This window comes from Mya arenaria, chromosome 5, assembly GCF_026914265.1.
Source record: "Mya arenaria isolate MELC-2E11 chromosome 5, ASM2691426v1".
NCBI classification, from domain to species: Eukaryota; Metazoa; Mollusca; class Bivalvia; order Myida; family Myidae; genus Mya; species Mya arenaria.
Window position 1 is genome coordinate 42,504,398 of NC_069126.1, and position 72,089 is coordinate 42,576,486.

Genomic DNA, 72,089 nt, shown 5'->3' on the forward strand with positions numbered 1-72,089 from the left:
TTTGTACTCATGAATGGTATTGTAATATTTCGCCAGATCCTGGTTTTTACTCACGGGCGGAGACGATAATCATTATTGCGGGAACGAATTTCTATAGTAAAATGTTACTATTTATAGTAACATGTGTATTATTGTAAAATATCGCCTTATCCTGATTGGTCCTCGTGTATAATATTGTAATATCTCGCCAGAACCTGGTTTGTTCTCATGTGTAATATTTAATAAATCGCCTAATACTTGTTTGTACTCATATATAATTTTTAATATCTCGCCTAATCCTAGTTTTGTACACATATACTTTATTGTAATATCTCGCCCGATCCTGGTTTGTACTCATATATAATATTGTAATATCTCCCTAGATCCTGGTTTGTACTCTTGTATGATACTGTACTTTTTCGCCAGATCCTGGTTTGTACTCATGTATAATATTGTCATATCTCGTCAGATCCTGGTTTGTACTCATGTATGATACTGTTATATATCGCTAGATCCTGGTTTGTTCTCATGTAAATATGATACTGTAATTTATCGCCAGATCCTGGTTTGTATTCATTTATTATATTGTAATATCTCGCCAGATCCTGGTTTGTACTCATGAATGATACTGTAAAATCTCGCCAGATCCTGGTTTGTACTTATGTATAAAACTGCACTCTCTCGCTAGATCCTGGTATGTACACATTTTACACTTTGATATAGCGATTATGCCGCAGTTACTTCCCTTCGCAAAGAGGCCACAAAAATTTATCCTAGCGGGGAAATGTATTAAAAAACATATATGCATGAAATAAAAAGAAAATTTGTTGAATTCAGTGTAAGATCTTATTTTATTTCAACAAATATCCTCTATACCGTCGCCCGTGTATCGTGTAGAAATACATTAAATAAAACTTGAGCACGTGACATTTTTTTGTACATTTAAGAACAATTTCAACAGATTTTAATTCACAATGAGGGACTTATACAAGTGTGTTTTCGAAAAAGCAACGGAAATCTGTGTTTAGTGTTCACCACTATGCCACTCGTGAAAATATATTGTCTGTGACCACTCGTGAAATAAAGTAAGATCTTACACTGAATTCAACAAATATCCTCTATATTATTCACCAATATTTTTTATTCTTTTACCGATATGCATGAAATAAAATTTTATCAGTCCTTATCAATGAGAATACATTATCAACGTAATTGTAAAAAAAAGAATGTACTTTTATTGTCATTGAAGTTCATACTTGCTTTCCTTTATAATTTATGTTGTACTGAGTTGGTTATCATTAAATAATTAGAGCAAAAACACTAGCAAAAGTGATATCCAGCTACTTAAGTAGAGACCAAACACCTTTGGTATAAAGTATATGTATTGAAACATATTTGGTGGTTTCGTTTGCTTGTGTCCCCTGCATCGGAATGAAGCCAACACATGTCTTCGAAGTGTGTCTACGACCGTGTTGAATAGCATATATTTCTGGGTATTATCTTCTTTGTACAGTATTAAATAAATGTATTTCAATAATATTGTTTATATGAGAACATGCAATATGTGTTCCTTCAATACAATACAAATTCAAAACAGAATGCTAAAACACTAAACCAATAATGTTGTACAATAAATATTTTCATAAACATGCTCTTTTTATTTCATATTTTAATATGTGCCCTTTATATATGCCAGAAAAAATGTATACTACTAATTTAAAGGTGTGTTAAAATTCACCTACCCAAGTTCTGATAAAATGCACACTGGGCCTGTCTTGCGAACACGTCCAATTCGCTTCAGTCTTTGGACTCAATGTTGTCTACATTCTCGTCGTCAACATCATCAAGAAGCGGGTAAATTGCCTCTCCTAATGAATATTATATGATATTTGATGTGTGTGTGTGTGTCGTGACGGTTTTTGTTTTGATGGTTGTATAATAATACATTCAATGAATAGATATGAAGGTATACGTGGAAGGGACAGGAATACGCTAGGAAATTATTGCAAATATTAAACGAACTTTTTTGTTGAAAATTATTGTAAGTTGATATTGCTTCCCAGACATAGGTCAGCGTCAAAGGTCGATGTCACTTAGACATTTTCATGTTATGTGTCCGTCATCATTTGAGCGTTAAGATCTTGTGATCTTATGTGTCCCTCTTCAGTTGTGTAATATTAGTTTCCGTCTTATATCGAGTGCCTTTAGGCCATATATTTTAGGATCATGATGTTTTGATTGCCTCTTTCTAAGATTTTTTTTTTCTGCTTTTTGATGTTATGTTTTTTTTTTCTTCTTTTAGTGAGTGTACGGCATTGTGAATCTACGTGTCATCCTTCCGCTGAGTGTCCGTCTTCAGTGAAGTGTCTAGTAGGGTTTTCGAAAATATATATCCGTTTTCCGTGGAGTGTCTGTTCGGGTTTTCAGCGATATGTATCAATATTCCGTGTCTGGTAGGGTAAACGGTGATATGTTTCTGTTTTACGTGGAGTGTCTGGAGGGTTTCCGGTGATATGTGTCCGTGTTTGGTGAAGTGTCTGTCAGCGTTTCCATTGATATGTGTCCATCTTCCGTGGAGTTTCTGTTCGGGTTTCCGGTTATATGTGTTCGTCTTCTGTGGAGTGTCTGTTCGGGTTGCCAGCGAAATGTGCCAATATTCCGTGGAATGTCTGTAAGGGTTTCCGGTGATATGTGTCTATCTTCTGTGGAGTGTCTGTTAGGGTTTCCGGTCGTATGTGTCTGTCTTCCTTGGAGTGTCTGTTAAGTCTTGTGATGTTATGAATCCGTCTTCAGGTGAGTTTATGTTACCCCATATTATGCAATGTTTCCAATTTACATTTAGTGTTTTTCGGACATTGTGACATAATGTGTCCGTTTTCCATGGTGAGTAAGACCGTGCGGTGTTATGTGGCCGTCTGCCGATAAGTGTCAGGCCTCTTGGTGGTATGTGTCCGTCTTCCGTTGAATGATTGTTAGGCCATGTAATGGCGCGTGTCCGTCATCCGTTTTTGTTGGCAACGTGCTACAGTCTATTACAGATGCATCAATGTAATTAATTTCAAACAGACTATTATCATGAAGCTGTCATCATACATTACATAACATATTAGTATTGCAGTTGATTCAATTGAATTAAGTATGAAATGACACATGAGCCTTACCAACGAGTAATTTGATTTACAATGAACCTTATCTAGGTAAAATCTTAAATACCAGTCATTAAACCTGACTTTTTACAACTGACACTCAAATGCACAAATTGCAGATGAAGTGAGCGTTCGTAGTGTACATATTGTTGTTCTGTGATGCTGTAATCACATTTTAACAGTATGTTCGACTTTCTCCTCTCAGTGCCTCTTAACGCTATAGGGCTCTAATTAAACTGTTTGCTACCAAGCATGTCGTTTTAGTTTGAGAATTCTTCAGACTAAAACAATGCCACATAAGCCGGATAGACACTCAGCTGTATGTTGTTAGGTAGAAACAATTCAATAAATGTCCTATATATTGAACAGTAAATTGAAAAACTTTCACACGAAAAAACAATATCCCTCATAGTGTATATCGAAAAGAAAATGTACTATTGTACTAAACAAAGTATCAAACAAAGTATCGCATTTATTTGGAAAGCAAATACGTCGATGCTTTTGCAGAAAATCATAGTTTTGTTAACGGACTACGCGGTATAAATTTCGATATATCAACGGGACTTAACTGTAGCTTATATACATTTTGCTAATTTTATGAACGGTAAGTGATATCATCAAAATTGAATACGTTCGTTCTACTCATTACAATTTTATCGTTAAAGCATTGGGGCACATGATTTTGGTAATCCCTTTTAGCCATACGCTTGTGAATCGTATTGCAAGATCAAAACCTCGAGGCGCTTGAATGGTTGGCTTCGGAATAAATCCAATAGCTAGAGAAGCTCCGATATAATTCGAAGAGCTAGCATTCATGGTCAAATATCGTGGGCCAAACAATTCCTTTTTCTAGTTTATGGATAAGTATCACCGATTTTGTTAATTTTGAATATCTTTGATTTCCTGTAAATTGTAACTTTAGAAATGCAAGCAAATTCAAAAAAAAATATCTTATTTCATATTTTTGATCATGGTAACTGTCATATTGACAAAACTGTTTTTTTTTTTTTATATTGTTGTGCCCAGATCATTAAACACAAGATACATTGATTTAAGTTAAAATTGTTATTGTTGTTTACATTAATACATACCTAAACATTATAAGTGTAACATATTATATAATAATTGATCTTATTTAACACTTACTCGATTCCATTCAGAACATGTTGACATTCGAAGGGGTAAATATATCATGAATTGACTCTATATTTACATTTGTCAATAGTGCACTTCAGATAAACTTTACACCACCCTGTAATTGTAAGCATTTAGTGAAATTTGTCAACATATGCATGTTTTTATTTTATTCAACAATAGCTTTCTTCGATATGTTGGTGTTAAAATGCATTTGTTTTCCTCACCGCTGTTCCGACGTTATATTCATATTTATTGAATTATTTATCGTAAGTTTCTGTACTCGCACAATGGCAGCCATTTTGTTATTCTGCGCAACTTCCGCTTTTTTAAGGTCAAGTGCAGTTATGTATAAGGTGACTAATCGTTTTGATTTGTTTATGTTTACAAAACTTCGGGCAATTTTCAGATCCTTTTTTGTATCAGTTGCATGTATTTCGAAAATTGCGGCCATTAATTTATATAAACGTTCTATCAATTTGTTGTCTCTGCCATACTTTTTCTTGGCACTGCCAATGTTTTGGATGCCATTGCCATCATTTTTCTTGGCAGTAGCATTTTGCCAACCTACAATTTCTGTGCGAGTATAAAAGTGCCACGATTTCCGTTGGCAGTGAGTCTGAGTCAAGTCTTTAATCAGAGAAGAGCCACGTTATGTTTGATAAAGTCATAAAGCTGAGTTTTAACTGAAATGATAACGAAAGTCCCATAATATAACTGCGTAATATAATAATCACTCAGCAAACATATAACTTATGTGTATTTTACTAACGTTTAATTTTGATAAAATTGATAAAGACCTACAGTATTGACAGGACATACATACGTATTGAAGTTGTAATGCATTTACAACTGTATTGAGCAAGTAGGGTGACTTTTGTGTGTTATCTCGCCTAGATTGCCATTACCAGAACGAAATTAAAATCGCGTTATACTACAGAAATAACACCGCTAGATCCATGGTTAATATATAAATCAATTATATTATGTATAATATAATACGGTTTTTACGGAACTCGCAGACCAGCGAAACACAGTGACCTTTAATAAATATTAAAATATAAATACATACTATTACCGTATAAACAATTGTTCTCAGGTTGAGTGATGTTTTGCCTTTATTAATGCAATAAAACTGTTAACACTTACAAACTTTTTTCAATATGTGGTTGAAATTGGTACGGACTATAGAATATCTGCTTAATTTCAGAGTTTAGTCTGTCACCTGAGAGCCAATCTGAGATTGTTAGCACTGAGAAGTCCCCTACAATATTTTTATAATGATGCACGTTTCTTTTTTCCGACATAATTGTAGTTCTTTAATAACCATACTTAGAGACACTTTTCATTCATCATCTTTCTATGCTGTATTAGTTTTTTTTAAGTGTAAATGTTGCAATTATCTTGAAAATGCTTACCATTAGAACCAGAAGTTGGCTCAGTCTATTGCAAACCATATCATAAGTTTATGTCGCTCCCGTGGCATATTGCTCGTAAATAATTATTTAATTGTGTCATTGCACATATTGTTATCTGTCAATCCATTGTATATGGCGTGTGCTCTTTAAAAGTCTTTAACATAATCTCCTTCTTTTTCTAGGTAAAATACATATTTCATACATATACTATACGGCTTTATAAATACACAACTTTTGTGATATTTATGCGAAAAGCTAGAGTAGCTCAGTAGCAAACAGTTTAAACAATAATCCGGTTTACTGGGTTTAATACCCGATACTCCAGACAAAGTAGTCCAACATCGTATTAGTATTATAAATCTCTTACTTACGCCGTTGTTCTGAAGTGTGCATGTTACTATGACTTGAGAGATATAAAAATGTTTGAATTGTATTGTTTTGACATATTAATGAATATTATAACTTTATTTCCTTTACAAGTAATTGCGTCAGCCTTTATTTGGTCAGTTTATCTTCAATTACAATTCAATTTTAATGAGTGGAATCTGGCAAAATGTTGATATTATTTCAGCTTATATATATTTAAGTCGGGTCTGTATATATTATTTGTTGTTTCCTTTTCATGATTGCTAATTACTTTATGAAGACTTGTTACCCAAATTGATCCAAAACGGTGTTGAAATACAAACGAGGGATTTTGAAAGAGCCCTAACGTTTCTTGTAAGACAATTACAATTTGTAAAACGTGACCATTAAGCAGTCGCTTAAATTAACCAATTAGGCGTTGGAAAACAAATATAAACAGAAAAGCCCAACATTTTCTGCACTGTTTTGAAATAAGAAACTTTATGCAAATGTTCAGAATCAGTCCAAATACTGCACCGTCATACATAAGTGTCATTATATGTTGGGGGGTTATTAACAAAAGCCCCATCGGTAGTTATTATTTTATTTATAGTGAATAGCGTTTTGATATAAACCTTTTGAAAGGACACGTCTTTTTAGGCCGATGGATATTATTAAAACAACATAAATGTCATACCTAAGATTAGTTGAATCCTTAGTGAAATTCTGACTAGCTGACCGTTTCACGGCAATAGCCCCAACATATATATTATATGAATAAATCTTTGCTGCCATGTAAGGTATATTGCTTTTGTTCACAATAGAACGTTGGTTAACATGGTCGTATTTTACGGCTGTGTTACTTTTTAAGTTTTGATTAACTGTTGAAGGAAATAAACAATACAAAATGCCTTTGTTTTTTTTTTAAAGTAATGCGGCAGAACAATTTATGTAATCAACCGACATTAAAACGAAAATGGCGACCGAGGTAATATAAAATAAAGTTCGGGTTAATTTGAATGCAGAACATAGGGTAAAATGTATGTTTTTTCGGTTCGTACATTATCGATGATGCAATGATTTTCCAGAAAAAAAGAGAAGAAAACATTGGGTTTGAGAAATCATATTGAATCAAGAACATTACAATATCGTCAAATTGCAAATTGAATGTGATTTTTACTGAAGTTTTAAATAGTTAAAACAGGTGCTGTAGTATGTCATGCATCCTGAAATAAGAAAGAACGCGAATTAGTATTATCGGTAATGCACTCTTACATCAAATATATCAGTTAACACGTTTAATTTACATCAAAAGAGTAAATATCATCATGCCCTTTTATATATTTTCATCTTGTATTTTCTTTCTTTACTCAATTCCTTGTAATGTATCGTACTTGTACGGTGATTAATGCACTATATGTTCCATATAATGACTATCAACATATCTTCATACATGCTACACAAATTGATTAGCGCCACGTTCAAGTTTCTTCAAACTTTTAGGCAAAACAAAACTGATGTCGAAAGATAAAACAAGCAAATCATACGTACATTAAACTTTAAAGTTAATATAGCAGGCGATAGGAACAACAGTACGGCACTATATAACATTTAACACTTAAAAACATGCCAAATTCTCAAAAAAGCCTCGCACATACCGATTTTATGTTGCAGGGAATACTATTAAACTTTTATATTTTTAAAATAACATCAATATTGAGTTTTCTTTGCAATATGTTTTTATAATTTAAACAAGATTTGTTTGTTTTTGAAGACAGACATCCTACCGCCCAAATGACGCTTTACACATATCGATTTGATGCTGTGTTACATTGATTTTATATTGTATGCATTTACTCACATGGCCTACAAACAACTCCAACATCTTCGCTATGGCCACAATTGTGACTTGCCACTCGAGTGTGATTGCATGCAAGGATGTTCGTTTCAAGTCCAGAACATATCACGTCGTCTAACAAAATCGGCTGAGAAGCTACACCATCAGGAAACGCACTATTAAATGTCGCGCCAGATCTATGTAATGTTAACAGCAAAATTGTAACTTTAAGAGTGTTATAGATTGTATGAACGAACGATAAAGGTTTGTTTACGGGAAAACGTGTATTGCTGCATTAAATCCGGTTTGCCACTACTAATGGGCTCCAGTGCATGGCATATAATGATCTCAAACGAAAATAATACGTGTTAAATAAGGTAATATTTGTGTCGTTCAGATTTCTTTCAACTATTACATAAGTTTGCCCACTCGAGTCCAGCGCATTGCAGTTTTTATCATACATACGGACCTAACGATTTTAACTGATGACTTTGTTTCAATAGTTATTTAAGACAGGTTAAGAGCTGATTACAGTCTATGTTGGCATTTATTTGCACATCATGGTATTTCATCCGATTCAAAATACAATTAAACAAGCAAACAGTATACCGTTTTCAAGTATTGTTTCGTAGAGAAAATCATATGCTGTCCATACCTGTTAAATCCAAGCATGAAGCATACAACTGCTGCAGAGTTGGTACTAAATCCATCATCACACACTGTTCCCCAAACCGAGCCTAGCAAGGAAATCTCGATACGACCTTGATACTTATCGCTTCCGTTAACAAGCCGAACTGCAATTGTAATGGTTTTTCGATAGAGCGATACCATTTTTTTTAATAATCTAATGCTGTTCAATGTCTTGTGTCTCTACGTAAGCCTAATTGTTTGCTACGCCTTCGAGGTGATAAAAGGTCATTCAAACTCATAACGAACGATGTATATTGAAATAAGCGTTGACGTAGCGAAATGTAAACGAAAAAGTATTCATAGACTAGAACGTTTACAAAATGAAATATATGCACCTAGTTTCACTGGTTGAAGACCAACCACATGGATAAAACAATTTATCTTTTAACGCAGAGAAATTGCCCTCAAGTATATTTTAGTGCATTTTGTGTCAAAAGCATACACGAGCAAGAACATAAATTTAATTCCACATATAATATAAAAATACGTACACCTAAACGACGTTCAAACACTGCATCCCGCTCATATATGTGTTTTACTCTCGAATACAAATGATTAAACATGTACATATACTTTATTAATGAAAAAAGTTTGTCTCTTAGTACTTATGCATACACTTTTTAAAAACACCAAATAACTGCTTGTTTTCATCAAGAACATGGTTAATTAAATTGTGAACTACAAAAAGTATTATCCACTATTCTCAGTTGAAAGCTGACTGCAGTTTATACCAAACAGGTGTTTGGTGTGTTTTTCTCAAAAATCATATAAGTCTCAATTGACTTTGTTTACCGCTGATGTCCCCACAAGCCGCTCCACTGAAGCAAATGTCTACTTCCACAGATTGTCCTACGCAAGGTTTTGCAAGGGGACTTGCAATTGTGCACTGCCTTTCCCTGCGTTTAACGCTTTCACCACAGGTCACGTGACATTCGCTCCATTTACCCCAGGTCGTCCAATGACTATCTGTTAATTAATATATATATATATATATATATGTACGTTTGAATATAAACTTATAAATGTAATGGCAATATTTTGGAAAAAAACACTCATAACACTTAAGAAAAACACTTATTGTTGTATGTATGCAAAAGGTCCTTTTATTTCATAAACTAAACAGTCATAATTCTGCTTTTGAAACGCGCTCACTGAACTAAATAATAATGAAATACTTTGTAATTGCGATTCGGAATCACATTTTGTCACTAAAGTTTAAATCCAATATCGGAGCGGTAATAAAAAGTGCTGATATTTTACATCGCTATTCAACTAACATACGAACGCTAATTAATGAACATTGTCCTTAACAACAATGTACCAACCAGTTAATAGACCCGAAATCCTCGTTATATATAATTTTAATATGTTGTGATATATAAATAAATTTAATACACTAAACGAATTGTATTAATGGGTGAGTTAATTTCTTGCCATAGACAATTGAGCAATATCCTTTAAACATTATCATTGATATGCGTATATTACAACAAAGATTAAACAAAAAAACGATTAAAATTATACACGTATCTGTAGAACTTACTTCGAAAAGTGAGCTGAGTAATGTACTGAATAACTACGTTTTATGAAAATGGTGCTTGGTCATTGTACCATAAGCATATTTTTCACGAACTTAAGTGTCAAACATATGTTTGTTGGCTTTCTTAATCAATCAATATAGCATCAACTTTAAGGTTCCTGCAGGTTTCGAAAGTTTACTTCGTTTACGGAACGAGTTAGATTATATTACCTTCGCATTGCTGTACAATGCATATCTTATAACCGTTAGAATCGCCAAAACAGTGATCTCCAAACAGAGAAGGCGCTGGGTTGGAACAAGTTCTATGCCTGTGTTGCATACCAACGCCACAGGAAACTGAACAAACACTCCAAGATTCCCATCCACTCCATCCACCGTGAACTATAACAAGTAACGTCAAACATTAAAATGTGTACGTATATAAGGTGTATAGGCGCAATATAAGGCTACGATAATTAATTGTATATATCCTATATTGTTCACAATTGTAATTAGGTATTATGATGTCACTTAGAGTGCATATAATCAATGATATTCGGAGTTACTTATAGGGAACGAATTTATCTCAAAGATAACATGTATGCTTACAATTATTTAATACCAACTACTGGAACAACATCGTTGGCTAAGCTCGTTTTTGCACCGATATGCATACGGTTGGTAACATTAAGTGTATTCTTACCTTAATTAACTGTTGCTGGGGTCTTAAAACGATGTATCTTAAGTGACCTTTTTACGCTAGAGATGTATGCAGGTTTGGAGGTAAGACATATGATAATATATGCCTACGTATCTAAAAATTTGGCAAAAAAAAATAATACTGATGCTTTTGCGTAAACCCAATATTTAAAATCCGTAGATTTCGATTTTTCATTCCAGTTTAATAGATCCTTTTATAGGTATATGCAAGTCAAATGAACCAAAAGGTATGCCAAGTATTAAATGCAAGGATCTAATTCTAGGAAATCGGGTAAAATACCATTACAACTGCTACGTACCAAATGCTAATAACAAGGCGGGAGTTGGACAGGAGATTACATAATGTCCTCGTTTAATCATATGCATAACAAATAAATCCCAGACGGGGCCGATATTGACCCAACGAACAATTTGAAGGAATTCGATAGGAAACAACTTAACCATGATACAACTTTGAGCATTTCGATTTTTAACAAAACTAGTTATAAGTTGAATGAGTATTTTGGTGGTTATAACAAGGAAAGTGTAACATATTGATTGGATATGTGTAATTCATTCAACTTCTGTCGAACAAGGAACGAAGATCAGCATGCAGTAGATACCGAATGTGCGCATAATTTCGGCACGTTTGACGCCTTAAAATATGCTTTACTTTTTTGAATGAATGCTCGATAGTTCCAGACTAGTTGTATGTGGGCCATCCGGGCAACACGACTTAAAATGAAAGGTTCCATTCGATAATTTGTTACTTTTATTGATGCGTAGTGGAACTGTTGGTGTAAAAAAGTAAAGCTGAGTACCTGGACACGTTTGTAAAACACAAGTTTGAATGTCCGTCTCAGGTCCAGTGCAGTTCTTCCCGTAATGATTTGGAGCAGGATTTGTACATGTTCTTCTCCGCGTCTGGGTCATGTTTCCACAAGTTATATCACACGAAGACCATTTAGTCCATTCCGCCCAGTTGCCATTGGCTTAGAGAAACAAAGAGGTATAATAATGTTTATGCATTACAGGAAATACTTTATTGTATTTATAACATGAATATGGCTATACATTATAAAACAAAATACTTATATGTAAGCTCGGGATTTTTTCCAGATCATTGACCTTTCTATATTTATAGCATACAGTCATCAGCGAAAACAATACTTCATCATTAAGATATTCGTTGTTCTCTGACATTTTCGTTCATTTGTTTTACAGGCAACATAACTGAAAAACTATTTTCAACGTATATACTGGTTTTGACGTTGCGGACCTGCAACGTGAGATTAGTGAACCCTCCCCGCAAAACCGAAAATAATTGCTTTTAGTGCATCTGCAGTAATCGCTATTTGTTTATTTGTCATGTTTTATACCGCAACAACATTTAACAGCATGTTCTTGCATTCACAAGATAAACTAATATATATCAGGAAGCCACCGTATTTTAAATGTATTACTACCGTTTCAATTGATGTAATTGTCTGGTCAGCTTGTCTGGAAATTATTGATTATTTGTTCCTTTTTGCTGTTTGGGTAATATTTTATTCTGTCAATTCAGTGTTTAACAATGTTCCAAGGAAGGTAACTCTTCCATATAATTTTGAAAATTCGAAGATTAGTGTCCTTTGTTTTGCCGAGTCGCAGACATGAGTGTAAACATGAATGTTTTTGATAAATGATGGTATTACCTTTGAATAATACCAAGTAAGTACTGTCATAACTACTTTTTATTATTGCAGATATTCCTCTTTCCATAGTTGATAGGGTTTTAAAAAAAAGAAAGGAGTATTGATCATAAGGGATCCGATTGACACAGTAAACTGACAGTTGGCGACATTATGAGGCTCTGGTCAATAGCATTTTAATACAAAAGATGGCGTATGTGCAAGATAAGGAGAGGGATGCCAAAAAGAAAAACTGAGAATATTTTGCTTGAATCTCTTTTGCAGAAACACACCATATTGAATGGCAGAAAAGGCGGCTTAGTCCCTCTCCTCTCGTGGAATCGATGTAGTGCAAGAGGTGTAAAGAGTGTTTGAAACACAGAAAAAAACACTGGGAGAATGTTGCTTCACAGACAAAAATACAGTTTGGGTGTAGCCATAAAGTATGGTAACGTGAACCGAAGATAGTCAGAGGGCACTTCTTATCAGCAGCCGAAGTACAGTCCACATATGAATGTGTGGGATGAGATGTCAGTAAGGGGAACTAAACGACTTTGAAACTCGAACGGCAAACGTGTAGTGTTTATTGTAGAGACGCTCTACAAATGGCCAGTTAGTATTTGATGATGGCTATACGTTGCATGAAGACAACGATACAAAACTCTGTCGTTTAAAACTTTCAAAGAAGTTGGAAAATGCACTAGCGAAAGAGCACCGTTCATCACCGTTTGCCAGTGGCCAAGCTAAAGTCCATAAATAAAAGCAATTGAAAACAGTGCTCAAAGCCTTTAAATCCCTTTAAAGCGACGAGTAAAATTGCTCGCATGCGTTTAAAAGCGGTAGTTGGCTCGACCACCACCAGATGTACTCTGCTTGTAAATGTGTTTGCAATTTTTCAATTGCACAAAAACTGTATCGTTATTGAGCAAATGTGTCGACGAGTGTCCACTGGTTAAATACCTTTAATGATTCAACCCAACAAAATATGTGATTTCCGTTACATAAACGTTTGTCTAAATTGGCGTTTTCCTGGTTGGTATGACTATTAAGGGCTCATATATAGTGATATGTTTGAATAAGAATAAGCTAAGTGTTGAATGAAACATGAAAGTTTACGTACCATAATCACACAGTCCGCAGAACCTTGGACACACTTGAGACGCATGCTCGTAGTTCGAAGCGCATATATTGAACAGCGAGTTTATCTTAGCACAATCAACGCTGATGTCATCGACACAGGATGATGCTTAAAGACAAATACCATCGTATTGGAAACATGGAGCTTATTGCACTTTACTTTCGGGAAGGCTTTGTGGCAATAAATATCATTCAAACATTAACTTAAATAACTCCACAAAAACTGTTCCTTGAATCAATACAATATTCCCTTATCTTAATTTAAAAAAAAACAAAAAACATATATAATATTGACCTAAAATCAGATTTAACATTTCCAAACCACTTATTTACGTTGTAATATTGATTAAAATAATAAGTAACACTATGTGTTAATTGGTAGAGTGGTAGTATTTACGTGGAGAAATATGCATCACCTTGTTTATGCGCACAGAGCTGATCGTTGCAGTAAGAAACTGAGCAACACTCCTTGCAGTTAGTTTCGGATTGTCTTCTTTCAGATGATCTTCCGATAATACCCGGGTTTCCATGGATACCGTTTGCATCAAAACAAGACTGAACATAAATTATAAAGAAACACTGAATACTCTACAAGATGAATATTTCCCAATTCTGTCTTGATTTGTATTTTATCGGAGTCCATATTTTTCCATGTTTCATTGTTCTTCAACAACTTTTCAGCGCAACAGTTGTGTTACATCCTGAAATTTCATTTTAACGTAGAGTACAAACAAACCCTTTATTACTGAAATCATAACGCAAATATTACACCACTTATAATGGCATTTCATTTCTGCAGCCAATTTAATGCAAACATGTGTAGGTTTAACATGGGCAGATATACTCCAATCAGCGTCTTAGATTATATAATATTATAGTCATGACCATCAAGACGGGATTCCACGCTGCCTCATAGACGGATCGAATAGGTTACCGTAAATAATTCGTTCATTCTCATATGAGGTAGCTTTTATTAGTTTGAGAATTAAAAAGAGTTTGAGTTTTAATTAAGTTTTTCGTTGTATTTTAGATATAAATATTATTTACTTATTTATTGGTAACTCTGTCTGCTTTAAATGATTTCCTATGTTTAGACTAATTTAACATTACACCTTACGACTTCCTTTCCATTCATACCAATATAATACAGTGTCCACATATATCAACATGTGGCAGAGGAGCGATTCGGGTTGTGCTATTATAGGTCAAATACTTTTTTTGGTATCGAGGCGAAATTAAATGTAACAACATTATTGTATTAAGAAGTGTTTACTTACATGTATGTCGATACATCCTAAGTTGTAGGAAACGGATCCTGATCCAGCACCAACTGTCTGTTGGTAGCATGTCTACAGCATAAACAAGAACATAAGGTTTCGTTTAAAATTAATAGGGATCCTGGTATTGATTATTGTACGAATTTAAGAACACAGACATATTCTATATTTATTAGTCCGATTGCCGTTGGCATTTCTCAATCTTAATGTTGATATGGATTCAATAGAGAGAGCGATTCATATAGAGAGCGATTCATATAGAGAGCGAGAGAGAGAGAGAGAGAGAGAGGGAGAGAGAGAGAGCGAGCGAGAGCAAGTCGGTCAGTGAGGGTCTGTCCGACCCTCACTGACCGACTTGCTCTCTATGCGAGTGAGAGAGAGAGTCAATGAGAGAGAGTCGACAAGAGAGAGAGAGAGAGAGAGAGAGAGAGAGAGAGAGAGAGAGAGAGAGAGAGAGAGAGAGAGAGAGAGAGAGAGAGAGAGAGAGAGAGAGAGAGAGTTGATGAAAGAGATAGATAATCGGTAAAAGAGAAAGAGATAGAGAGGGGGGGGGGGCTGGTGAAAGAAGTCGGTGAGAGATAGAGAGTGAGTCGGCGAGAGAAAGAAAGAGTCGGTGAGAAGGAGAAAGAGTTGGTAAGAGAGAAAGAAAGAGAGTTGATGATAGAGTCGGTGAGAGGGAGAGAGAGTCGGTGAAAGCGAGAGCGAGAGAGTCTGTGAGAGAGATGGTAAGAGAGACAGTCGGTGAGAGAGAGAATGACAATGAGGGAACGAGAGAGAGAGAGTGAATCGGTGAGATAGAGGAAGTAAGTCGGTGTGAGAAAAAAAGAGTCGAAGAGGGAAGGAGGCAGAGAGTCGATGAGAGAGGGAGTCGGTAAAAGATAGAATCTCACCGGCTCTCTTTTTCTCCCTCACCGACCCTCTCACCAACCACAGAGAGAGAGAGAGAGAGAGAGAGAGATAGAGAGAGAGAGAGAGAGAGAGAGAGAGAGAATGCCACTTATCTTAAATAAAATCTATGTACCTGGTTGGATAAACATGTTTGCGCGCTATGACATGCGTCAACGTCTGCCACATTCTGACAGGAGTAACACTCAATAGCAGCTGCAAATTGAACAAAATGAATATGCTACATAAGTTTTTTTTTACAAATGCAAAATTTGCTTAAGAATATAAACATGGAAAATGATGGCACATTCTGTATTTTAAGGCTTAAGGGAGGGGTGGGAAATGTGGCATAAATTTGCATTTGGCTCAAGAACATTGTTTTGTTGTTTTTAAATAAAAACAAAAGGTATCGCTAGGGCTATGACTGGAAAAATAATTCAAGTTCAAGACGAAAATATACCGAAATAATTCTACATGGCAATGCGTACAAGTGTACAGACTATGACTATTTTTTAAAAATACTCATTTAGTTAGTTTTATAGATAAGACAATAATCATAGAAAAAATAAACATTACAAGTTTCCGTCCCGAAAAGCAAGACTAAAAGGAGCACGGCTAAGGTCCATTCACCTGAAAGCGAAAAAGGCAGACAGATAAAAATGTATTGGCTATGAATATTAAATAAATCTTCATTACAAAATAAACCACACACCACCGCAACGACGGATACCTTAAAAATAGTCTTTTCACAGATTTAACATGTAACTACGTTTGATATGGCGTGTCTGCGGTGCACTATAGTGAGTTGTTGATGATATGACGGCCTCAATTTACATTTTTGTTGGGTGTCAGATGTGAGCGGCATCAATACATTTGCAACTTCCTTTAAGAAACTGATTAGATAAATCAAAACGCCAGATATACAATACGAGAGATATCACTTTTATAACAGATGGCTTGTGTAATCCTGAGATTTTTTAAAAGTTCTTCCCAATGTTGAAATTTGCAATATTTTAACAAGATCTGTTTTAACTGGTTTAAGTTTAGACTCGCAAATGTGACATAAAGCTGAAATAAAAGACAAAGTAAGAAATGTTTACCATAACATGTCTATATACGTACGAAACTAGAATGAAGATTCGAATGATATGATTTAAACATAGTTTATTATAAAACATCTTAAGATAATCAACAAACGAGTCCTTCTTTTCAATGACAGAACAACATTAATATCTTATTACAGTATGCAAATAAACTTGAAATTTCAAAAAGTAACAAATCAGGCTCGTTTTATTAATCATTTATCAGTCAATTTTGTTTAAAAATTAAAAATTGTCAGCAATAATGTTGCAGTTTATCGAGACTGCATTTATTTAATTTTGTTTATTCTTCTTTGTATCTTTGTAATTAAAAAAAAACTTACACCAATTGTGTCCATTCTTCATCGTTCAGTTTCTTTCACCGAATATGAAATTAGAACTACAATCTTTGTGGCGTTCTTTATTTAAGTGTTTATCAGTTCCTATCATACATTCTCTGTGTGGTTATTATCTAAAACGTGATTTGCGTATCTCCAGGAGACAAAACAAGACTATACAAAGAAATGGATTGTCTGAAGTGCTTACTGTCGCCTTTTCAAAACAAGACAAAAAGTTTCAAGAAATGAGTAAATCATATTCTTAAACATGTGGGCTACTGTTAAGGTAATGCCACAAATAGGTGGTTGTCAGCGAACACATAATTCATGAATACAATAAACACAAATAGTCAACTTTAGATTTCCATAAGGTCTACAAAAATACATATAATACTTATGTCGGAACAAATATTTGTTTATATAATGCATAAATCTTATAATTTTATTTTGTGAAAGAAACTGTTTATAAGCATAGAAAAATTCGTCAAACATATTTCAAAATTGCAAATATACTGCTGTGCAGTAAGAACAACAAGTTGTCAAGAGCATATTGAGTTTAAATCATAGCATCCCGTGTCAAATGAATAATAACAGAAAAAACAGTGATGTCCTTTCAATGCACATAAATTTAGTTAGCCAGTAGCCAGTACGGTTATACATGTACTTGAATGTACTTCAGATATATTTAATTTCAGATAAGACTTATAATGATTTGGGCTATGCAAATTTAATATTAAGTCTTAAGGCCCATCTTTTAGTAAAGAGAGGGAGTGCAGGATGTTTGTTATTCCGATTGTTTTAATTAAAACTCAATTCAATGACGACGTGTAAAAATAAAAGAAATTTAAAATAATTAATCCGAAGTACGGTCCGTTTAAAAAAGAAAAATAAGAAATGGAATGTCCTGAATAAATAAATAAATGTCTCAGAAACTAAAAATACCGTTTGGACTTGCAAATACACTCTTTATACAGTGTTCATGCATGCATAGTGTTCATAATTTAAATTATAACTATACATTCAATTTTGTTTATATCTATAAGGTTCTTTTCACAGTTAAAGTTTAAACTCTTATCTTAGTACAACATGTATAATATGTTATACTTATCTTTAAATTAATACTAGTTTAGCGTATAGGTCAGGTTTTGCGGCACTGAATGACATTAAGTTGTACACGGGAAAAATGTGGACACGTATATGTACTGTTATTAGACGATCCTTAATTTTTCGAGCTATAAGCATGACGCAACGCGACTCGACGTAAACTAGGTTATCGGGAAGGGCAATTAGTTCACCGCTGAATAGAAATGATGTTACAGATTTGTGAAACTTAAGGTTGCTTGATAATATGTTAAAATACTCTGTTATGAAGATATAACTAATTATGTTTAAAAGTCTCAGGCAACATGCCAGCTAAAGTATAACACTTGTGTAGAAATATTTTGAAATTCTCCAATTAAATGCCAAGAGCACAGTCAGTAAATTCCAAAATATAAAGACGGGCATTGTATGGCCCTTAAGTGCTATTTTGACATTTGACCTACTGAAATATGTCTTGCAGGCTTCAAGGCAGCTTCTCATCCAAGTTATAGAGCCAGAACATTTCAAAATACAAAGAAAGGCAACGTATGACCCTTGAGTTTTACTTTGACATTTGATCTACTTAGATTTGTCTGCAGGCATCAAGGCAGCTTCCCATGTTAAACATGAGAATCAAATTTATTTTAACGTCCCCAAATGCATTGCCATAAAACAGCCAGGATTAGTAAAAAAAAAATTTTGACCTTCAAGTGTGACCTTGAACTCTGATATACAGACATTGGTCTGTCAGGCGACACAAAATCTTCTCATAGTGGACATGGGGGCAATTTTTTTTTTTTAAAATGTTAGAGACCGGACATGGATTGTTGACAACCTAGGTGTTCATTCATTGTGCTGACTTTGTTCAGTCAGTTATAGCCCGATGACTACTACTATTTAAAGGCACCTGTAGATCATAAATCGCTCGTATTTTCGTTTCGAAATCGGAAAGGTATGGCACCGCTTTATCTAAACAACAGATAATGCACACAAAGTAAAGTTAATTGTGAATTTCGTGCAAACACATTGCACATATTATGCACTGACGAGTTATCACTTTTAAGTAAATTCTACAAATATTACATTTTCTTAAAATGCATACCAATTATCAAGAACACCCATGCACCACAATAAACAATTTGCAGTTAATTCCATTACTGTTTATTCCAAGTGAGACCATACGCCGCTTCTAAATGATACACATGTATATATCCATCCATTACTGCTCACTTCACCAATGTTGGATGCAGGCACATTCTCCAGCATCATCCTGCCTGAAGAATAGCCTCCTGCTTAAGGGAGTAGGTGCATTAGAGATGCCTTGCACTTCCCGTAGAAGTCAACAACTGCAGGGACATGTGTGCAGGAAGGTGTAGACATTTGCTTTTTAAATCGCCCAGCCCCTAAAAATGGTTGATGCAGAGATACATGTTTTATATATATATTACAATGCGCATGCATATAATTATGCCATAATCATACATGAGCAAAATACTTCAACAATTAAATGTCATTATTTTACTTATAAGGCTAACACACTTATGAGTGCCATATTGTCTTTATCAAATGCGTGTACAGTTTTACTGAATTCACAACACATCATTCATCCTTTTGACATGATTATTTACTTAAACTAAACTGGAATCTTTCCAGGTGTCACCAATTTCATTCAGAGGTGAAGGAACTTTGGCTGTCGGATCATTGCTTGTAAAGTAACATTCAGCAGTGACGAAGGGAGCTCTATTCGCCAAACTTGCTACCAGTTCATACAAGTCAGATGTAGTAATCCAAGTGAAAGGGCTATACCAAAAGACGTTCCAACAGCGCAAGAAACTGCTTGCTGTCAGATCATTGCTTGTAAAGGATTATTTAGCAATTTGACTCCTGTGCGGTAGGTCATTTTCTTTATATTCTCCAGTTTAAAAGGTCATCATTTTACAAATTAAATTCTTAACTAATGTAAAACTATGACATTTTAGGTGTCAGTTTACAAACAACTTATGATTTTGCTCGTTTATGAACATGTTTCTCATATTATACTTGGTTATTGAACATAATGAAATGATCATGCACACATGTATTTTTAAATTGTTTGACTCCAATTAGTATGTATCCAAACAAATTGTGTTATACATTAACCATATTAGATGCAATTTGATTTTGTGTTCATCAAAGTTCTACTTCATCATATTAATGAACTAGTTTGAAGTGCAATTACTTTACAGACCAGTGGGAGTTTGGGATGAAATGCTTCTGGTCAAGCTCTACATATTTATCCATCGTATGCGTATTTTTATAAAAGCTACAGTGGTCGATGACTATAATTCATCAACAAGAGCTGTCACAGAGACAGCGCGCTCGACTTTTCCGCAGCTTTTCAGTGTAAGGATTAAAAATATTTGGCGAAACATGCATAGATCACTGTAAAACTATATTTTAATGCAATACATGATGTATTTGCTGCGATATAAACATAAATGTGGTTACATGCAAAAGTTTTACAATATTTTTAGTCCAATCATAAAGGGCCATAATTTGCAAAATACAGTTATCTAACTTGGTTATTCAGGTAGGTTATGTGTTTGAGTACCATTGTATCTAGTATAAATGCAATACATTAAGTAGTTGCTGAGATATTAAATTAAGGGGGAAAACATTATAAAATAGCCAAATATAGGGTTTTCTCCCACCTCAGATAAGTAGATCCAATAATTTAACCATGCTAGAAATTCTTATCTTGCCCACGGGCGAAGATAAAATGCCCGTATGGAACTTCTTTTAATGGTCACCACATTGTTATTACCTCCCTTGTTGAAGACTGTTGTCTGTAGCGCATCATGGAAACCTTGTCTTATATTAAGAATATTTAGAACGTTAGTTAATTATTTCTCGCTTCAAATGTCTCCAGAAAACAGTTTTCACGCACCTTTCAAGAAATAATGTTCCACTCTTCATAGAACTATTTAAAGACCGATCAGACTATTTACATACTCTGAATCACTGTGCGAATATCCGTGACAACCACGAATTATCAAATATCCGTACGTATTTTTTTTCACTAAGCACAAAAGAGTTCCAGCAAAAAAATACATTTTTACTTCATTTTGTTTAACTGAGGTGGGAGAAAAAGCATCTATCATAGCCGCTCGTGTAAGATAGGTTCATCCCGACCCTCGCGTAGGGTGTTTTGCGGAAACTCGGTAAACCTCGTTTCCGCAAAACACCCTACGCTCGGGTCGGAATGAACCTATCTTACACTCTCGGCCAATCTTACACTCTCGGCCATGGAAGATACTTATAATCTTTCTTGATCAATTGAGAGGGTTGAATGGTTGGGAGTCTGTGTATAAAGTTTCAATGCAATACATGATGTATTCGCTTGGGTATTGAATTAAAGGTGGTTACATGCAAAACCTTAACCAGAATTTCTATGTCGAATAAAAAGGATCATTATTTGAATTTAATGCAAACAAGAGTTATCGTACTTGGTATTTAAGTGGATTGGATGGTTGAATACCATTGTATAAAGTCTCAATGCAATACATCACGTAATTGCTGATATATCAACTTATGTGTGATTACATGAAAAACCTTAACCAGAATTTCTTAGTCAAATAATTAGCGATAATTAGCTTTATATTAAACAAAAGTGTTATCTAACTTCATTAACTTAGTAGGTTAGATAGTTGGGAATTCATATCTAAAGTTCTAATGCATTACATGATGTATTTGCTGAGATATTGACTTAATGTGGTTACATGCAAAACCTTTATTTTTAATTTTTAAGCCGAGTAATAAAGGGCAATAATCTTGCATTAAATGCAAACTGGAGTTATCTATCTTGGTTGATTTAGTAGGTTGGATGATTGTGTACCATTGTATATCTTCTCAAGGCAATACATTAAGTAGTTGCTGTCATATCAACCTATGTGTGCTTACATATAAAAAACCTTAAGCAGAATTTCTAAGTCAAATAATAAAGACTCATAATAAGCATTATATTCAAACAAGACGCCAATGCGGCAACGCCGCATTAAAGCCGGATTTTTTTTGACGATGCAATTTTGCAAACCGTGGATTTAAGCTAGTGACCTAGTATTTATAACCAAAAATATCCATATTTATACTTATCGGAGATATCCAACACACCAGAGTTGAGTGTGATAAATCTGAAATTTCTGGCTCAACTACTGTATGTATTCAAAAGCACAGTTCAAGTCACAAAAGAGCATAAAAGATCCTGAAAATACAATCATTGACTGTGGTGCTGATAGGTCAATCAGATGGGTGCCAGTGTGAAAGCATGTGTGCGTGTATGTGTGTATGTATGTAAAGTAACCAAATGTTATAAAAATTGAAAAAAATATCAATATCCTGCAGGAAAAAACTGTAATTTATGCTTAAATTATATTATACTTTAATGTGACTATGATATCCTGGAGAAAAAAATATAAACATTTTCTTGAAATCTTTTTTACTTAAATGTGACTTAAATATCCTGGAGAAAAAAAAAATGTAAAAGTTTCATGAAAAGTTTCATGTTTTTTTTATTTATTTTATGACATCAGGAAACTATTTCCTAAGATTTGACCTAGTGACCTAGTTTTTGATCTGAGGTGACCCATATTCACAAATGTTTAAGACAATAAATAGATAAATATTCTGAGCAAGTTTCATAAAGATTTGTGAATTTGAAAATAAATGAATTTTAATGGCCAGGGAATTCTTTCTCCTAAGGCAGTAACTCTGTAATTAGCTGAAATAAAATTGCAATTCCTGTACACTGCATTCCCTCTCTTTATGATCTATCACTGTATCAGGTTTTATTAAATTCCATAAAATAGTTTTCAAGTTATGCTCCGGACAAGAAAAAAGAAACAAGGGCAGTAACTCTGTAATTAGCTGAAATAGAATTGCGGTTTCTGTACACTGCACTCCCACTCATTATGATCTATCACAGTATGAAGTTTTAATAAATTCCACCTCATAGTTTTCAAGTTATGCTCTGGACAAGAAAATGCAACAAAGGGCACTAACTATGTAATAAGCTGAAATAGAATTGCGGTTCCTGTGTAATGCACTCCCACTCATTATGATCTATCACTGTATGAAGTTTTATTTAATCCCATCTTATAGTTTGTAAGTTATGCTCCAGAAAAGAAAAAAAAACAAATGGCAGTAACTCTGTAATAAGCTGAAATAGAGTTATGGTTCTTGTGCACTTCACGTCCTCTCATTATGATCTATCAATGTAAAAAAAAATATAAATAAATCCCATCCAATACTTTTTTAAATTATACTCCGGACAAGAAAAAGTAACAAAGGGCAGTAACTCTGTAATAAGCTGAAATAGAGTTATAGTTGTTGTACAATTCACTTCCTCTCATTATGCTTTACCATTGTATGAAGTTTAAATAAATTGCATCTAATATTTTGCAAGTTAATGTCTGGAAAAAAATGACAGCAAAAAAACAAATTAACGGGCAATAACTCAGTAATTAGTTTAGGTAGAGTTATGGTTCTTAAACACTGCACTTCCTCTCACTGTGCTTTACCATTGTATGAAGTTCCAATGAATTCCATCCAGTACTTTTCAAGTTATACTACGGACAAAAAAGAGTAACAAGGGCAATAACTCAGCAGTAAGCAAGAGTATAGTAATAGTTATTGTACACTGCACTTTCTCTCACTGTGCATTACCATTGTATGAAGTTCCAATGAATTATATCCAGTACTTTTCAAGTTATACTTCGGACAAAAAGTGTAACAAGGGCAATAAGTCAGTAATACGCAAAAATAGAGTTATGGTTATTGAAAACTGCACTTCCTCTCAGTATGCTCTTCCATTGTATGAAGTTTGATTACTTTTGGATAAAAACTTTTGATTTTATTACAAAAAATGAAAACTTTAACGCAAAATTGTTAACGCCCGAAAGCCCACCCAACCAACCGCCCGCCCACCCGGTTTTCGCCTTTCTATAACCCGTATTTTTTAATGAAAAATCCGGCTAAATTGTATTATCTTAGTTCAATAATTAAGTAGAATTGATAGTTGGGAATACATATCCGAATTTTTAAGGCAGTAAATGATGTATTCACTGAGATAATGACTTAAAGGTGCTTACATGCAAAACCTTAACCAATGTGTGACGCCGACGCCGTCAGCGACGCTTGGGTTAGTAGTAAAGCTTTTTTTAATCTTCGAATAGTCGAGCCAAAAAATGCAATATTTATTTATTTATAGACAGTGAGATACATTGTATTGGTGAAAGTGCTCAATGGTCTGTCCGTATGAAAGCACGTAATGTGTGTAATAAAATTATATAGATAAAGGTTTTCACATGTTAAAAAGCACCAGGTAAACTGCAATACGGATCATATGTTATAGGCAATTTCAATATGGCGTAGTTTGTAAACAGTTACGATCAAGTTCTTTGTGTTCCTACTCACTCATTTATTGTTAGATAAACATATTAATGAATAAAAAACATCATGTAAGCTGCTTGCATCAATATTGTGTGTGAATTTTCTATGTGAACTGTTTAAATAGTATGCTTAAAATTTGAATTTTTATACCATTCACTGTCTGGTGAAAGCCTCATCAACTTGGAAGCGACATCAAAGGTGCTTGCCAACTATGAGAAGGATCCACACTTTACAGTTTGGCCTCTTGAGGGCTATTAGCAGAAAATGACCATTGAGTTTATATATGAGGAATTTCTTTATCAGTGTTGTGACCAGTCTGGTACGTATTCGTCATAATTTCACCACAGTTAAATGTTTAGTTTCTAGTAGTTTTTTTTTTTGATACTTTGATATTGCAATATATTACACTTTGTATTACTAAGTCTATAACTATTCGAAATGACACTTCATGTACAAGCCTGATTTGATATTCTTAAACGCCTTATACTTACACATATTGATACATTACTGAAATTGCCATCTAGCGATTTTGTTAGTAATAATTTCCTTTACCCATTACTGGAGTGGAGGTCATCAATACATTGATCAGCACTTCATATCCAAAGCAAATGGTCCGCTTTCGACTGCACATCGCATATTTGATCCAACTGACTAAAAACTTATCAACGATTTGAAACTTTGATTTTCAATTCATTCGTTCAATTCCCACTGGGTCTAAGTCTATGGTCTTTACACATACTTTATTAATACTCTTGATAATAAATGAGCTTAGACTTTCTCATTTTTTTCATTTTGCCAACAGAAGATGATTTTTCAACACTTGTGTGTAATCTTGTTATGAATCTTTTAAATCTGTAAATAGAACGACCCGACTGTAACCGGAACCTTTATGTACCAAACACTTACTCATAATACATTACCTTTATGTAATAAACACTTACTCCTAATGCATAACCTTAATGTACCAAACACTTACTCCTAATACATAACCTTAATGTACCAAACACTTACTCCTAATGCATAACCTTAATGTACCAAACACTTACTCCTAATGCATAACCTTAATGTACTAAACACTTACTCCTAATGCATAACCTTAATGTACCAAACACTTACTCGTAATGCATAGCCTTTATGTCCTATCACATAGCCTTTATGTACCAAACACTAACTCCAACACATAACCTTTATGTACCAAACAATTACTCCTAACGCATAACCTTTATGCACCAAACACTAAATTAAAGCAAAACCTTTATGCACCAGACACTAAAAACTAAAGCATAACCTTCATGTACCAAACACTAAATCCTAGTTATAAGTTTATTATGCAGTATGTATTAATGATAAACCATGTGACCATGAAATTCGTGGATGGGAAGTAGGCCTTGCATATAAGACGTCAGCCTTGTGTGCCCTACATATCTTTAAGTTTGTCCATAATTGCACCGTGCATAAAAATGATTCTGCATAGGCACACAGACAGAAGGACCATTGGAGGCATGACATGATTGCAAATGCCCATCTTCATGGCATATAAATAATAGTCGGATGCATTATGCCTATCCAAAAACAGGGTAAGTTTTGAACCCAAAATCAATAATGCTATTTTATGCCTTAAGGTTTCTAGAGTAATTTACATATTAAGATATGATTGACCATTATTTTGCCTTGGCATCTGCATCACTTCAACATCTTCAGCCTGGTCATCTGCGACTCTAGCCTCGTCCCCGGAAACTGAAACAAAGGAGTTATTAAATGTTTAATAATTTCTCTGCTTGAAACAATTATTCAAAAGTGCTGTAGATTCAGACGTCATTTATTTAGAGTTAAGAAAAACAGAGTTATGGTTCTTGCTACAAATGCAGGTATCTTATTTAATTTCTGAGTAGAGCATTATCTAAAAATGTCATGCTAAAATGAAGTTAAATTACTGTCATTTTTTTCCTGGTTAAGAGGAATAAGAGTTTCTCAGCTTTTTTTTGTAGATTTTGTAATTGATAGTTTCTCTTATAAACGTGTATTTTTTGTTCTGAGTAACTGTTCTTATTAATAATAAGTAGTTCTTCCTTGCTCTTGTAAAGTTGTTTTTGATCTATTTCTTAATATTTCTTTGCAGCTGTTTGAATGTCATTTCTGAAAGTTCTAAGTAGCCTTCGTAATAGTGTTTCTTAGAACTTGCAGTATCGCTTGTTATAGAGTTCTTTAAACGCTTTAGTAGGTTTTGTGGTAGCATTGTTAGAAGAACTTTGTATCTCTAGTAACAGTGGTCTTAATATCTCTTGGTAGTACTTAGTAGTTAATGCCATAGCTTTCATTGTAGCTCTTAGTAGCCATTGTTATAGCGTTCTTAGTTGTTTTAAATGCAGCTCTTGTAATAGTGTTCTTCGTAGCTCTTGCTAGTTCTTAGAAGCTCATGCCATAGCGTTCTTAATAGCATTTGTATTATTTTTTTCTACGTAGCTCTAAGTATTTTAGTGTTTTAATATATCATAATAATTCCAAGTAGCACTTGTAACAGTCATCATACTAGTTCTTGGAAGTAACATGCTAATAAAGTTAAAAATGCCTCTTATTAGCTCTTGTTATATTGTTCTAAATGCATTATTGTTATTCATAGCAATTTAATTTGGTATTGACGTATCATTCTTAGTAGTTCTTGACGTAGCATTCTTTGTAGTTCTTGTCGTAGCATTGGTAGCAGTTATTGTGGTATCATTTCTTGCTGTAGCGTTCTTAGCTCTGATAAATGTTTTCTTGTTTGTTCTATGTACTTCTTGTATTATCTTCTTCGGAACTTCTTATGAGCATTTGTTATATCGTTTACGGTACTTCTTTAATGAAGCTCTTGTAATATCAGTTTTGATAAGTCTAACTTCTAAGTAGCTCTTTTAATATCGCTTTTGCAATTTCTTAGAAGCTTTTGTAATGTTTTTGTATTTCTTAAAAGCTCTTGTAAAATAATTTGGGAAATTTCTAGTACCTCGAGTATATCAAATATTAATACAAATGTGTATAAGGGCGATACTACATCATTTAACTTGATAAAAACTATTTCGTCGTTGTCTCAATGGAGTTTCCCCGTTTTAAAATAGCGCATAATGGTTTTCCAGTTTAAACTTTGTATATCTAGCATGTGAACGTCACGTGATTAGTACCGTTACGCATACTGACACTAATTATGTCCAATTGGGAAAAAAGACTAAAAATCTGCGTAAGATGTCGTAAGCAATGTAATGTATTAGTAAGATTCAATGCATTACAAAAATATAATCTAAATTTTAAGCCAAACTATATATCAATGCTATAAAGACAATGCAGCCATTTTCTCTCCTGAAATAAAACACCCGCTTATGAGCTCGTGTTATTTCTTGGCAGTAACATACATTTTGATATGTACTTACGCCCTGCTCCTCAGCCTAAAGGGCTGGAATGTTTAGAAGCATTGAAGGTAGGGATACCCTGGGGTTCTCAGTTTCCTGTAAATCCTTTTAAATGCTGCTCTGAAACGAAATATTCAATAGTGCACATGTTAAGCATTTTTTTTAAATGCATTCTAAAATAGCGTGGTAATACGAATAGTATTACCTAGCCGATCATCTTTGGGTGTAGGAATCTGAATAACCTTTTCACATGCGTGGAAGTGACCGCTCTCTTATCCTGAGATCCTGGACAGCGAGCTGACGTGGTCAAATACTTAGACATCCTGACGTGGAGTAAGGCCTGTGCAGTCTACAATTATCCGTGAGATCAGTTTATGCACTTATGGCGTCGAGGTCTTCAAAAATAATATACGGAGGGGAAGAGAATAGCCATGGAGCATTCTGAATTTTGGTATTTACTTAGAACCCCCTAGATCCATAAACTCGTCAACTCCGGGGATAATATACATAGCCTTGTGCATTGCACTCAAATTGGCATGAACGAAAATCTTTGCAAGTCTTCATATGATAAATTACGAGTCGTTTGAAAAGTTGAAACGCCGACAAGGACTTGCAGACGGTGGTGGGTAAACAGATAAATACGCAAAGTGTACTCGGAAACGGATATTGTTATTTACATTTTCTGAATATATTGAAATATAATACTTCAGGATTGAGCAATCATTGTTTAGGCATCGTCTATAAGGCTTTATATATATTCCTCTTGGAAAAGAAATATCAATGCATTATTGTCAATATTCACAATGAGATGATATATGGCATATACGATATTATCACAATCACAACAAACACTGTCGTTCTCAGAAAGATAATAATACACTTAAACTCAATCGTCGCTGTACTTAAGAAACAAATGATAACAGACTTGACTCCATCTGTACAGATAACTGATATCCCGCTAACCTCCACCATTGCCGTACTCGGACAAAGATGACGTCATACTCACATCCACTATTGCCGTACTATACATTACACATTATATCAAGCTTCGCTTCACTGTTGACATACTTAGACATATATTATCGGATACAAAAACCACCATATATATGCTTGTGCTGTGTGTTCTATTCCATTTACTGTCACAAAGTCACTTGTGTTACGATTATCAGACAAATACGTATTCATTTCACGAAGAAACACGTCATCTATTACATACATCGGTAAATGTATGGATATGTTATTCCTTGGATACGGTGTATCCACATATATAAGGTTTATGCATATATAAAGTGGTTTCTTGGACCCATATAGCTAACCTTCATGGTTGTCATACGCAGATGCAATTAATGTCATCCTCGTCTGCATCATTGTTATACTCTAGACGAAAATAATGTCATACTCGCCTCCACCTTTGCAAGACAAAACAAGAGCGGTCACAGACAGCTATATCCCCCGCCTCATGGGGGCATTTTTGTAACGAAAGCCAATCAATGGTAAGGGTAGTTTCTCAGGAACATAAGAATTGCGAAAAATTAAGAAAGGGCAATAACTCTTCCAAAAATAATCCCTTCATGAAAGCCCGTAGACAACTTTAAATGTAAAATAAACAAAAGGCAATAACTCTTTCAAAAAAGTCAAATCGCAAAAGCCAGACAATATGCGCGCATCATTGCGAAGAAACCAATTTTAAATGTAAAATAAACAAAGGGCAATTACTCTTTCAAAAAGGGTCAAATTGCAAAAGCCAAACAATATGCGCTGCGTCACTATATAGTCAACAATCTGTGAAAGTTTGGTAGAAATCGCATGAAAAACGTAAGACGAGTTGCGAAGAAACCAATTTTAAATGTAAAAATAGGGCAATAACTCTTTCAAAAATGACCGAATCGCAAAAGCCCGACAATATGCGCTGCGTCACTATATAGTCATCAATCTGTGAAAGTTTGGTATAAATTGAATGAAAAACGTAAGAGGAGTTGCGAAAAACCAATTTTAAATGTAAAATAAGCAAAGGGCAATACCTCTTTCAAAAATGGTCAAATCGCAAATCCAGACAATATGCGCTGCTTCACTTTATGATCATCAATCTGTAAAAGTTTGGTAGAAATCGCATTAAAACGTAAGAGGAGTTGTGAAGAAACCAATTTAAAATGTAAAATAAGCAAAGGGCAATAACTTTTTCAAAAATGGTCGAATCGGGAAAGCCCGACAATATGCGCTGCTTATGATCATACATCTGTGATAGTTTGGTAGAAATCGCAAGATTTTTGGTACGGCGCAGTGCTATAAAATAAATGATGAAGTGCAGTGCATTTTGCTATTTTTCACTGTTTTTTGTTCAATAAAGTAATTTTGTTGGTAAACTCTCAAAATATGTAGTGCCATTTTTTATTTCATGGTCAATGACAAAGTTTGAAATCAAACAAAGCACTAGTGCTCAGTAAACTTGTCGTATTTCATTTTTGGTACGGCGCGGTGCTATAAAATAAATGATAAAGTGCAGTGATTGATTTCCCCGTATAACCAAATGACAGTTTCGTCGTATCTTTCAGACTGACAACAGCACAGACTATCACCGATCGCCAGTAAGTTGCAGTTCGTGTATACGTACATAAGCTAATAATTTGAACGAATCGTTATTTCAACTTAAAAGCTGTGATAGTTGATTTACACACCATCAAATTTTCAGTTTAAAATTTAAGCATTTTTCGCTACTCAAGAAACATTGTAATCCAATTTTAGCATGTTATACAAAGGAACTGTTTGTTCTTAATACCACGATTTCTGTTTAATATCTAGGTACAACCACCACCTACGGAGATGATAAGAAGAACTCATCCGACCGGTACGACAAACAGTTCAGCCCTGATTTGACCAAACATAAGCCAGTGCACGGGTTGAAGCAATTCGATTGCGAATGTTGTAAAGAAATTGCCCAGAACAGCGACCTTAAGACACATATAGCTGGACATCCAAGGGATAAGAAATACATGTTTGCGTGCGGCAAAGCTTTTGAATTCTCATCTGGATTGTCAATGCATATGAAAGCATGTTAGAAAAAGTGATTTACAGAAAAAAGTAACAGAAAAACACAGGTTTTTGTGTTTAAAAATGCTCTATTTTTTATATCTTGACAATCAAACCAATCTATGTTAGTCTAAATGCGTATAGTTCCCAGGGAGTGTATGGTGGTTAAAAGCTAAAATAAAACTGCTACTGAGATTTAAATATTTTTCGACTTTGTTTTGAATCATTAATTAACATTCCTGAGTTTTAATGAAGTTGTTTTTATCCATCTTTGAAGTTTACTAGTATCAAACAGAAGAGTAAGTAAATATGCATATTATTACCAGCATGTTCAATGTCATGTTATCTTTTTGTAGTATTGTCGTATACTTTGTAATTGATTTATGTATTTCAATGTTTAGAATAGTCTAACATCTGTGAGTTCTTTTGTGATAAGAAACACAGTCATAAAACATAATCCTCATATTATTTATTCATCTGTTTCTTTATCTAGTCCGAACCAAATGATACATGTTTTTTTATATTGTTTTTATTGTTCATCAGCAATTATCTGTGATTGAGATTTCAACAACCAATGCCTTATATCATACATGATTTATTGTTTTATTTTGATTGTAATACATGTGATACATGATTTCGTGCAATTTGTCACAAATAAACTGAGATAAAAAATAAATATTACGTCTCTTATTATACTGAAAATAAAACGATTACTAAAATAACGCCACATCCTGCATATTGCCCGAGTTATTTAAAACATTTTTCGAATATTCACAAAGTTATTCATTTGACAGGAACATCCATGCGCTTGCGTGGCAGCATCTTCGACATGTTACACCTTGCTATGTCCAATTTCACTCCTAGCGAACCCTTCAAAACTGCATTCCGTTGAGCTTGCACATGGTCCGTTTTGAATCGGCCTCCTAGGCGCTTTGTTTGAGTAGCATCGAATAGATGATCTCTGTAAAATAAATCGTAACTGAACGTAGGCCTTTAAATATATAAGAAACAGGCATGTGGACTAAAATTATGTGTCAACAATAAACCCAATGCCTATTGGATGTTATTTCTGTGATCTGTATACATTGAGCTAGACTATTACTGGTAAGGGAATAATACAATTCATCAATTCCGCATAGAAATTTTTAAAATTCAAATATTGGCTTTTTATTTAAAGCAGTATTGGAATAATTGATTCTAAATGTTCAGATCGTAAATGCACGTATATATAAACTGTAACTTACTGACGATCGGTGCTAGTCTGTGCTGTTGTCAGTCTGAAAGATACGACGACACTGTCATTTGGTTATACGGGGAAAAAGTTCACTGCACTTCAACATTTATTTTATAGCACTGCGCTGTACCTAAAATGAAATTCGACAAGTTTGCTGAGCACTAGTGCTTTGTTTGATTTCGAACTTTGTCATTAACCATGAAATTAAAAATGGCACTACATATTTGGAGAGTTTACAAACAAAATTACTTTATTGGACAAAAAACAGTGAGAAATAGTTAAATGCACTGCACTTGAGTTTTGTCATTAAGCATGAAATGTAAATTGGCACTACTTATTTTGATAGTTTACCAATAAAATAACTTTCCTGAACAAACAAAACGATGAGAAAAAGCAAAATGCACTGCACTTTACCCTGTCAAATCGTGACCATTCCACGTCGATTCAATTTACCATGCACATGTAAGTTTTGTTCTAAAATGAGTTTCTACTCGACGTAGGTACCAAAAGATGTGGAAAAGTGAGGAGCAGGTTCATAACTTTATTTCTTCTTTCAGTTTATTCTAAAAACGGAGAAATAGTTAACTTTTTATATCCAAACTGGCCGGTTTTTGGTTACATTTGAAATGGTACGGTGCAGGTCGATTACACGCCCTGAAATTACATACTTAAAATGGATATTGAGAAAGAAAAATATTAATTCTGATAATCATACAGATTATTCCTTAATAATTTCTAAATATTCTAGAAGACGTTAATATAACACATTTTATAAACAAAAAAATAGTAAGATCAGCTTAATCCTGTAATCAAGTTTCGAGAAATTGGGGGCTGGGTAACACACGAAACGCACCAGTCATTTGCAAACGCGCTGTGCAACATGCAATGGTTTATAACCAAATCGACCGTTAAATATATTGCAACGTTGACCGTTGCGTTGTAAATTTGTAAATGCATAAAGATAGATTTAAAGTGATTAGTTGTGAATGCTCTTAGTCGGTGTTCACTACGTAGTTTGCTTGAGCAGTAATATTTGTATATATGTGTAACTTTGACAAATATATCTGAAGTAAGCGATGTATTTTAGCTACTTTATTAGATTACGTATGTTCCTGTATAATCATTCACTTCTTTAGCTGTTACTGTCCTTCAGTCCGTACACGCATCTTTGGGGTAGTAAATGCTTCCGGAAAGGGGTGATGTAGGAAGGTAAAAACCGTGAAATAGTTTGCCATTTCACACGGTAACGTATTGTTTATAATTGATGTTTCAATTATTATTCCACTTTAAGATCTCCCTGTAACAGATGGATCTCATTTGCCTTATCAATGTTATGATATCAAATTAGAATAGCAGGCATGTAATGAACAGCATCATCAGCCAACACAGCTAAAGGAAAGGTTACTATAATAAAATAAATAATGCAAGCAATGAACAAATCAAGTTGGAAGTCAAGGCTGTCTCTTCTATAATTATATTTACTTGGGAGGTTTTTACTTGGATAGTTGTTCTGTATTGTAAATTACTTGAAGCGCTTTTTGTCTTACAAATTAGTACCGATATGAACTCGAATTCGTCTTGCTCCTCAGACTGGAGAGCTGCATCGTCTATGAGACTCACGGTTGCTACCTAAGGGCAGTCTCATGCACATCCTGTTTGCTGTTCTGAATCGACAGTTCTAATAATGCACTGAATTTGCATGAGATTTTATGGCAATACTTTTCTATGGGAAATGATGAATAATGAATAAATAAAATAATAATAAATAATGAGTTGCTTGTTGACAAATTTAGATCAAAATGACAGACAGTTATGTGTCATTGTATGCGTTATGCCTTTTCAAGTTTAAAACAAAAATCATAAATCATTTTTTTTTAAATAATGATCAGAATAAAGTGTGAAAGTGCCAATTTAACATTTTGCCTAATTGAGGCAAAAGCGAAATAAACTAGACAAATGTTTGGCTATCAATTGTATAATAAATATATTGGATTAATGAAGAATAATTCTTATACTGGGTGTAAAAGTGTCACATTTTGAAACTTAAACATTTCTATGTCCTTATTACCAGATATGTTTCATGAGCATGGTTTTACAAGTAAATGTTCTTTGCTTATAATGCTCTTGTTGATACATGGGGTCGTTAGAAATATTTAAATCTGTAATCCATTAATTATTTTTTTTATTTCTTTAATTGTTAAAAAACAATATGTAAAGAAACAGTCAATCTCTATAAATTAATAACAAGCACAAGATACATATCAAATTTACACCAACAGTCTGCTCTACATTTTCTGCCATTGATAAATTAACTACAGCAACTATTTTTATTATTAACATTTTTAATGTTATTACCAATGATTCAAAGTCTGAATTCTTTGATATATTTGTTATTTCTTTTTGAGGATCTTGGTCCTTGTCACAAATTATTTCATGTATTGTTTTGTGGAATTGTTAAAAGACCTGTGTTGAGAGCCATTTTCCTACGTTGAACATGATCACTAGGAACTGTCCTTGCACAATCTCTGAATTTGATTTTCAGCATATCACCTATAACGAGAAAACACAGTCATAGTTAATTTTGCTCAAGTTTTCAGGTATGTTTTTTATATATTAATGCAAATTAATAACACCGACCTAAATCAACAGTTATACACGGTATTTGATGGTGTTGCATATATAACTTTAGATTCGGTTACATTTTACAACTATACAATCTAATCTATCAACAATTTTGAGTATTGAGTATCTCAGAAATATTTTAACGGATGTCTACAAAGAATAAATGATTTAGCACAGAATCAATAAACTAGAACATAAAAAGGACATACCAGACAGAAGGATTTCAAGAACATTTCCAGGGTAGAATTCATCAAAACTGTTCCCTGGTGCCAAATTCTTAAACAAGGCGTTGACTTAATCACCGACGTTGAATATTTCCTGAAAGTAAAATTTTATTTGTTCAGTGTAAGATCATGATTTTAGTTCACGAGTGTCATAGAAAAACATCATTCTGTATAATTTTCACAACAGCTAAGGTTTGAAATTATTGATATCTCTTAATAACAAGCTTCCATTCCGGGTTGGTATATTGCAACAAGTCTGATAATACAACCAATGTATTTAACAATTAAAGTGCATTTTCATCATATTTTATCTCTTTAGATTGTACCTGTTTATTTATTTTCTTAACCCGGTAAACCAATTTTAAGTGACCCTTTTTAAATTGGCATCTGGTTCTGCTATTTGAATTGCTTTCGGTCTGTCCTCTGATAATGCTTTTTGATGGTATTGACAATTGTTGTGGCTTCTGGGGTTAGGAAGATATCATCAATTTCTGGATTGGAGATATTGCAGTTTGTTGCCGTTGAAGATTATTTTTGATGTGTGTCAATAATGTCTGATTTTGCAGTGTTGCTGGTTGATGTTGGTGGCATTTCGGGCTCCATGTTAATATCTGGTAGAGAGTTGATGGTGAAGATGTCTTGAAGGAAGGTGCCTGCGTATGGAAATCAAAATCTGAGATGGACGACCCTGCGAGTGAGACCTCATCATTGTCACTGTCAGGCTGCTAAAGAAAACATGGATCAATCAAAACGGTCCTTCGATATTATGGCATATTCCAACATTTGCATGGATACAGTAAGATTTTTTTTAAAGCACATGTAATAAAATGTGACTTAAAATTTCAAGGAAGGTTTTTTTTTTTAATTAAATTGAATGATTGGAAAAAAACTTGGACTGTGAACACTGTTTCACTTACGGCGAATACAGGTCGGCTGATCCGACAAGTCCGATTTCCAGTAATTGGACTTTCAAAGTTTAAGAATCGGGCCTGAAACAATTTTAGTTTATAATAATCAAATTTTCTGTAAGAATTTCAGTATTTTACTGTCAATATTTTACTCATTGTCCATTCTGAATTTCATCGGAAAACACCTTTTTACTGAATTATAGTAGTAACTAGTGAGTGATTAGGTACGTTTTATGGCCTAATATAAAATTTATTATAAAAAAAGTTATTCTATGAAATGTATTACCTGTACCATTATTGTCATAAAGCTTTGCCTCATATTAATAGTGGTTACCATTTTGCAAAAAGAAATTTAATTCTCATTCGAGACCAATTAAAGTGAATAACAATTAAATCGATTCCATCTAAAAATTAATACAATATTTTGTCAGTCCTAACCTCGCCATTGTGACTAGTCTGCTTTGTCTTAGCAAGCTCCTCTATAAGGCATGCCACCTTCCGTGCCTTCTGTGCCTGTGAAATACAGAACAGAACAGAATTTATTCGATTTAAACCATTACGGTTTCTCATCATAAAGATATACAAAATAGATTGATACACATGTTAAACAATAAGCAATACAAGAGTATGAGTTGCTACATATTAACAAAGTGATAATTAAATATTAAGCAGTGCATGCGCACAGAAAGATGAAAACAAGAGAACAAATTATAATATTTCATCACATCCTGGATATATTATGCAAAGAAAAAATCATACAGTGTTGTTTAATAAATCATGATGGATAATATGGAAGCTGTATCACCTTTAAAGCAGTGTTTTTCAGATTTCTTCACCGCCTTTTAAACAGATTTAATTTAAAGCGTTGTTCATTCTTAACACTTCAGTATACTAATTGCACCAGTTGAAGGCGTTTTCTGCAGTTCCATTTGCTAGATTTCATCTTTACTACACATGTTTACAGAAAGTGAAAAGAAATGTAGGAAAATAATTAACAAAATCTCAGCAGACATAAATCATTCTTGACATACCAACTTCCTCCTAAGCTTTGCCACCTCAGCTCTAAGAACTGACACTCCTCTTTGGCGTCAGGGTCATCTGGGCTTGGTCGACATTCTCGTGTGTTCTTCTGAAAATGACAACGTTTTTTTTTGCTAACATTGGGGTAAAAATAATGATAGTTCCTAAAAATGTACCTCCCACAGGTATGGTACCATTGACTTCTTCCTATTTCATTTAGTTACAAGAAACTTTAAGACCTTTTCTTTTATCAGAGATTCGTTTATCTCTTGAAGACCAATCACACCGCCGTCAACCTGTGGGAGGACAGAAAAGATGTATATCTCATCATAGCAACCTAAGATACCCCGTATCATATTTCCTTTAAAGGATATGTGAAGATCACTGAAAATAACAAAAACTAATTGTACCCTCCTTTACTTTCAACAAATACTGTTCAGCACATACAAACAAAAATATATATATTAATTTATCTAAAATATTGGACAAACACTTTTAAACACAAATTTTGGTTCATGTGACAACATTTAGAAACATACTCTTGTATTGCAGCTTTTTATATGTTGAGTTGTTATATTGCCTATTACAAAAATACTCATATATTCAACCTTACATGAAAGTACTTCACGTCGATAGGAATTCTATTTTTTACTCTATTTTATACTTGAATTTCATACATTGTAATTCATTGCTTGCTCATATTGCACTCGCAATTTCCTCAGTTTTGTAGAAAGCATCTCTTAATTCCCTGCTTTGCCCACGTCAGGATGGAGGTAATTCCCTGCTTTGCCCACGTCAGGATGGAGGTAAGTCATTTCCTGACAATAAGTCATTTTATCATTATTTTAGGGAGCGGAAAGATCATATGATAATTATAATAGTGTGTTTTAAAAAAAATATTTTCAATCATTATATGTCATAGTTTCCATGCTTTTATGTTATTAAAACACTTAAAGTGTAACATTTATTTTAAAATGACTGAACATTTAAGAACTCGAGTTAAGGGTCGGCCACAATGCAAAGATGGGTGGGGAAGATAAAAAATAAAACGTTTCAAAAGTTCATGTCTATTAGGTTTTTAGGAACGATCATTTTATTGGAGTGAAACACATTTTTGATGAAATGATTTGGGTTAATAAGGAGTTATAGAAATTTAACAAAATATTTTATTTCAGTTTTGTTTTTATCAAAAGGCATACACATTATTTTAGAAATGTTTTCGTGTCAAATGCTACAGACTTTTGTAACCTGATCAACAATGTCTTGAGAGTTTTTGATGACATATTTTCAAATGAGAAAAATATTTAAAAGAATAATGGAACATAGTTGATGAAATTCATTTCCTGTACACACAAATGCAGATTTCTTTTTTAATAGCTGCAATCACCACAAAGCCTCAAGTCATTGTTGATTTGGTAGTTCCGATAAATAAACATATTTATTTTGTATGAAATTTCCGGGAATTTTGATTCAAAATCTCATAAAATATTTTGTAAAAATTGGTCAACTCCTAATTCCAGCTTAACATGTTGCAACGGATATATGAATTATGCTTGCCAAATATTGAGCCTCGAAACTAAATAAATACATTTTTTAAACCGTTTTTCAATTTTGGTCCTTCAATCGACGTTTGCATCGCAGTCAGCCCTCGAGTTAAAAAGCATCTCTTTATCATGTTTTATGAATATTGGGAAAGATCAAATAAAACTTACCTTACGTATTACCTATAATGATGGCTACAAGTGAAAATATGTCAATTTCAATGGCTTCGGAATAAACTTGTAGTAGACATCTCCTTAAATACATCATAAGCTTTCAAGATCAACTCTCATACTTCCTGATTAGATTTGCCACAACTAATACAATTGTAATAATATAGTCTTCATATATATATGATATGATATATTCCGAGTCGCTTGAAAATTTGCCTTCGTCAAGGTACCATCATTTCCAGAATCATGTGGTGATGTGGCCGTTCAGAAACGCCGACAAGGTCTTGAAGACCGATGGTCGGTGAGCAGACCGATCAGCATAGGGTACTCGGAAATGGATATTGTTGCTAAACTTATATTTTTTGAATATATTGAAATATCATTAATCAGAATTAGGCAATTATTTTGTATGCATCATCTATAAGGGATAATCCTCTAGGAAAAGAAATATCAATGCATCTTTGTCAATATGCACAATGAAACGATATGTAGTATATACCGGAAGAGCTTATTTTTGCTGCAACTAAGTTTGTACCTGTTTTGACTAGGATCTTAACTTGTGACACAAGTGCCAGGTCGGGATTGCTTCGCAGTTCGGGATTATTTCAATTAGCCAAATGACATACTTAGGATTTTGATAAAGAAAAACGGTTTATTCTGATAATCATATTGATTATTTCTGAATAGTTTGCAAAACTTCTAGAAGACGTTAATATAACACATTTTATAGAATAACAAAAATAGTGAGATAAGCTTAATCCTGTTACGAGGGATTTAAGACATTTCGTGAAATTGGGGCCTGCTTTTTGCCCTGAGGGATTAACTTATTGAAATATGACTATGAAACGCAGGAAACGTTGTCATTTGCAATCGCGCTGTGCAACATGCAACGGTTCACAACCTAATCGGCCGGTAAAAATATTGCAACATTTACCGTTGCGTATAGCGTTGCGTTTACCGTTGCGTTATGAATTCGTTAAAGCATATACAGACATATTTGAAGTGATTACTTGTAAATGCTTTTTGCCAGTATACACAACGTTGTTTGCTTGAGCAGTATTATTTGTGTATATGTGCAACTTGACAAATATATCTGAAGTAAACCATGCATTTTAGTTCCTGTACTGTATAATAATTCACTAGTTTAATAGCTACATTCATACATTCTCGTACATGAAGATTTGGGGTAGTTTAAGCGACTGCTTTCGGAAAAGGAGATGTAGGAAGGAAAAATCGTGAAATAGACTGCCATTTCACACGGCAAGTACTGCAATTCTATGTGTAATTTTATCAAATTATACGAAATGTGTCAAGCTGATTTTGAAAAACTTGGCAAGCATGTAATGAATAGCATCATCAACTAAACAGCTAAAGAAAATGTTACTATATTAAAAAAAATAATGCAAGCAATGTACAAATCAACTTGGTAGTCCGGACTGTCTATTGTTTATATTTACTTGGATAGTTGTCCTGTACTAAATTACTTGAAGCGCATTGTGTTTTTTCTAGGCCTTACAAATTAGGATCGATATGAACTCGAAAACGTCCTACTTCGCAGACTGCTGGGTTTTAGAACGTCTAGGAGCCTCAGGGTGTCTATGAGCCTCAAGGTTCCTACCTAAGGGCCCTCAATGTCCTTAAAACACATACGCCCTGCTCCTTAAACCAGAGGGCTGCCTCGTTTAGGAGCCTTAGGGTGGCTACCTTTGAGTTCTCAGACCTTCTGTGCATACCCTGGTTGCTGTTAATCGACAATAATTCACTAAATTTGTATAACATTTTTAGGCAATACTTTTCTATGTGAAATGCATTCTTAATAATGGATGCTTTGTTGACAAATTTAGATCAAAATAGCAGACAGTTATGTGTCATTTTCTGCGTTATGCCTTTTCAAATTGAAAACACAAATGATAAATCTTTTTTTTTTAAATAATAATCAGAATTTTTTTAAGTGTTATGCGCAAACTACCATATATAATGCATATTCTAAGAACATGTTGTATGGTAAATGGAAACAGAACATGGCTATAAATGATGTCATCATTGTTGTCATTATTTTGCTATACATACATAAGAGAGCAACTTAAAACATGTACATATTGACGGCAACTAAAACAGATCTAGAACGGAACTCAAACAAACATGAACCTCGTTATTTATATCCATATCCTTCATCGGTGTCTATTTTATACGTGTCGACGCAGTGATGCGGGTGTTCGTAACAGTTTACGCAGTGGAAGCACACAGTTGTTTCACTGTTAGACTTGTATACATGACCATAAAATTAAAACAATAAAATACATAATATGGTCTACAACCATAAATCCATGGATACACATCGATACTGATAACTTAGGAGCCGTGAAATATGAAGACATTATTAACATAATCGAAATTGACAACTTTAACATCGATTATGTTTATGATGATCATTTATAAAAGAAATAGTTAACGACAAAGTGCTATCATTATGTCCTCCATCATATATCCGAACATTTTTAGTAGGTAGAAACAAACAACAGATCATATATTTATATTTTAAACTGTTGAGTCGGAGTTGTTTCTTTGTCTTCATCTGCAATCCACAGCAATTACGGGCCTGGTTAAGTTTTAATTTCCTTGGGATTGATGCCAATTTTCACGCCTGTTTTTTGACGCTTGGTTTATTTCGCGCCTTTTTTTACAAAAACCAGCTGGATTTCAGAACCAGCCCATTTGCATAATGCTCTCATATAGTCCTCTCTTTTCCGCTTGGTTAAGGCTTGGTTTTGAATTTGACGCTTTGTTAATCAACATGTGTGCTAGAATTAAAACCAACTGATTTAGCCATATTTTGAGGCCTGGTTTTCTGCTAACAACCAGGTGGTTAATTTCGCATAGGTAGAATCACGTCTCATACTTTGTATTGATTTTATTATTATTTAAATGCAGAAATCATCATACATGTGGCGTCTAAATTGATATTTTGACTTCATTACCACACCACAACATATACGGTTGTTTTCCTGGGGTTCTGGAAAATCCGTAATTATAAAAGTATATCTTCTTAATAATTCACGTTTTTAGTTTCTTGTAATATTGTCTTACAAGTTTTAGTAGTAAGAAGTTCCTGGCTTGATTTAGCCTAACGTTTAAGTGTTGTTTTTTTATAACTTAGATATCCTCAACACTCCTTGACTTGACTTGACACCGGCAAGGCAAGCACTCCTCATTATAATCCAGTGATGATGATGATGATGATTTCATCTCTCTTTACAATGTATTCATGCTTTTAAAGCACGGTTAAGGTCTACGCAATCTTATGAGCTTAAAGGGTTAACATAAAACTGGCCCAATAAACAAGACTAGACACAAACATCAGCAAACACAGTATTTCCTTTAAAAAGTCTAGAATTATTTATACAAACTTATGAGGCCGATCTATACATCATTGTTAATGCATTATAGTGCATGATGGTTTCCGAGTATACAGTGTGTACATGACAAGATACAAATGATATGATATTTACCTCAATCCCTCTCTCGATATAATTGCGCTGATTCTGATAAACTTGTCCCTATGGCTCAATGTGGATGGCCTTGATAAAATGTCCGTCATTGTCAGTATATGTGAATAGAAAGGTGTTTGAACATAATAACATGTATGAATAATAACTTTAAAATAAAAAAAATCAATTTGTTTTTTTATTTGCTATAAACATGTTATTTGTTTCTCAGCAATAACAGATATTGTATTGAATAATATAAATTAGATAATTGATGCACTTAATTTGTTACATACAAGTATTACAGTTTGTTGTAAAAGTATAAATAATCTTTTAATACATTAATCTTTTTAATCTATTGATGATTTGTGATATCATTGTACTGGTCATTAAAGTTAATAACAGTCGAAATTCGATGGCTCGATATTTTAGGGACCGGCCAAAATACTTCGAACCTCGAGAATATCGAGCCAAGCGGGATTGCTTACAGAATGTTATTTTTGTATTAATTACAAAAGTATTGTTTACAGCGTTTGTTATTGGCTACGCTATCTCCGTAACATGACTTATTCGATACTAAGGAAGTATCATTTGATTTGTTTTATTTATTATAAAAATACATTTATGCGAAACAAACAAGCAATTTTAAACAGTGGTAACACAAACATAGCTTAAAAGTTATATCTAAAGACTTAGAAATTTATAGATGGATAACAATTAGAGACATAACTAAAGTGATAGCATGTTTATTCAAACTGTAAAACCATTTAAATTTGGTAATAACTATTATACCAGTCAAGCTATTTTAATCGATTCGCATCTTGTGCTAAATGAAGCCAAGCAAACAAATCAAGGTGTAAGATTCTTAACTGAACCCGCGAAAATGACATTAACTCAAGCAAACATAACGAAGTGTGATATTCTTACTTGGAACCGTAAAAATGACTTCGAGCGTGGAGAAATATCGACCCTCAAGATAACGAGCCATCCGAACGAATGTTATATGAACAAAGAGTAAAAATCGGTCCCTTTAATCTGGTTCGAGCCAACGAGGATATCGAGCCACGAGAAAACGAGTTTCGACTTTATTAAATAACACCTGCACAAGATTGAATATTTTTGTTTGCTTTAAAGTACTTCTCAAAAAGTATCATTTTTTAATTGTTTATTGAATATTTTCTAAAAAAAAATCTGTATTACATTGTTTTCAAATATCCCATGTATTTTCAGGTGAAAAAAGTCAAGTAACGTTGTGTATTTCAATTATTGCATGCCACTTGAGTTTCGTAAGGGTTACTCAGATAAGGAGGGGCCCATGACACAGGTAATTTGTGAATGTTTTCAGGTAGGTGATACAACGAATGTCTATTAGTGTCAGACGTCAACACCTTCTTTCAACACACACCATCCTCTCTATAAAACCTCAATATTTTTTTAACTCAAAACTACTTTGATCCGGAATTTCTAGGTTAAAATTGCATTTTGCATTTCAAAGCTAGAGTCTTACTTGTAATATTTTTACGTTTCGGTTTGTGAATCAAAACCATGGCTACATTCAAGAGAAATCACAACAAGTAAGTTTTAATATTAACGGTTTATTTTACTTACAAGCATACGTTATTTTAAGCAAAGTAAACGACAATATGACTGAACGGTACTATTTCTGGACAATTGGCATGGCCCTTAAAGGGGCCGTTTTATCTTATTGGCAGAAGCCTACCCCCCTCAGGACACTGTAAAACAGTGCTTGGTTGCCATCTGGCGTCAAACGAACACCGTCACGACCATAGTGGCGAGGAAATCAATCTGCTTAGTGACCCGGATGAAGTCGAGGTCTTGATGCGCTCGCAAAGTTGCATTTGCCTTCACCACAGCCTCTTCGTGACAAATCTTTTCATATTGGGTGAATTTGGTTTTGTATCTTTTGAAGCTCAACCTGGGTGGTGGTATCTCGGTGACCAGTACCCTATTGGCGCCGTGTTGCAGAAGCTGCTGTCGGATATTAAGAATATTCGCCACAACTACTGTTGGTAAATGTAGGGAAGCCATATCATTTCCGCCGATGTTTAGAATTACAACATCTGGCTTCCTTTTCATCTTGTTGCTTCTGTAAGAAGTCGACACGTTATCCTGGCACAAGTGAGGCCTGGTACTCCGAGCCAGATGGTCTCGTAATCATACAGTTTGCCATCAGACTGGCCTAATTTCACATGGCGCTCTATATGACTAACCCACGAATCTCCAAGGATTGTGTACATACTTATGTTTTAATAAGAATGATCTGTAAAACAAATTGACAACTTAATATACCCTTAAAAGATCATCGAACCAGTCTAGTATACGTTGACTTCTATTGGTTAAACCATTGGACAATCAAACTTAGTTTTTATATCGTATCATAATTTCACGGTCGGTAGACCGGCGAGAATCCGTGGGCTAATCTTTTAACAAAACAGAATAGAACAACTTCAACTTAGACGACTCAATTTTAGACTAAACTACAACTTTAGACAACAAAACATTAGACGAAATAATTTTAGACGAAAATAACTTTAGTCACTGCTCGCCCATTTGGGATTACCCGGTGGCGAGGGTAAAGAAACGCAAACAGCAACAACGAGTCGTTTCAAATAACTAATGTTAATACTAGAATAGAATAGAATAGTTTATTTGGATTTAAACATACAGTTCAACATCAATCAACATGTTCATACATATATACAATAGTCAAGATACCATTTTGTATTACATTTAGAATACATTAAAAACATCAAATATATACTATTACTAAGGAGAACATGCATCAAAACATATTATCAAAGGAAATATTATACTTGTATCAATGATAACAAATATTCAATTTATGAGCATATAGCATAGTTGTAAGTCTTATTTTTATGAAACATGATACAAAAAAGCCATATTTACGAAACAACAACTACACATCATTAAATAGTGTGTATTTAAGGGACCAACAGAACCCCAAAACAACGAATGTCTATTAGCGTCAGACGTCAACACCTATCAACACACACCATCCTCTCTATAAAACCTCAAGATTTTCTAACTCAAAACTACTTTGATCCGGAATTTCTAGGTTAAAATTGCATTTTGCATTTCAAAGCTCGAGTCTTACCTGTAATATATTTACGTTTCGGTTTGATATTCAAGACCATGGCCGCATTCAAGAGAAACAAGTAAGTTTTAATAACAAAGGTTTATTTTACTTACAAGCCTAAGTTATTTTAAGCAAAGTAAACGACAATATGATCGAATGGTACTATTTCTGGACAATTGGCATGGCCCTTAAAGGGGCTTTTTTTCTTATTGGCAGAAGCTTACCCACCTCAGGACATTGTAAAACAGTGCTTGGTTGCCATCTGGCGTCAAATAAACACCGTCACGGCCATAGTGGCGAGGAAATCTTAAGTTTCTTAGTGCCCCGGATGAAGTCGAGGCCTAGCTGCGCTCGCAAAGTTGCATTTGCCTTCACCACAGACTCTTCGTGACAAATCTTTTCATCTTGGGTGAATTTGGTTTTGTCTCTTTTGAAGCTCAACCTGCGTGGTGGTATCTCGGTGACCAGTACCCTCTAAGATTTGAATTTCTGCAGAAAAAAGGATTGTTTAGCTATTTAGTTAATTGACCGCGAACCTCTGCTTTCACACGATTTTATTTCTTAACTATTTTATTTAAACTTAATCATTAAATTATGAAATAACATGCCTTTCTCTATAATTTTGAAAAGATATTCAATCTGGTTTGTCTGCCTTGGACGGCAATGCCGGGTTTTGCAGACATAAGTGTCTTGAAGACATAGAAATAAAAGAATGCATGATTTGTTTGAATTATGGATAATCTTTAAATTCGGAATTAACATCTTTAAACTTTGAAATAGCATACATGTCTCTATATATTTGAAGAGATTCAATTTGGTTTATCTCTCGGGGCTGCAATACTGGGTTTTGCACATTGATGTCCCTTGAAGACATTAATAAAAAGAAAAGGAAATGCATGATTTGTTGGAAATCTAGCTAAATATCTTAATCTTAAAATTCTGAAATAGCATGACTTTTCTTTAATCTTGTAAAAAGATTGAATTTGGTTTGTCTGCCAGGGACGGCAATGCCGGGTTTTGCAGACATAAGTATCATGAAGATATAAAAAAAACCAATAGAAAATGCCAGATTTGCTCAAATTATAGTAAATATTTTAATCTTAAAAATTCTGATATAGCATGCATTTTTCTAAAATATTGTAAAGAGACTGAATTTGGTTTGTCTGCCAGGGACGGCAATGCCGGGTTTTGCAGACATAAGTGTCTTGAAGATATAAAAGAAAACCCAATGAAAACGCCTAATTTGTTTGAATTCTTGCTAACAAATGTATAATTAATCTTTAATATATTTTGAAATAGCATACATTTTTCTATAATTTAAAAATAAAATTCATTGTTGTCTGCTTGGGACGGCAATGTCGGGTTTTGCAGACATAAGTGTTTTGAAGACATAAGAATAAAAGAAAATGCATAATTTGTTTGAAATCTAGCTAAATATTATGCCCAATCTTTATGCATACATTTCTCTATAATTTTCAAACGAAATTCAATTTGGTTTGTCTGCCGGGCGGCATAACTGGATTTTGCAGACTACGGCCTTCGTGATATATTCTTACGCATCAGAACTCATACCTCGGGTTATTCTACGATAAACAACGCTTCGGAACGTATTATTTCTTAATTCTAGAAAGCATGATTTTTTTTCTTTAACTTCGACAAATGGTTAAAGACACATGTAGGAAGACTTTCTCAAAAACAAAAGAAAACGCACAATTCTAGCTAATGTTTATTAATTCAGTAGCTTTGAGTTGTCTTTGATTTGCACTATATTGTAATGTAAGAATTTGAACGGGTCAGTTAACCCCGTATATCCGGGGTTTTTTCAACGTACAGGATGTAAAAATATGTAAAAACTTATTTGGGGAACTAAGCATCCTTTTTCTTTGGACGGCATCACTACCGAATTACTGAATTTAATCATGTAACTCTAAGCGGTCACTTCTTGGGGTTTTGATGTTATAAGTCCTTATAGCTGCGTTTCAACTTTTGACTTATTTTAATAAAATTTTACACCGCTTGTGTTTGTTAAAAATGACTGCGCACGTGATCAAGTAAAAACTAATATGTGCATGCTACTGTAAGTTTTCTAACATGACAAGTGATACATGTTCATAATCTCTTTTTAACTAATTCGTGCGCAATATTATACCGCTGGTGAATTAGCAGTAATTCATTCATGTTCATTTATTATACAGAACAAAATACATAAATAAATATTTTTGATTTTAGCTAACGTTTCCACGTCTCCACTCTTAACTGGGTACTCGTCCAGATATATCTCCATACTGTATAGAACCGAACAATGATAGATAACCTAATAATAAAATTTGTAGACATTGTTTTACAGCCTCCAGAGGGCGAACATTTAAGACATTTCCAGAAACACTGGTTAAGTTAACTGCATCCGGTTTCATATAAATATGTGATTAATCCGAATAACATGAAAACAATACATTTGAAATTTTTATTTGTCTGCTAGTGGCGTCAATTTACATTTGCTTAGAAACCAAATATATGATTATTTTTAACATAAACTAACATTTACAATGAACGATTATTCCAATGCGAAGTTTTAGTATTTCAACAGCCAGATTAGAGTTATTCACCTTTATCAGTGTAAAACAACGCATAATTAATGTTATTCCCAGTTTTACTTGCATATTTTTTACGATCATTACCAAACTTACACAATGATTATGGACAGAATCCATAGGACAAATTCGGAAAAAACCAGATCATACCAAAAATAAGTTATGCCCTTTTTAGCATTAAACATCTAAATATATGCTGGGCGTAATTACTATAATATTAATTGAAAAATGTTTATGGAATGGGGTCAGTAATTCGGTCAAAAATGTGCTTCCATGGTATAGTCAAAAGAAGTTCATAATAAATAGATCCTTATTTTCCCATTGTTTGTAAATTTATGTTGAAAGTTTTCACTGCTACAATACATCCGTCATGAAATGAGACAGCATCCATGAGATACTTTGTATGTCAAATTCTGCAAATCGAAACCGGAAGTAGGTGTTTACTGCTCGGACAAAAGCAATTATGCTCCATATTTAGGGAAGCAGACCACAACTGACTGGCATTTCACTAGACACTATTCAACACCACTTTTTCTTTTTTTCAATACTTTATGATAAAACTTTTACGTAAAATAGGTGTAGGAAAAGGTGATATTCTAGAATAAATAATGAATAAATATGAATTACAGAAGAAAAATAAAAATGCGAAAACATGACGTCAGCACCTGTTTCTCTATTGTGCAAACTATGATAAACACAGAAATATTAACCCTCGTGTCAATAGAACGTTTTGACAGTTATATACCATAGATATGCTGACGTTATGAAATTATGACGTTATGAATCATTCACGTGATGCTGAACTAGTCTAAAACCATTGAAATACATAAGATAAACAAGAGCCGTCGTAAGACAGCGCAGCGCGCTCGACTACGTCGCTTTAACTTAGAATACAATAACGATGTAATAATACCAAGTTTGGTATCTTTATGTCAAACCTAACTAAAATTATTCGATACATAAGTTGATTTTGATGCTGCCCTCCCACCAGCCCGCCCAAACAATGACGCAAGTCATTCAAATAACTTGATTTCCCATTATGAAAAAGTGGTTAAGAATATACAAATATGCCTTTCAAAGGAAATTAAAAATGTTATGTTTCTTGTTGTAAGATGGTCGTAAATAATTTTGAATTTTATTAAGTGCATTTAAAGAACAGTATAGAAGCTTTTTTTTATTAAAATCCCAACTTGCCGTCAATCAGGGGCCATTACTTCTATTAAGGATATGGAGTTATTAAGTATTAAGTCAACTGAATGAAGGGTATAGAAGTTATTAATAAATATTCCAACTTGCCCTAAAACTTTAACCTAAGTTCTATAGTCAATCAGGGGCCATAATCTGTGTAAAGAATAATATGGAGTTATCTAACCTCCTCATGTGATGGCCCTAAACAACTTTGTGAAGTATTAAGTCAATTGAATGCAGGGTATTGGACTTATAAGTGAAAATCCCAACTTGCCCTAAAACTTTAACCTGCCCTAAAACTTTAACCTAAGTCGATCAGGGGCCATAACTAGTATTTAGGATAATATGGAGTTATGTCACCTCATTGTGAGATGATCCTGAACAACTGTGTGAAGTATTAAGTTAATTGAACAAAGGATATAGAAGTTATTAATAAATATTCCAAGTTGCCTTAAAACTTTAACCTAAGTTCCATAGTCAATCAGGGGCCATAATCTGTGTAAATAATAATATAGAGTTATCTAACCTCATCATGTGATTGTCCTGAACAACTGTGTGAAGTATTAAGTCAATTGCATATAGGGTATTGGACTTACAAGTGAAAATCCCAACTTGCCCTAAAACTAACCGGACACCGACGCCGACGCTGGGGCGAGTAGTATAGCCAACCTATTCTTCGAATAGTCGAGCTAAAAAGGAAATATGTTTATTTCAGTGTGAGATCGGTATACATTTCACTGGTGAAGGCTATGATTTATATTTTCACTCGTGGCGCTATATTTCACTCGACGAATTTCGATCTTACACTAAATTAGACAAATAGAGAATCATATTTTTAGTAGAGGTTCCGACGCACATTTCATTTAAGAAATAATTTATAGCAACACTGTTTTATTCAATGGTGAAATACTATGTCTTACCAGTAAGGTGTGGTCCTTATCACTCAGAGTTATCACTATTGTTCTACTTGTACAGTGTGCATGATTTCTAAATGATTATTTGCGTAAAATGGAATGAAAAACGCACTTTGTTCTTTATAGTAGTACATTGCTCGATTCAAATTCAATTAGGCCAGAGTTATTGTTATATTTCGTTTTACGGGAGCGCCGTACCTAAATATTGCAAAACCCAAATAAGAAAAAAGATTCAAATTCCTAACTTTATTTTATTTTTTCCGCCGCCCGTTTCTTCGATCTCCGAATAATAATAAAAATTATTGTTTTTTAACCTAAAGCTAGAATAATCAACATCAACGCATTGCACACAATATCTGATACAATACAAATAAAACATTACAAAATCATGTGCTACTGTCACCGACTTTAATGTGAACTGATTGGTAACTGAATGTGAATTTGCAGTGAGTAAAAGTCCTAAATGAGCTAATTCTTGAAAAATAATTTAAATTAAATTATAATACCATATACAACTTTTCGTATTTTTTTACAGTTACACTCTGTGAAATATTGTCTTACTTAGCAAGTAGCGATGCTTTACTTTATCAAACAGTCGGCTAACCACAATAGAAAATCTGCACAAGTTAGAGAACAAAAGGTGACACACATTACATATAATATTAACATATATACAAGACTGCTGTATTGGTTACTCACGAACACCTAAATTCGCCATTAAGCCTACAACTTTGAGACCTTAAATGACCTAGTGCGTTCCGCCCTTTTACGCTTAGTTTGGTGGTTTTTTGACCATGTGAACGGGGAGCTACAACCGTTCTCAGCCCATCTGTCGATTTTATGAATCCAATGGCCTCAGTCACAAACTTGCGGAACTTGGTCACATGTTTTTGCCTTTGTTCAACTGACCACTCAGTCCAAACTGTCTTTGAGACCAGGAAACGGCTATGAGATTCTGACAGACGGAAGTCCCCACTACCAACTAAAGCTGACCCTAACTGGCTATAGCCTGTCTTCACTTTATCAAATATGACGTTGACCAACTCAGTGATTGGGCGGGACTTCCACGCAATGACATTTTTCAGCACATGGTTCATTGACTCAGTTATTGTTCGTCCACCTATGAACAAACGGGAGACTGAGGCACGGGACCAAAACCTTTGATCTTAGCAGGGGCTTGAGTTGGCACTGAAAGTAACGTGTGAATGGGGCCCAAACTCTTTGACAGAACACTTCAAAGTCCTAACACATGACACTGAAAGTAATTTCGTCCTGGGCATCTACTATCCCACCTTCCCCGAAAACCTTTTCAACAAGCGTGCGCCTGTCTCGGGCCGTAACCGCGTCGTCCAATAATTTCTGGTTGGCATTTTGTCTAAGGTGTCTTATACATAGGATATGTTCAGAATTGGGGAAGCAGCATTTAATGGCTTTGACCAACGAGCGCTCATCATCTGAACCTATTAACAGCCTATCGAGGTTACAGTCCAATTTGACCTTGATGTGGTTAAGAAAGTCGTAATAGGACGCAAAGTCGCTGTTGTCATGAATGAACATAGGGCCAAGGAAGATTGGATGCTCATTGGATGAAGTTCGTGCCACTGACAACTGCTTAAAACAAGTGACAGTAACGTGCATGTCGCACAAATTGAATGTCTTGTCAATGCCAAGGACAGTCTGGCCAGAACAACAAAAGTTCCTTAAATCCTGCATTTGGTCGTCAGTGTACAGTATGATTGAGGGACTCTTATTGGAGCTATGAATGACCGAACGAACAAATGGATGATTCTGAGCAACCATGTTTTCAAGGTGAATTGTTTGATCAGCGACATTGCGTGAGGGGCCTTGACTTGTGTTATTTGCCTTGGACATTTGCCTTTTGCGGTCCTTAACTTGTTGAATGCTGGACGGACGTGTAACCTCATCAAACTTATTGGTCAGTATACCAAACACCCCAGATGGCTTCTTAGAAGTGAGTTCATTGGACATTTCCTGAATGACATGAGCTGGGGTTCGTACAAATTCTGCATTAGGTATTCGTGAGTTGCTAGACCGGGAAATTTACCGACATACTCGACAATGGCCAGTTTACTGACTATACCACCCTCACTAAACCATGACACCCTCTTTTTGTACGACGAATCCTGCTTCAAAACAGCATAATACCTCTGGACCACAGCAATTTTGTCCTTACTAGGCTGTGGTTCCATTAGTGAATATTCTACCTTCCCTGGATTTTACGTTTTTGGCAAAACATGCCATTCCTCCAGTAAACATTTTTAAGCGTTCCGTCTGTGCCTTACAAATAATGTGTTTTTGGTGAAGCGCCTTTACTAGCATCCCACACACCGCAGTCATCGGTTAAAGTACTACGTCCATTCCCAGCCCGTTTCCTTGAATTTTCCCCATTGTCGACTACGAAGTAACAATTTTCTTTTCGACCCGCAGGCACAGACGGAAACCCATCACTTGAATTAGTCAGTAACTGAATTATCGTCGGTAAATCTAGGAAACTTCCGGACTTCAGCTGTCCGCTCATATCAGATGGAAACTGATCTGAGTTGGGCATCACATTGTCAGTTGAAAATGTTTCGCTCTTTTCAGATATATTTCCATCAGATTCCATGCGGTGTTCTAACTGAATGGGATTTACAGTACATGGCGATTTCAGCTTTTCGCCATAAACAGATGGGGACTGATCTGAATTAGGCATCACATTGTCATGAGAAAATGCTTCGCTCATCGCAGATCTTGATCCACCATTGCACGTGCTGCTTTCTACCTGATTATGTTCTACAAAACATGACGACAAATTTTCAATACGTGTAACGCGCACATTGTCAAATATTTCCTCATCGCTAAGAACAACTGAAGATGAGGAAATTTCATCATCATCATAACCATCATCATCATCATCATCATTATTGTTGAAGATTTTGCCTGAATATGCGGTATCCAAGCGATCAGTGTGGCCATCAGACCCTTTAACCAAGCAAACAAAGTGATTTGGCATGAACTCTGGTAATTTCTTAGGGACATTCATCATAGTCCACATAACACATATCTCCGGGGCAATAGACCGACGGACATCACGACCGAACACATCCCTTGTGAATGGGCCTGAAGAAAACCGTGAACTAGTTTGAGGTGGATAATAGGACTGGATAGGCTGTCGGATAGCCGCACTGATCGCGTTCCTATCTGGATGACGTACTGTATCATTTGCATATTATAGTTTCCCAAATAGACGATTACTCATATCGACATATAGACGTTGCATATATCGACACGTTCAATTAACGTTAATATATGACTATGTACCTTGGTATACGTTAAATTCAAATAATGTTCTGCTCTGGTTATTCATCTTGTGAGTTACGGTTGGAAGGCGCTGGTGCAAAAACAGCTTATTTTTAGAACAGCAACAACATGTAAAATACAAAGTACACATTCAGGGAGCACATCACTAATTAGCTCCATTTAAAACTTTGATCAGCTTGTTAAATTCTTGAAGTATATTATTTTCTGGATTCACAATCAGAATTTAAAAGATATTTACCGTCAAAAAAACACTTTTATTTCAATTTGAATTACCGTACAACATCTCCCGAATGACAAGATCAGTCCCTTTTTATTATTTCTTGCAATATTATAATAATTATACGAAGAAATATTTGATTTCAGAAGTTTAGAGTATTGATCACATCAGCAACAAATATAATGATACTGTACTTAAATGGCCATTTCAAGTTAAACTAAAATTGGAACATCGATATTTAGACAAAAACAACACTATCTTGAAATACTCATGTAGTTTAGTATTAAGAATTGTCTTCTGAGAACATTATGCCAAAATATCGAAATGTTTAACCGTCTCATTCTTAACAAATTAAGTTGGTGAATCCCAAACATCTATTTCAACAGATATTTTCCCTGAATACCATTCTATAACCTCCTATAGAAAACAACAAAATCAATACTCAATGGTATTATTTTGGAAGTCAGAGTGAGTGAAGCACTTGGGAAACCGATTAAAACATACAGCATGAACTTGCAACATGAGCAAAGTATGTCTTATTAACAACATGCTTGACAAAAATGGAGCTTACAGACGTGGTCGACTGGCCGAGGAAAAACTGAGATAAAACCCTCCTTCGGGAAAAAACTCAGAAACCTCTGCCCGTTTGTCATCCAGATTAACAGGATTTGTCTCGTACCACTAGATGTCGGGCCTCATAACCCATAAGCTCCTTAACAAAGATGTATAGAAAAACATATAATTTTTGATTCATATATACGTATTTTATCAATTCATACAAATGTACATTACATGATTATGTTCTTTGAAGAAAAAAGAAAAACATATTTATCATTCATATGATGAAATTGCATAGTAACTGAAAACCTTTCACAATAAACATTTTCTTGTAAAATTTACAATCAATTGAATCGATGTGAACGGATCGGTTCCCCAAAGCTGAATGCCTTTACATTCATATTCGCACGAATTCCTCGTGCTTATCTATCGCCACCTGGCGGTTATTACATTATAAACAAGGGAAATTAATTTCCTTCTAATTCGTTTTACTCAAACGTACGAAATTATATTTCCCTGAATACCATTCTATAACCTCCTATAGAAAACAACAAAATCAATACTTTTCAATGGTATTATTTTGGAAGTCACAGTGAGTGAAGCACTTGGGAAACCGATGAAGTTCAAAGAACGGGTATGAGGATATAAATAACCGAATATTCTTAATATCATGATCTTTTCCAAATATACTCATAATTGACATGGAAATTTAATCTTCCGTTTACAAACTAAATACCGATTTCAAACAATAAAGAAACCTTTACACGTGTCTTTGTTTAATAGATTCACTTAATTAACACCATGTTTTTGACATTCTGTCCTTAACTCCATTGTTGAACACACTTGTTTCTCCAGCAGGTCTTAATCAATGTTCACTGCTTTTAATATCGTCAATGTCAGGAGCAATTTGTCCGAATAATTTCATCTCATATATCCGTATAATATATCAATAAATAGCATATCATGTATAGTCAGTATACATTTCGGATAAAATCATCCTTCATTTCAAATCAATTGAATCTTTTTTCAACAGTTGAAATTGACACAAGCTGGAATGAGTTCTAGCTATGTTAATTATCGAACTGTCTCTTATGGGCTTACTATATAGATTTATACCAAATACATATCATTCATGAATACTGTACTTAAACCAATACAGTTGCAAGAGCGAAAGTCGCAAAACACTTGAGGCACTTCAACCTAATGAAAATGAATATATTGTAATAGTAAAAACTTTAGCAGGCAAAATATCCCTTCTCCCTAAACCGTAAATTGAATCCTACTTTTCCAACTGAATGAATAACTTTCGTTCGAGAATAATACTTTTTGCCATCCACTTCTTTAGCAGTTCCGGGAGAAGATCCACCTTGCCCGCCAAGCCTTCTGGTAAACCATTTGGTAAAATGCCATCCTTATGCATCTGCAAAAATAGACGTTTACACGAAAATGTTTCTGCAAAACCATCATTTATAACTTATTCACATAAATTAGTTCAGTTAACAATCATGGCTTATGAATGATGCTATAACAATATGTTTCAACATATAATAACTGTACTGGTGAAGCCAACGTGTACTACAATTCATTCATTTCTGGCGAAGCCGCCTATGAATGTCTCTCAAGGCGAAGCCGCCTTAGCTCAGCGAAGCCGCTTTTGTACATTTATGCAAAGGGAGGTTATAAAATCCATATTAGTTTTCATCTACAGAATATTCTTCCTTAAAATCAATCAACAATATTTGATATGAATATCCCATTTGGACACAATAATGGCCAAAACATAGCTGACTTCCAATAAAGAACTACCAAAACTCCCTTTACTCGATCAATTTTTAGTTTGCGTATGACTCTAAAAAAGGCATCCGTCCCTGTTGAAGACGGATTCCAAGACCTAGAGAAAAATACTGTCAATTTAGCATTGTGTTCTGATGCAAACCGGTCTACATCTTATATGCCAAACCTCTGAATAACTATGTCCAATATTTCAAACGAGATACCCCAATCATAATAATCACTATTCTAGATAAGTCTGCCCTTTCATTTTGGGATCTCGGTATCCATTCTAACTCAAGCGAGATTGAATTTTTCATACAAACTTTGAAGATACTAATAGCTATATCCTGGAGAATTATTACATTCATATAAATCAACAAAACATCAATATTTACATATAAACTAGTACTGGTGAAACCACCGTGTACTATAATCATTCATTTCTGACTATCCCGCCATGAATCAGTGGATGCCGTTTTAAATAACTTCATAACAGTATCTATATATTAACTAGTACTGGTGATTCCACCGTGTACTAAAATGATTCATCTCTGGCGATTCCGCCATGAATCAGGGTTGCCGTTTTAAATAACTTCATAACAGTATCTTTATATTAACTAGTACTGGTGATTCCACCGTGTACTAAAATGATTCATCACTGGCGATTCCGCCATGAATCAGGGTTGCCGTTTTAAATAACTTCATAACAGTATCTATATATTAACTAGTACGGTGATTCCACCGTGTACTAAAATGATTCATCTCTGGCGATTCCGCCATGAATCAGGGTTGCCGTTTTAAATAACTTCATAACAGTATCTTTATATTAACTAGTACTGGTGATTCCACCGTGTACTAAAATGATTCATCACTGGCGATTCCGCCATGAATCAGCGATGCCGCTTATTATAACTTCATATGTTTCTCATCCGGCCATTCTGTCGTTAAATCATCAATGTTGAATCATCAATGTTGCTTTTATAACTTTATATAATATTTACATACAAACTATTACTGGTAAAACCACCGTGTACTATAACAATTAAGCTCTTTCGATTCCTCCATGAATCGTGTTGATTTTACACATTTAAAACAATATTTACATTTATATACTATATCTGGTATTACCACCGTGTTCTAAAACGAATCAGCTTTTTGACGATTCCGTATGACTCTTCAATATCGTTTGTTAAAAACTTTATAACAATAATTACATATAAACTATTACTGGTGATGCCACCGTGTACTATGACAAAACATCTCTGATGATGCTTCCGTGAATCAGCAATGCCGGTTTTTATAAGTTTATAACAATATTTGCATATTAACAAGTACCTGTATCATGATAATCAGCCACTCCAGACAAAGTACCCCATTCATCATACATGTGTTCTCCATACTATTAAATATCTTTCAAAACCAAAAACTCTTTTTGTAAACAATGTAATTGTTTTACGAAAAAATATCAAATCTGAACATACTCTTTTTCTTTTTAATCATAAATTGCATTAAATAATATCTACAATACAAAACAGTATCGAATACAACCAAAATTTTATGCATGATTATTTTACATTCAAAATCGACATATATCATGTTATTTTACATGAAAAAATAAACCAATTCTGGCAACGTTTTATCTCCAAAGAAACATCAATGACATTCGAATCGTATCTACATCAAAAATTGCAATACTGCCTCTGCTTTGTTTGCATGACTGAATTATAAAAATACAGCGCCTTGCAATACTGCCTGCGCTCTTTAAATAGCTCAACTAGAAAAAATTGGCGCCTTGCAATACTGCGCGCCCGCGCTCTGTGCATATTATGTTTATCTATCATGCATTTTTGTGTCTTGCAATACTGCCTGTGCACACTGTTTTCATATGTCTAAATGAATCAAATACAGCGCCTTGCAATACTGCCCGCGCTCTCTTTAAATATCAAATTGAATCAAAACCAGCGCCTTGCAATACTGCCCGCGCTATGTACATGATTAAAATAAAGTGCTGCGCCTTGCAATACTGCCCGCGCTATTTACATGATTAAAATAGATTTCCGCGCCTTGCAATACTGCCCGCGGTCAAACAAGGACAATACTGTCATATTTCTTAGACCAAGCAACATTAGATCAAATCGTGCAATACTGTTTTTACTATATACAAAGACCATATATCAATACGTAACGTAAATCATTGCCTGTTCATTTACACAGAAAAATCGACTTTTAAAGCCAACATGCGGAATTTCAAATCCGTGTTACCAAACATGCCTTTACCGTTTCTGCATGGGACATAATACTGTCTCCTAGTAGGCAAATCAAACCAATCGGTTACCTCCCTTACAAATGATCCATTCGGACAAATAAACGGCCAAAACAATGCCGATTTCCAGCATGGAACAATCAGAACTCCTGATGCTCTATCAAATGACATTTTCTTGAATACATGTGTAATCATTGTGATCGGGGGCACAAATAGACCAACCCAAATTAGCCCATGCAATCTTTCATGACATTTTGCGAGCAGTTTTATTTAAAAACTTACTACTTTTGATAATCCTTGCGTATACATAGAAATGCCTTTCCACCGAATTTGAAATATTGTGAAAATTAATGTATATACACTTTTATATACAATAAGTACTTGAATATGTCGGTAGTATCACACCATTTACAAACTGAATATTGAATAATAAGTATATGAATTCCTTTTATATCGAACACATTTTACTGACATACACACGGACAGACTCCATAACGCTCCATACGCCTCATCATTGAACTTAAAGCCAATGGCTCTGCCATAATTATCATAATTTGTAATGCTTTGCAGATTTAACAGCATTGCTTAAAATCTTTCTCTTTCAATTCAGAGCTGATTGAATTTTATTTATAATACTTATTTTATGTTGCCTGTATGGCCACAACTATGGGTGACGCTGTCTGGTGATATTATAACAGAAAACCCCAACAGTCGAGGGAAATACACTGGAAGCGTGGCACGTGAACAGGCGATGACATCAACCCAAAAAAGTTGTCACGAGATGACCAGCTTGACCAGCTCATGCGTTCACACCCACGTGGTTGAATCGCGAAATCCTGTAGCCCCGACTTCTTTGTTTTGCATCTTTCTCCAACGTGTAGCTCGCAAAACAGAAATAAAATGTCACCTAAATATTCTTTAATAATATGTCAACGAAAAACACTCTTTATAAGTAAAACTCGAAGCACTAAATATGAAAATAGCGGAAATATTTTCTCTAGAACAAATTTATCGATGCTTTTAAAAACAAGGACATTTTCTCACTAGTAACACAGTACATATGAACTGAATAAACTCATCATTTCTGAATTCTTCACTTTTCTACTACGTATATTGAATAATTATGATCATACATGTAATTCGTAATATCATATAAATCCAACAAACATATTTTCAATACGACTTACCCTCTGCACGAGGATTTAAACCATGCTTTATACGGCCTATTCAGTAAACACGGACTGCTGCATACTGCCCAGTACGACCTCAAATTTAACAATCAATTGAATCGATGTGAACGGATCGGTTCCCCAAAGCTGAATGTATTTATTATCGGAATTGATAATGTAAAATTCGGTTGTGAGGTAGATTTTGTAGGGTACTGTAGTTTATATAAGTTTTACATTTTCCTCGAGGAAGTTACAAGTATCGGGTTATGTACTGATTTGGGAAATCATTCGATAAGCAAGTGGGGTACGGAGAGGATCGTGTCATTGTACACTAGTAGCGTGTTTTATTATTGTGAACACTATTTATTTATTTTTGGACATTGGAAATTTAGAAATTAAATACTTAATATTGCTATTTAATTTAATAAGCCACTGCTAGGCTATGTTTGGGGGGACGGAAAGGCAGTGTTTTGAGGAAGGAGTCGGAGGTCGGTCGTAGCGACACACCGGAAGGAGGAGCTGGCATGCCACGTGGCCAGGGAGAACAAGCTTTGTTTCATTTTCTCGCCGCGCTGGTCCACCGCCAACGGCCACCGTGACGTCAGCGATTTCCGGCCAAGGCTACTTCTCCAGTCCTGCGTTCTCCAATCGAGCGACATCCATGGTCATGGTTAGGGATAGACAGCAGCTTTTTCGCCCTACCACCCTTACCAAGCGAGGTCCAACGCCAACACCAACGCCATCTGTTTCGGTTGCGGACGGAAAGGACACTTCCGGCGGGAGTGCGAGCTGGTCGGCGGGTCGTCTGTCAAACAAGAGAGCGGCATCGGAGGGCCTAAACAATGATAAGTACTTTCATGATGATAGTGACTGTTTGGGTGAAATGAGAATGAGATGAGAAAATAAGGTTTTTATCATCGTATTTCGTAGTTATTTTAAAATAACTTACGTAAAGATATTATTTGAAAATGTGTGTTTCTTATACCATTTACATCTGATGTAAATGAGGTTCGTACACTGTGTGCGAAGTATAACATAATATGTTTAGTCCCTTGGACAGTTCCGCTTGTATCAGATACTTGCGAAGTCGTACTCTGAGTGCGAGGATTATTTTATGCATTGCAGAATATAGATGCAGGTTTTGAAGATCCGTGTTCTTCCGATTTAGTTACGTTTGCTAAAAATGGTCTCATAAGAGAAAATTCTAGACCTGTCGTTCAAAAATGTGCATTTTCTGTAGAAGATTTGAAATGTATTGTACACCATTTTGGAAGTTCAGAGGCATTGGTTGACATTCGTTTTGTAACTATGTGTCTAATAAGTTTTTCAGGTTTTTTAAGATTTAATGAACTGGTTTCTATAAAAAGATCAGATTTATCCATTCTTGAAGATTGTGTTAAAATATTCATAAGTAAAAGCAAAACAGATCAACTACGTCATGGTGAAACGGTGACAATATCTAGAACAAACTCATTGTTGTGTCCAGTATCATATTTGGAAAAATATCTTATAACAGTTGGTATTGAGGAAAGTTCCACAGAATATATTTTTAGAAATATCATGTGTTGTCAAAAATCAAAAAGATGTGTATTATCGGGTGTAAAACCCATGTCGTATAGTAGAGCCAGGGAAAGGTTTTTATCATCGTATTTCGCAGTTATTTTAAAATAACTTACGTAAAGATATTATTTGAAAATGTGTGTTTCTTATACCATTTACATCTGATGTAAATGAGGTTCGTACACTGTGTGCGAAGTATAACATAATATGTTTAGTCCCTTGGACAGTTCCGCTTGTATCAGATACTTGCGAAGTCGTACTCTGAGTGCGAGGATTATTTTATGCATTGCAGAATATAGATCTTTCCGTTCAGGGGGTGCTACGGCGGCTGCTAATGGGGGTGTCCCTGAACGATTGTTCAAAAGGCATGGCAGATGGAAATCTGAAAATGCAAAAGATCGTTATGTCAGGGAATCGGATGACACTAAGAAATTTGTATCTCTTAATCTTGGTTTATAGATTACATGAATTGTTATACAATTTAGGTATATTTCATTCATTGATATATTTTTGACTGTTGTTTACACACCCGTTCTTTTACTGTCGATAAAATACCCCGCTTGTTGGCACACCTATATTGTGTTCCTTTGTTTGTCTTTACTTAAGGTTAAGATAATAAATATTTTATGTTTGGCATAAAATGAAATGAAATGGAAAACATAAATGTATTTATTATCGGAATTGATAATGTAAAATTCGGTTGTGAGGTAGATTTTGTAGGGTACTGTAGTTTATATAAGTTTTACATTTTCCTCGAGGAATTACAAGTATCGGGTTATGTACTGATTTGGGAAATCATTCGATAAGCAAGTGGGGTACGGAGAGGATCGTGTCATTGTACACTAGTAGCGTGTTTTATTGATTACAAAAAATGATATACAAATAGATGATTGTTTCTGTGTTATTAACGCATTTATTTTTCAGTTTGGTATTGTTTGTGTTACCAACGTACGAATGGGAGTTTATTCGTGTAGAGGGCTGTGAGTGGCATTGATTCCGGACATTACTACAATGCAGAAGCATTCATCACTGTGTATAGGAACATTGAGCCATTCACCATGTTATGGCTATTCAGGGAATCAGTGCCTGTGTGAATGTTATTGAATTGTCAGAATATACAAAATAAAATACCCCGCTTGTTGCCACACCTATATTGTGTTCCTTTGTTTGTCTTTACTTAAGGTTAAGATAATAAATATTTTATGTTTGGCATAAAATGAAATGAAATAGAAAACATAAATGCCTTTACATTCATATTCGCACGAATTCCTCGTGCTTATCTATCGCCACCTGGCGGTTATTACATTATAAACAAGGGAAATTAATTTCCTTCTAATTCGTTTTACTCAAACGTAGGAAATTATATTTATTAAGACTTGTACAACGTACATCATCTTCTTAACCACAAATGAATAATAAATTAACAAACACATGGTATGACATAGGTTATACATACTATGAAATAGAATCATAAAAACATTAAAAAAATATTCACATCAGGTGAGGATAAACAAAACTATTAAAATTATAAGTCAATATTTAAAGTTGATCTTCTAATACTCCTTTGTGTAAATAAAAGATTTAATTTCTGGTTCACATGAGCATCCCGTTTTGAACCTGACCGTCATTGGGGTTCAATACACATCGTATTATAGTCATCAGTGACAGCATGGTTCCAAGTACTGGGCCCGTATTCACGTACGTGTCTTAGCCTTAAATGTAGACTTAGGACTCAAGACTCAGACTTTGGGCTGTAAAACGGTATTCACTAATGTTTCTGAGATCAAAGTTTGAGTTCAAAGTCTGAGCCTATAATTTAGAAGCTTTGCAACCTTCAAAGATGGCGGCTGGACATAGAGCTATCGTTAGAGATCGTATGTATCTGAGGCAAGTGCCACGTCCTCGTGTTTTTCGCGATAGGAGTAACCCTCTGGAGGACCTAAGGGAAGAGGATATTTGCTCGTTATCGTTTCCGGCCGGATACGATCTACTTCATTGTTGATTTATGCCAGGCAGCTGCCAGGGACACAGGCAGATGTTTCGTAATACCTTTGGTGTTGTGCGTTTTAAGCTATCTGCGGTTTTTGGCAACAGGAGCTTTCCAGTTGACTGTCGGTGACACTGTCAACCTGAGCCAGCCCACAGTAAGCAGAGTTTGCCGCCAGGTTGGACAGGTGCTTTCTGCTCTTGCAGACCGGTATATCTGCTTCATCTCCGGTGATCGTGTCCGCCAAGTGAAGCAGCAGTTCGGTGCCATGGCTGGTATGTAATATCCACTAAATATTCACTTCTTAAGCTTAAACTTTAAAGGAATTACTCAGCTAAAAAATGTTGTTTACGTCACCTCCATTGAAGGAGAGTATTCCTAGTGGGACGTAAACCTTGTACCCTGTTATGTAGGTTAACCTAAAAATAGCTCACCTATAGTCTTTTTCACTCTTTCTGTCATGAATACATGTATGGTTATGTTTACCTGGTTTTATGTATACATGTATGAAGTAAGCAATGATAAAAAAGGCTTGACAAGTGATTTTTAAGCATGACAATAACTGAGATAAATGAAGTTGTGCCTGTTTGACATATTCCTTCATTTCAATGCAAATATTACTGTTGATATACTGTAAATATTTTAGTAAAATAAGTTGCATGTACAAGGAGTTCTACATGTATTTCATCAGTATTGAAAAAATTAACTAATATATAAAATATTGATAAATGATCCAATTCCTCATTTGATGTAATTAAATGTTCCATGTAAAAGTCTGAGTATGAATTTCAATACATTACAGTTTTACTATGTTTTTTCAGGAGCCATTGATAGTAACAGATGATATACAGTTCCTGTTTTCTGAACACCTAAGACTGGGGCCAATAACAAAAAAATCTTACTTAGTCTCAAATTATACAAGATCATGTTTCAGGCTTTCCCAACGTTGTCGGGGTAATTGATTGCACCCATGTTTCAATAAAGAAGCCATCGGCCAATCCAGAGGATTACATTGGGAGGAAAGGAATTCCTACAATAAATGTTCAGGTAAATTGAATTGAATTGAATTGAATGTTATCCATTTTCCAAGATGTTGAAGTCATTTACCATAACCATCTTAATCCTTGAGTTTGTACTCAATTATAAAGGTATATTTAACATAACATTTATTGAACTGATTTGAATTATATGTAATTTAGCATTTTTGAAATCACAAATATTAAACTGTGTATATTTCAGGCTGTATGTGATGCCTCATATAGGATTACATCAGCAGTAGTGATGTGGCCAGGGAGGACACACGATGCACGAATCTGGCGCCAATGTGCACTCCGAAGGAGGTTTGAAGACGGTATGACCATGTTGTATATGACTTAATCAATGGATACATTGGTACTGTTAAATGAAACCATATGCCTCCTGTCTAGTTATAGCATGCATTCATACAGATATATATAGGCATACTAGATAAAGAAGTTAAAAATACTGGGACAATATGGCTATTTTTTAATTGATATGTTGTGTAGTTGTAACATAATGACACATTTTACCCACAGGTGATATGCAAGGGTTTTTACTTGCTGACAGTGGGTATGCCTGTACAAGGTATATGTTAACCCCCTACATGAATCCTGTGGGAGAGGCACAGGCACGTTACAATGGGGCACTGTGTCGCACAAGGGTCACTGTTGAGCAAACCTTTGGAATTTTGAAGCAACGATTTCAGGTAGATAACATTTACACTTTTTAAAATTTCTCTCTGCTTATGAATATTATACAGATGTATGACAATGTATTAATTATATAAAATATAGTAATATAAAGTAATTTGTTCTTGCAATGTGTTTTTTTCCCAAAAAAATGCATTTCCTTGTTGTCAGGTACTTCGGAGGAAGTTGAATTGTTATCCAGAAAGGGCATGTATGCATATCAGAAACTGCATCACATTGCACAATCTGGGGATCGATCGGAGGGATATCGTTGCTGTTGACCCAATTGACCCCAATGATAACCCCCATTATCATAGAGTTGATGTTGGTGACAACATGGATGGGAGGGCCGCCAGGGAGTACGTGACCAGAATGTACTTTGAGCGATAGGTAAAATCACTTGTAAAACACATTCATTTTATCAATACATACACATGTAATGTTAAATGTGTTGTGCTTTTCTGGCAGAACATCATAGATGGCAATCATAACCTCTTTTTTATTTCAGGTGCCGAGATCCTGGCGTCTATGTACCCATTAGCTTTTAATCATCCTCTGATGCATGCTAACCTGCTTGTAACATAGCATCAAGATGGACGGTGAATGTGTTGTACACCGTTTAAGTTATTAGCAAGGCAACCTTAGCACAAAAGGACCTTGGGGTTCGGGTTAGGAACGCATGGTTTTCATACAGGACGACCAAGCACTAGTTAGCGGAACATGCATGTAAAGTGATAAGTTTAACCTAACAGACTGATTTCCTGTTTTGTTTCTAGTTTTCATTTGAAGTAAGCATATAAATACAACAAAGACATCATTTGATATGTTTCATGTTTTAATTATCTTACCACTATGAACAAGTAACAATGTGGAATGCTTCATATCACAAGTGTTTTCATAAATGAACAGGCCCCAACTTCTCAAGTCTTTATAAAAATGATTAAGTTTATATCACTATTTTTGTTTTCCAATAATTTGCATTATATTTACTTTTTAAGAACTTTTATACTTTAGGTATATGCTGTATGTTAATAACATTTAACTATTTATTTTCAATCCAATTCAAATTGAAAGTAGTTTTGATAAATTGTGACAAGAGCATAAACTCTTAGAAAGTTAACAATGATGACATTAACAATGCTGTTACATTAAAACACTTCTTTTCAATACACCATTATAGTACAAACAAGAGCTGTCACAGAGACAGCGCGCTCGACTATTCGGCCGCTTTTCAGTATCAGGATTGAAAATATATGAGGTAGTACGCAAATTTTGACATAAATTCTTAGTGGAAACAGGGGCTTAATTATGTCAAAATGATTGACACAGTTACCTCCTCCTGTGTACATGTTGCGGGCATGATGGTGAACAAGCATGCAAAGTTTCAAAGCTAGATGTCAATTGAGTTTGAAAATATTTCAGATAGTACGAAAACTTTAATGTAAATTCTAATTAGAAAAAGGGGCATAATTTTGTCAAAATGCTTGATAGAGTTACCTCCTCTTGTGTACACATTTTTGAGGTGGTACACAAACTATTACAATTTTTTTTATCATAAGTGGTTACGCCGACGCTCAGGTGAATAGGATAGCTCTCCTTATTCTTCGAATAGTCGAGTTTAAAACGATGAGGAACAACACTCATATATACACCACAGTTTTAACAAAGCATGTAATTCAAATCATCCATAGGGTTTAGTGTTACAACTAGCTACAATTAAGCAATGAAAGTACAATACATATGCAAACATCACATACAGTTTTAGTTAGGACCGATATCATATCTAATGTACATTTCTATAATATTTGACAACGATCTGTATTATTTGAAACCTAATATTAGTGTTTTATTTTGACTAAATCATTTGTAATGATAATATAAACAACAAAGGTAAGTGACGCTCATGAAAATTGAAAGCCATACTTCCATGGACATACTTTCATACTTTATAAACGATACTATCTATTGTTCAATGTTAAGTAAATTTCGACAAGAACGTAAGTCATTACCTTAATTCTTATTAATTCACCATGCCATTGTTGACAAAAAGAACAAAATCACTTATTGACTGTCCAAATATTGGATAAAATCACCATAAATTCAGATGAAATGTGTTTGTAAATTCCGTTAACATTTCAGACTTTGCATAAAATGACAAACTATCAAAATCAGTTCCAATTAAACAGAGACAGCTGGGTTTTTTTTTCATATAACTGATATGTAATGTTCATAACATATGAATAATATGAGTTGAATTTGATATATATCAACTAAAAAAAATACATAGAGTCAGTGTTGTATATATATATATATATGAAGTCATGCAGTCAAAACACAGGGAAAGCTATCAATAAAAAGTATATACATTTGCATCTATAAAATGATCATTATGAAAATAATCATTAATACAAATTAACAGTGTCAATCATAAAGAGGATACTTTCTCAAACTCCAGATGAACCTTGTGAATTATAAATGAATGAAAACTGTGTAATAATTGGATATTTGAAAAGTAACAAGCAATACCCTTAACTTAATTGCCTGATGACTTTATGGCACCATACATTTTATAAATTTGATATGTATAAACTATATAGCAAACTACATACCTTATGTCCTTAATAAATAATTACTTCAGCAAACTTTACAAAAAATATTTCATTGGACATGGATGAACAATGATGTGTAACATATATATGAAATGTCATCATCAAACTTAGTGGCATAACATATATGGTTTAAAAACTTTAATAGCACATGAATTTCAGGGCATTACTTAATACAACAAGTACATTTTGACTTGATCAAAAATAAAGTCACCTAAGCCAATCATACATGCAATTCAAGACTATACAAAGCTTTAAATATTTGAAGATTGATGTAGGATCTCAAAAGTAAGTTTGAAGAAGTTAGCTTAAACAAGAACATCACCTTCAAATATACAATGAAAAATACAGGGACAAGCCTAAAATGTTTCATAGACAATCTAACAGTGTGCTTGTTACTTTCAAATATCCAATGAATTGGTTGAGCAGAATTATTTATTAAAAGTAAAGGAATCTACAAAAGGATTTCCTGAATGAAAATGGAAGACCTTTGTAAATAATAACTTTTGGCAGCATCAGCCATTTCCTTCAATGAAATAAGTGCATTTTTTTGTTCTAATAATAGGTCCATCTGGAGCTTGATTTTTTTGGTCTCCTCCCTAATCCTGACATTGTCAAGCGATAGGTTTTCTGCAGTTAATTCATTTATTGTGGACTGCTCCGTGGTGACAATTTTTCTTTTTGCTGAAAAACAAAAAAAAACATATTTGTATTTTATACACGACTTAATACATATAATGTTAGTATAGCTATCACATTTATCATTTACTTCAATCATACATTATTTTAAAACAAAATCACTATATGCTGCTTGATAAATTATAGAAAAGATGTTATATCTGCTTTTCTTACAATTATGATATCAAAGCGTAATACTTTCTATTAAACAATTTTCAAGAGGTTCTTTACATGAAAATACTTCGTTTGGTGCCAATATGGTGTACAGTCCCTTGAAAGCAATCAACACGTACAGGAGTGTTAAGCATTTCCTAATAGTTCAAGAAGTTGAACTTAACAGTATTCATGAACACTAGATTATTCACAAGGAAATATATTGGCAAAATAAGAACACTGGCATATCAATACAGTCTATGCATGAAACACCTTATATGTTATTGCTAAAAATAATATCAGATAAGACCTTTTCGAATTTGAGTTAATTTAAGATCTACCACAGCAGATGGTACAAGCACAGGAAGTGAATGCATAAAAAGATCTGTCATAAACTACGACACAAAAAAAGTCTCATTTAATCTTTACTTAAATGAAATTACCTTTCCCGGTCTTTTGTCTGCACGACTTCAATGGACCTGAAAGATATGAAAAAGTTAATTTGTTACGTCGACTATATTTAAGCTGTACTCTCACTCATATACTGACTGTTTTAAAACCTTTTTTATTTCTTGTCTCAGAAAGATAAAAATTTGGCGTGAAATATCTGCAAAAAAGTAAAAAAAGATTGCTGTCAAAACATCAACTTGCAGATTTTCATATTTCTGTTCGAAAAATAATTGCTAAAACTGTTACTAACAGTTTAGGAAAAATAAAATCAGTCGGAATCCTCAAGTATAATAGTAAAAACAAGAGCTGTTACAGGGACAGCGTGCTCGACTATTCTGCCGCTTTTCAGTGAAAGGATTGAAAAGTGTTAGAAATGGATCACTGTAAGATTAGATTTAATTTGGTTACATTGAAAATGTTAACAATTTTGTTGTGTGGTTGTATACAATTGTATTAAGTCTCAATGCAATACATCACGTAGTTGCCGAGATATTATCCTGTTTGTGCTAACATGCAAGACCTTAACCGGATTTTGTGAGATATATTGTACTTGATTTAAGACGAAGGTTAAATGTTTGGGAGCCTGTGTGTAAAATTTCAATGTAATATAAGATGTATTATCTGAGGAATAGACTTATAAGTGGTTACATGCAAAACCTTAACCAGAATTTCTATGTCCAAGAAAGGGGACATTATTTGAATTTATTACAAACAAGTGTTATCTAACTGGTTTAATTTAAGTAGGTGTGATCATTGAATACCATTGTTTAAAGTCTCAATGCAATAACTCAATTTGTATCATGTATGGGTGCTTTTCATAGTAATGAGGCTTTTTCTTTTATCTCTCCTAACTTTTATTCATTTCACTTTCAGTAAGCGTTTTCATGCAAATTATGGGCCAATCAATCTTGTTAAGGGAATTGTTGAGTTTCAAATGGATAGCTTAATCAGCAAAAAGGTTGTGTAAGAATATAATGTTATTTAGAAGAAATAAAATTAAGAGAAATGAGGAAACAATAAAAGTCCAGAAAATGACAGACAAAATAAAAGGTGAAAGGTTAAAATGAGAAGGTATGAACACCCACAGTTGAAGCAGCATCAGTAAAACAACCCCTTCAGAGGGATTCCATGGCATGGGCCTCCACAATTAACCGTCTGGTAAACCGAAGTGAAGGTCTTAAAATAAGTCATTTTGTAGAAAATTACACAATTGGTGATGTCTGTCAGTCATAGTCATAAGAAAAGTAGGCACACCAACTAAATCAAGAAATTTTTTTAAAAATGCAGCTAGTATACACAAGCAATGCTAAGAATATGTGGAGTTGCAAGAAAGGTCTGGCAATTTGAGCGCCTAAAAATAGACCGAAGTAAAACCATGTCAAAGCAAGGTGAACTTAAATCATTGTGGAAACCAAAAATTGAGAATTTTCTTGAATTTAATTCTTGAATAATGCCTAATAAAACAGATACTATTATATTGAGTAGGATGCCAAAGGCAAATAGGGATCTTTTAATTTAGACATGTTCACAAAAGTTCATTTTTGGTTTCAAATTTAGACAAAAATGTGTTGATTTTTTTTTTGATTTTTCTTAAACAACTGAATTATTATGCACATGACTACATACAGGTACCAATTACTGATTATAAATTTAGAAAAACATCTGATTTATGCTAGGTTCTTGTGATAAGACACTTTTATAGATCATCAATATTGATAGAAATGTTTGCAATATTTGGATTTAAGGTCAAAATATTTTTTTATTTGTATTTCCTGATAATTTACCGAAATTATTTCCATGCAATTTGAAGTATTTACTTTCATGTAAAATAGGTGACAATCATGAAAACTGGGTTTGAATTTTCAACCGCTATGTCACACTTTTGCCTCATTTATTTGAAAAGCACCAATATTATATGTGCGTGCACACAAAACCTAAACCAGAATTTCTAAGTCGTACAATAAACTATTTAAATTAAATGCAAACAATAGTTATCTTAATTGGTTAATCAAACAGGTTGAATTGTTAAGTACAATTGTAAGAAGTTTCAATGCAATACTTCAAGAAATTGCTGGGAAATTAAACAAGGTGTGTTGGAAAACCGGCGCTTGGGTGAGTAGCATAGCTCTCCATATTCTTCACATAGCCGAGCTAAAACTGAATGCCATCAGACAAAATTGTGTGATTCTATCAACGTAGCTCATATGATAATGTATGACAACATTTTTTTTCTGTACCAGACAACATTGCACGCATACATTCAGCCTTCCTGCAATACATAACACATTAATGAAAGTGAAAGGGTTTACGGAATTGAATTGCTTCTATTGATTTCATGTTGGGATAAGGAAAAGAATGAAATATTTTACCTCCTGATGTTCGTGGGATAGTGGCCTCAGACGTTGGCTCATCTGCCATGATCATTGAGGCCGGTTTCGAGGCCCGAAAAATTTGTTCAAGGTCTGCAATAATAAAAATCATCTCGAAAGTTTGGCATGGCACGCTGGATTGTTATTTCAACAATGGAAAACTCGTACAACTTCTACCAGTATACATAATGTGATTTGATTTTGTATTTATTATTCAAAGTCATAACAATTTCAACCAAAATATGAACACCTTTAAAATAAAAACTTGTTTCAGTCATCAAAATTAGACTTTTGGATGAACAAGCCCGAACTATTGTTTTATTGCATGAAATCATTTTTATGAACAAGCCCTGCTAAATAAAATTCAGAATTTGAGCAAGCCCGGAAGACATTTTACCAGAGATGAGGGCTTGCTGTTTACTGTCGATCAATTTGACATGAATATACAGTGCATATCAAACATTACACTGATAAAGCTTTTACAAAACATATGTGAATGAAGGATAAAACATATGTGAATGAAGGATAAATACCATCTGAATCAAATCCTCCGCCAATGCCCGTGACAACTTCGTGTGTGGCAAGATGGTCTGCCACACACGACTCTGCCACGGACAATACAGCCGATGGGCCCCCTCCTGTTGGTGGATGCCGCAGCCCACTGACTTTGTTGATGGCTAAACGAAACAAAGATAATATGCAAGAAAATGTACTTTTCTGTCATCTTTTCACACCTGACTGAATTAACAATTAAAGCAACCAAACATCTAGAAATATTTTGTTTTAGTTAATTTAGTTAATGACGTTAGTCACTGACACAGTGAGACTTGACACAATGAGATGCATATAATCATATACATGTATACTTTCAGTAACTTCTGCAATTTTTCGTGGCAAATCTTTTAGATTGTTTCTGCCTCTATGAACTAGTAGCATGGTAAACATATGTTACTTACAACGTCCTTTTACATTTTGAAATTTTTTACGGCACTGTTCCGAAGAACGTGGAGCTGTAAATTCACTGAAATATAACAACATGAGGTGTTTGACTTTTAATTATTTTAACTTCAGTAATTCTTACTAAGTTGAATGTCCACTGGTAATTGTTTCAATGTATATTGCATTCTTATAAAAGTTTAAATATTTTTTTGTATGGATGATTTTCATTCAATTGCCAAATCAATAACAAGT

At 34.3% G+C, this 72,089-nt stretch overlaps 3 protein-coding genes across 3 annotated transcripts in view; 1 reads left to right on the forward strand and 2 right to left on the reverse strand.

Annotated features, from left to right (window-relative positions):
* Positions 1–7,875: 7,875 nt before the first annotated feature.
* On the reverse strand, positions 7,876–42,387 carry LOC128235725 (lysyl oxidase homolog 2-like). Its single transcript, XM_052950526.1, has 15 exons — positions 42,299–42,387; positions 40,408–40,530; positions 37,132–37,186; positions 36,496–36,570; positions 36,067–36,138; positions 33,851–33,932; positions 26,319–26,396; positions 15,873–15,952; positions 14,852–14,923; positions 13,991–14,129; positions 13,558–13,683; positions 11,589–11,759; positions 10,300–10,470; positions 8,515–8,653; positions 7,876–8,056 (listed from the first exon to the last, which is right to left on the reverse strand). Exons 1-15 carry the CDS (start codon positions 42,385–42,387, stop codon positions 7,876–7,878), a joined length of 1,653 nt encoding a protein of 550 aa, XP_052806486.1.
* A 20,399-nt stretch (positions 42,388–62,786) lies between these two features.
* LOC128235726 (putative nuclease HARBI1) lies at positions 62,787–65,032 on the forward strand. Its single transcript, XM_052950527.1, has 6 exons — positions 62,787–62,820; positions 63,041–63,208; positions 63,868–63,980; positions 64,173–64,284; positions 64,490–64,659; positions 64,814–65,032. Exons 1-6 carry the CDS (start codon positions 62,787–62,789, stop codon positions 65,030–65,032), a joined length of 816 nt encoding a protein of 271 aa, XP_052806487.1.
* A 3,864-nt stretch (positions 65,033–68,896) lies between these two features.
* Positions 68,897–72,089, reverse strand: part of LOC128235727 (uncharacterized) — a 4,007-nt gene continuing 814 nt past the window's right edge. Inside the window, exons 2-4 of the mRNA XM_052950529.1 lie at positions 71,432–71,575; positions 70,899–70,991; positions 68,897–68,910 (exon numbers count right to left, since the gene is read on the reverse strand). Of these exons, the coding sequence (XP_052806489.1) occupies positions 68,897–68,910; positions 70,899–70,991; positions 71,432–71,575 (251 nt within the window). The remainder of the gene's footprint in view (positions 68,911–70,898; positions 70,992–71,431; positions 71,576–72,089) is intronic.

What these genes read in the sequence shown, in the direction of transcription:
- LOC128235726 (XM_052950527.1), top strand. Translation starts at nt 62,787, where the DNA reads ATGGCGGCTGGACATAGAGCTATCGTTAGAGATC. An exon ending in GCAGTTCGGTGCCATGGCTG is followed by an intron (nt 63,209 to 63,867) that starts GTATGTAATATC and finishes ATCATGTTTCAG; the next exon opens with GCTTTCCCAACGTTGTCGGG. An exon ending in TTCCTACAATAAATGTTCAG is followed by an intron (nt 63,981 to 64,172) that starts GTAAATTGAATT and finishes TGTATATTTCAG; the next exon opens with GCTGTATGTGATGCCTCATA.
- LOC128235725 (XM_052950526.1), bottom strand. Translation starts at nt 42,387, where the DNA reads ATGACGGACATTTTATCAAGGCCATCCACATTGAGCCATAGGGACAAG. An exon ending in GATGCCAAGGCAAAATAATG is followed by an intron (nt 15,953 to 26,318) that starts GTCAATCATATC and finishes TTCAATTTGCAG; the next exon opens with CTGCTATTGAGTGTTACTCC. An exon ending in AAACATGTTTATCCAACCAG is followed by an intron (nt 14,924 to 15,872) that starts GTACATAGATTT and finishes TTTATGCTGTAG; the next exon opens with ACATGCTACCAACAGACAGT.